The sequence below is a fragment of the Varroa jacobsoni genome, unplaced genomic scaffold, assembly GCF_002532875.2.
Source record: "Varroa jacobsoni isolate VJ856 unplaced genomic scaffold, vjacob_1.0 contig01151, whole genome shotgun sequence".
Taxonomy (NCBI): Eukaryota; Metazoa; Arthropoda; class Arachnida; order Mesostigmata; family Varroidae; genus Varroa; species Varroa jacobsoni.
Window position 1 is genome coordinate 1 of NW_019214591.1, and position 72,089 is coordinate 72,089.

The window sequence follows — 72,089 nt, forward strand, 5'->3', positions numbered from 1 at the left end:
ATATATGCTATTATTATCCAAGTACAAAGCACTTTTCAAGCTGTTTAAAGCACTCACTACCACTGTTAAAGATAATAGCGAAATGAAACGTTGGATTCGACATCACATCCAATAGACAGGAGATAGAGTAAGAAGCGAGAGATTTTAGGCATCAATGATTTGGTCTTTTATTGCTCTGTATGAAAAATCATCCACAAATATACTACTTTTTTGTACAATCAGAGATTGTTCGACCTGTCCAACTTTTACCGAATCCGGTTGATTTGACGCGAACGGATACCTTGTAAAACTGTTACAAATAATGAGATAATCTGGTGTGAAGATGAAGATGTCCTGTATGTTTTGCAAACAGATAGAGTGTGTCAAAAAAAAAAAGATGAAATAAAGTTAAATTGTGTCCGAGAATCTACTAAAGGTATTTTATTCATGACTGACGTACTTCATCTTATCATCAAAACGTACTTCGTTTCTTGTTAAATTCTTGTCGCAAATAGCCATTCTAAATGAGACATTGCACAATTAAAATTAGGCGTTAATATATATAACCATGTATGTGTAATGATCTATTGACATTGATCTATTAACAGCGTGAAAGCTTTCGAGTTGAGATCTTTAGAACCAAAATGAACCGTGTACACGTTTAGTCCCAGAATCCTGTTTATTTCACTGCTTTTAACGGTCGCTGAACAACCTATTGTTTCATTATTCTTCAGTAAAGCTCAGGCAGCAAACGGAACGAAGCGATTCGTACTAGCAAGGTTTTTAGGTACCTTGCCAGTATGACAAGGAAGAAACTTCGACAAAAAACGTGTCTTTGGAAATTACACGCGAAATCAGCATTGACATCGGCAGTGTTCAAAGAAACACATCATGACGAAACAAAGACACCTGCACCCGATTCGACTTCTTGGCGTCCAGCCCCATGAGGCAATCAAATCCTTATAAATGCCGCTATGCTTCGGATTAAGTGATGTTATTGCAAGCAAATGATACCGGCTAGAGATTGTCTTACACAGCTTTAAGTATCGGAGATTTTCGTCTTCTCGCGCTTCTACCAGGAAAATGTTCACTGTTACACACATCTCAGTCTTGCTCAAGCAAAGCGGGATTACCGCTAGCGTTGCTCACTAGATTGAACAGCAGGATTAATTTATTAAGCAGAGGCTTGTCTGCGAAGGACTACCTAGCGTCTCTGTTTCACAACTTAAACCTATGTACCTAATTATCGCTGCCGCAATGTGGTAGTGCTATCGATATCGGGTACAGTATGTCTAACTTTCGTTTATGAAAAAAGGGGAGGAAGCCTAGAACTAATTTGATTTGAAGCAACAATCTCAGCGTCGACAACTCAATACTGTCAGTGCTGCTGTTATCGTCGTCACTATTATTATTGTTGCTCATGTTGTTGTTGTTGTTGACAGCCACATCGAACTGGATAGATATAAATTATTCGTTTTTTTTGCCCATCTCCCATTCTTTTTTGGTATCTCACGTTCATTCTATTTTCCGTTCTTCTGCTGGAGAGCCGCCTGGGCGTGCGCCCCTCTGCTGCTGTTAGTTCTGCACTATCGACTAAGCATCAGCTTAAAGAGCCACAGCGCTGTCATCATCTCCCTCGGTTTTCGCCGGCCTCAGAGCTCCGCTCGATGGCGGGCGCCTGTCGTCACCCACTTTCCCTATTTTCTCTCAAATGTTCGTCGCTCAACCGCTCTCTTCCGGGCTTACCACCTCTAGTCGACCGTTCTTCCAATGGCCAATGCACTGCGCACCATCATTGACGTAGCCCCCTGTTTCTTCTTCTTGTTCAGGCCCGCGATGAGAGAGAATCGTAAATCTTCATCAAAATAGTTGCTCTCAAACGGAGCGAAACGTACGAACCATCATATTTTATCCTCCTGTCGCGTCATGCCTGCCGTATCGTTACGGGCGCAGGCCATCGCGGTGCCAACGCCGCTGCCATGTTCGCTAGCAGCAGGTACAGAACAGCTCCGCTGCCATTTAAACATGTACAGTAAGTATTTATATAGAGAAAAGAAAAACCAACGGTTCAACGACGAGCGGTTCGCGCCCATAGAGCATACAGCCACTGAATAGGAACACTGTTGGCGATTACGCTGTTCATTGGGTAAACTTTAACAGGAAGAGAGATGATGTTAGAAGCGGCTGAATGGGCCAGAGCAGGTGAACTTGCTGTCTAAGTTCGTGCCTCCTAATGAACAGGCGAAATCTCAAACAAACGCGAGGGGCAAAAAATACGATGTAGTAGATTTGCGGAAAAGGAATAAAGGAAATGAGACGTTATGGTCGTGTAGAAGATTTAGGTTGACCAGATAAGCAGAGGAATCTCATCATTGTGGGGGAATGGGAGAGGTCTATTGAATCGACTGTAGAGCCGATTGCGAGAGCTACATACGCATAAATGACCGAACTGCTGTTGCATCATTCGTTGATAAAATCACCTAAAACGAGGCTTTTTGCGCCGTCAATATATGTTGCTCGTCTACATGTGCTGGAATAGCACTACGCGTAAGTTGTCAACCCAACATGTTAACGACGGTGGCCTTTCCTTCATACTGTAGCCATGCCGTATCTCACCGTGGAGCAGGGAACAAGACTAAATAATGATGTTAAAAAAACAGAAACTGGCTGATAACGACTAACGTCAATATATAAAGCTGTTTTTACTGTTTGTTCTAATTATATTAGGTAGTCATAGGAATGACTCTTTTTGTATTCGCTTTCTTAGATACAGTTTATATCTGATTGATAAAATGAAGTATCACGGCACCGTACGGCGATATCGGGATTCACTATATGCCATAATTATCATTTCGGTAGCCCTCGGTCAGTTAGCATACTTGACTTGGTGATTAGCTCAGATAAGCAACCCTTTTTCTGTAAATATTACTAACCTTCATCTTAGAGAAAACGAACGTTTTCGATGGTAGTAGCCCGGCTTGTTCATTATTCTAAAACATGAACCGAATCTGATTTACTCCCCCCTTGATGGACTCCCAATCAAGGTTTAAGTATACCCTATTCAGTTCAAACCCAACTCATAATTTTTTCAGCAGTTTTTTTCAATGACGTCCGGTTAGTAAATTGTCGACAAAAAATTGCAGCCCATTTTTCAATTTGTGCGCTCCTCCTCCTCATGAGCCGTGAGCTTCTTATTGTGTTTTTCAGCCTTAATATAATAGATATTTGCACCAACTTATTCGTAGACGGTAACAATTTTATTCCGGTGGAAAATTTGACGGTGCTGCCTTATAAGCAATACGTCCCATTGCGTTGTCTGCATGCGTGTGCTCTATGTGGGTTGTTTGTACCTCGTTCTCGGTTTGATGATGTTATCATCTGACAGGTACCGAAATCCATGAGAGGGCGGCAAATGGGGCTGGCTTTTCCTTCATACGCCCATATACCCGCACAACAACAGCAGCAGCACAGCGTCTACGAAAGTATTTATTTGGCGTGTCTAAAGAAAGCGATCGATTAATCGCGGCCTCCATTTTAAAATTCTATCATATTATATTGAGGAGCTTGAAATTCTACGTTTACTCAATTCGATTTAGGTACTTCAACATGTCCTAGCACAGTTCCATTGCTAGAACCAACTGCAGTGATCGCCGTTCCGAAATATAATGTAAATGTATAGTTATCGTTTTGTTGGTCTCCATTCAATGAAAACGACAAGGACCTTTGCAACGTTCGATCAGTTACCTACTCGATTGTGTGCTTCAGAGGGTGGATGCTTCAGATGCGAAAGGATCCTGAAAGAAAGTCAATCCCGAAACGGTATACAAGACATAAGCATACAATTCATAATGAACTTATATATATATGTCATACATGTCATGTAATACAGAAGATAGCGACCTTGGTTTAATTCAACGTTCGGACACTCAATTCCTTCCGATACGTAGTAGCAACAGCCATGCAACAAATCAAACTATGATCGTACGTACTTAATAATAAAATGACGAACCCACAATCGATTCGAGCGAAAGAAGTTCAGTAGAATAATTAATTGAGCGGTAGCTGTTATAGAATCGTATTTGAAACGTTGCCCATAGTAACTCTATCGGTGAGGTACGCCTACCCATTCGGTCTGCACTTTTCACCCTTAGCCCCACTTCGCGACTGTCGGTACGACCAGACATTAAATGAGTGCTTGCAGTATTGTGGTGCGGAATATCAGCGGGCGACGTTCTGTTTCAGCGTTTGTACGAGCGTTTAGTTCTAAGAGTGGTCAACCTGTATCTGTCTGTGTCCGTAGTCCCATTGTGTCGACAGCAGCGGGAGCAGAAAGAAACTTGTCTATCAGTGACTAATCCAGCAGTAAAAGAAACGCTTTTCGGGGCATCCATTCAGCTTATGATAAATCACAGCAGATTAGCATTGTCACACGCGAACCCTCTCCGAAAGGTGTTGCTTCCCTGGAATATCCGTGACACGCGATTCTATTGTATAATGGAAGCAGTCGTATTGACTCTCCCGTCTGATAGGAGCGGCTGGCTAAATTTAGCCGTCCGGCCGTATCCGACCAGGAACCCGTGTGGATATGGAGTCGGATCGAAATAACGCTTAGCGGGAACGATGACGGTCGTGGGAACCGGTAGCGTAGATGTTTTGCGGAGTTCTGCAGGTCTATCAGGACTGTAGCCTCTATTAGGATAATAGTGAGCGCCTACGCCGAAATGGATAAGGAGATGGACTGCAAAAGAGTCAAATGGCTTGTTGTTGTCTCCTCATAGATTAAGCTAGCCGATCAGTAACGATGGCGACAATTTTTTGGGCCGAAGTGGGGTTATCGAAATGACGGGATTGCCATAATTTGTTGCTATAGCCCGAGATACGTCATAACGCTCCTGACGTCCGGATACACATGAGATTTTTATAGATAGGGGGAGAAGTGATTTATTTCACGTCCGATTTGAGTCAGAAAACAATTATGCCATCTTTGTTAGCCAGTACATCAGATTAGGTAGGTTCTCTTTATTGAGCTTCTATGTTTGCTATATTTCTTCATATTTAATTAGAGAAGCACAACAATTGTGAGTCCATAAATCTAACTCACAGATTTAAGCATTGCCGAAGCTCTTTTTCTTTGAGGCCAGTTCTAGTCACAGCTGGTTCAATAGGCCTCTTCATACGTTCTTTAATTCTGCCACAGATTATTGCCTCTCGTCAAGTTAAATGCTGTCAAGTTTCTGCTCTACCCGGTCCGTACTAGCACCATAAATCTACGGGATGCGTATGAATGCTCAAAAATTGTCGTGCCTTTTATACGCAGATCGTTTTCTACCTTCCGCCGTTTATCTCGTTGGAAACAAAAGCATAGAATAGAAAACGGTATGACGTCAGGCGGACGAGGCTTGTCTGAAAGGGGGATTTCACGATGTTCAAGCGACAGAGCCGCTTATGTATATATTATGAGAGCAGACAAATTAGCCTCGCGCTGAAAGGGTATATCGCGTTGAGTTTTACCCACGCCTCCGTTATTTGTCTTCTAACACGAAGGTCTTTTTGCGCATTTCTAGGATAATATAGAATAGTATGTATAATTGTAGTCGTGGTACTATTATGCACTTGTATCGCATTCAATTGTAATTCGTATCGCCCCAACGTTGCATTAGGCCAACGTCACGAAAAAGTTGTCGCCGTACCGTTTTGCTAATGCTAACAATGCCGATGCATTACTTTGGTTGTTGTTGCCATCGGTGGCCTTCAGTTCTCCTGTAGAGGCGTTAAACACAACTGCATATCATATTTGATGGATAATTGTTATATGGAAAATTTATGGTTCCGTTTATATGCTGAGTTGCAGTTCGTTCGCTCGACGTTGGTCGTCTCACAGCCGACAAAACAAGAATAGATTAGATACGCGGCAGCAGGCGTTGATATATCTGGATAGCGTCCAAAGGAAACTGCCGACCCGTAGACACGCATCTAGGGTAGCAGTAACTTGCCTCGACTGCATAGTTCAACGCATCACACTGACGTTAAACGTATTCCCTGTGACGGCCGGTCCCTAAATAGAATTATTGTTTTTATTACCTTGTTATATATTGTTACACATCTGAGCTCGCAAAGATTGTTTCGTTCACATGCGTTGATTGGCGATGTTAGACGTTGAACGCAAGATATCATTATAGCAGAGTGGTGATGATGCTCAAGAAGCAGTGGCCAGATCAGCAAAAGCTTTCATTGTGCTGCTCAGAGACAATGATGTGTATGTTTGTCGGGGTATCGCTGTGCGATGAAGGGTAGATAAATGGGTGTAAAATTGATTCCATGGTGGTTGTGTTTGAAAATCGGCAGAGACGAAGGCTTCTGTTCCCAAATGGCGCCCGCAGGAGCCATTCTTCGAGGGTCTTCGATCTAATCATAACCGCTGTCGTTATTATCTTCGATTTTGTTGCTTTTGTTGTTGTCGATGTTGTTGGTGTAGCAATTTGATACCATGCAGATCCAGGCTCATCTGATACAGTATAATAACTCCATTTAAATCGATATGCTTAGCTATTATCTAGGGCGGAATAACAAAACGATCTGTTATGTACAACAATAGATCATTCATGCAAAAAATAATAATTATTAAGTAAAATTAATTAATTAATTAATAACGAATTACTAATAAGGTTGTGTTCATAAAACAATCGTTATCAGAGATGAAGTTTAACTTATTGTATCTAGTAATTTATCTTCTGTAACTGAAATCATCATTTAACTTCTTACAACGCCAGCGTTTGAAAGATCAATAGCTGGCACTGTAACGTTCACTGTATCTATATAAAAGACACGGGTTTATAATTTTTTCTATTTATCTTAATTCGACTGAGCCTTCAGCATTGTGTACCCTTATCAGGACTGAATAGCCAGCTTCATGTAATTCTAAATAGATTTTAATCAGCTCTTAACGATAGTTGTCGCCTGCGAATTTCTATGTGAGTCCTGAATATAATGAACGTTATTTTATACGTAAGCGTAACGTATATTGACGTATTAAGTGTATTAAGCGTAACGTTAATATTAACAACGTACTGTAACAACAGGGCCTCGATATTTTCATACATCTTCGAAAGTATTTAGATCGATAAAGCCCTAAAGCACTGACTGTTTTCTACAGTTGATTTAGTTTTTTTTCACCGACACGACTCAGTGACAGGGCTCATAAAGGTTTAATTCGGTAGACAGCAAGGAAATTATGGAAGCCGAGAACTACGTAGATTGCAACGCTACCATCGGCTCCCATACCTCCATCTTACCACAAAGACAACAACATCTCTCTCTCTCACTAAGCTCACGTTTTTGAGATAACCTTTCAAGAGCGCCATTTTTGATACTTAAAATTCGGCAGAGAAAGAATAGGGTAGGAGGCCGTGGGGGCCATTGATTCCTTCATCAGAATGCCTCTTGCACAGAATTTACTTGACGATATAGAATCGTGAAGCAACTTCGACGGCGATTTCTTAATACAGCCATCTATTCTATACGTGTCCTAAGGGCAAACGTCGTTTATAATTGTTATGAGTATCGCTTAATCATTCGGCGAAGATACGCCTTGCCTTTTCTGCTGGTCCGGACGACCGGTGACTACAAGCTCGTACTACAATATGTTAGTTCTGTCCAACGAAGCGGATAAATAATTGTTCGGACGCCCATAATAATAACAACGATAACAACAAGCTCGGCGGCAATATGAAAATAATTACCGGAGCAGTGTATGTTGTATGTCCTAAAAATCTATATTGTCCTATCATCTGATCCTAATTAGTCAAGAAATTTTGCCGTGTCGGATACAAATTGAATTATAGTGTTCGTTTGTAGTGAGCGGTGCCACCGGCCATCTATTGTGTGTCACATAATTGATCACTTCAACAATGAACAAACCAGATTTAATGCTGGGACCGTAGGTTACTTCATTAATATTGCCACTATTGGTTTCAACAAATAGTAGACCCTATATGGGATGATAGTACATATGTATGTCTTTTCTTTAATTCTGTTAAAGAGTGATCCTCGTCGCCCACTAATTAGCCGCGTCACTGTAAATCCGTACGGAACCTTTGCGATCTATCAGCCGCCACTAGCCCTGAAGTTCTACAAGATGAATTATACTCACCCAATGGAATAATCGCTGCAAATAAATGCTCGAAATTCTGTCGTTGTCTGAACTCGCAGTTTTAGCAGGTCGTATAAGTTAGCCAGATCTGGCGTATGCGCGGTCCACTGCTTCATCGATTTCGTTTTCTAAGCAAGATAACTTCTATACGTGTGTCCTACCTATAAAGAAAGACTGTGGCTAACCTCATATTCAACTGCGGGAAAATCCTTTTCTGCACAATGCTCACATCGAACGAAAGCTGTTTTCTGCCCAATTTTATGTTGATATGAGCTTACCGTCCCATGGTATAATACCGTTACTTTGGGCAGTTGTATTTGTTTCGACGCTCGATTATTAACAATACATAAGTGTCAATACCGGAATTGCGTGTGTTATCTCGATCTAGTAGTGTCCTTTAAGAGGGACGTGTGTACCAAAAATGGACGTAAAGTTTTTCGCTCGAAGCGAGCCGCAAACGTGTCCGACGAAGCTGTCCGGTTTCCTACATTACTTATCGCTAGAAGTTTTGAAAAATTGTGTTTTGCCTGTCTTGCAAATGAAAATCGCTTGGAGTGGACGAATACTGGCAGACTGAAAGTTTGAAAGGTGGTGCCCCTTTTCCTGCGGCGACCTAACGAGCATCAATGTCGCAGTCAGAGCAAAAGTAGGCTGAAGTAGCAGGCCATCTCAGTTAGCTTGCGTCGAAGTGCCGCGTAGGCCAAATAGTACAAATAGGCGGATGGTCAGGGCTTCATTGATTTGCCAACGACGCTAGGTAATCGAACGTGGCAATATGGAAGTGATGAACGAAGCCTTCATTTGCTGCGAACCTTTCGAAGTAGTCGTTTGCCGTTTGGCTATAGAGAACATTTCAGAAAGTCTTGCCGAAAAGAACGCGCACAAGAGAGGCTATACAGATAGAAAAACAAGCAGCTATAAAAGTTCAAAGACAAATTGATATATAGATTCGACGAATATGCGTGTACATATACTACTGGATTGCTGCCTTTGTTGGGATTCGAGTTGTCCCGAGCGAGATTTTCTGCTTCGAGTTGGCCTTAGGCCAAAATCAAATAGGCAAAAGCAAAGAACGAATGCAAGCTTCTACTTTCAGGCGCACTGATAGTCATGACGAGCCGTGATATATACGTACATATTTCGACGATTATACGATAGGGTGGTGCGTCCAAATTGCGAAAAACTTTGACAGACTGTTTGTCGTGACGGGCATACGTACGCACGTTCGTATCCCACTCCCGGTATCAGATGAAACCCAATTTTTTTTTTATAATAAACAAACCAACTTGTTTTGGCGAATCGCGGTGCGTCACTTTCGGGATTCGAGCAAAGATTAACTATTATACTATCTTCCCGCGCCGTACGAAGTTCGAAAATGATTGAAGATTTTTTTATCTCGAAAGCGATGCTCTACATCATTGTTACCCTTCGTGCGATTTTTAATAGTCCAGAAAAGACTCTTAAAATAAACTAGCGGACTATGAATAAGTTTGAGATTTAAACGACTTAAAAAAATTAATCAAAATGATGAAAAAAACAAAAGGATATTTTTAATAAACCGGGATACCGATGCAGGCTTAACATTCGTGTTGGAGAAGAGAATATTACTTGCTAATAAGGTTATCCAGACAAGCTCCAACAATTAGCCTTTTTTAAAACCTTTTGTGCCTTTTTGGACCTTTTAAACATTAGAAAATGTTTTGAGTTTTCGGGACTTTCGACCTATCTATCGAAAATTTAATTCTGCTAAAATTTTTTTACGCTTTAGCGATACTTTAAGCAGTTCAAGCGTACCAATATTTTATATTATATAAAAATATATATATATATATATATATATAAAAAGAAATATTTTGAAAATTTAAGGAACTGTAACTGTAGTAAATGCTAGTCACATTGGATAAATACGAGCTTCAAAAATGACGCCTCTGGTCAACGCAGGGAACTATATTATATTGGATAGATACAGTGTCTTAATAATAACAAGCATGGAGGATTCTAAATTTAAACGTAACACTTTGTATATCATACGATAGTAAAAAGGATTACTATCTAGGAGTTTTTTTTGGCTTACTAAGATGTTACCATCCTGGAAGCGTGACGAACATATCTAGTAGCTACTTTTATCCGTTTTAGGAAAAATGATCATATTATTTGTATATTATCGTTTGGTGCTGTATAGATTTGGTGCTAACAAGCAAATGCTTATTTATCATAAATCATTTTCCGGTTAAAAATGATACAAAAAATTCCACCCAATGATATCAATGTCCTACATAAATAATATATTCATAGAGTAACATCAGCTAAAACAGGAACATGTTACTAACCTTCACGTACACCGTTCTAGTACCATCTATTTTTATACAGATTATTTTGCATTTCAGCCACCAGCTAGCACCATGATCTCATTCAGTTGGCAGGAGACGCTATATGTACTGCTGCTCTGAAAGAAATCCGCTCTTTGTCATACGTTGAGTAGCACCATTGCCACGAACGACGCCATTGTTGCCTTTGCTCAAATCTGTAAAGTGCCATAAATGATACCGTACTTTATGTGACTATACCTATGCCCGAAACATTGGCTTTGTGTTCGTGTTTCTGGTGTGGGAGGGTCGTTACCAGACAGACGATTTGCCATTGATTGCAAATTATGTTGAAATGAAATATCCAAGCCGACCATTGTTAGTAATTGAGTTGTAGCGGCACTATTGCGGCATGTAGCAGCAGCATAGGCCAGAGAGCCATTGCCGCACTACACAAATGCATATACTCATACGTCGGGTGAAACCTGTAATAAGATGGCTATACGTATAAGCGTTGGCATCGACCAGCTAGATAGACATGCCGTTTGGATGAGTGATTTGTGTACGTTGATTCGAATACGCGTTCATCGTATAGTCTTCATACATCCTCATCTATTTTCGCCGGCTAACGATAGGGATGACGCGGTCGCCTTGGTCACTTCGGCTAGGATGAAGATAATGGCGACTACGACGACGAAGGCAGCTATTGCGAGCAACAAACGCTGTACGTACACACTTATCACGGTAATGCTATACAATGTCCTAGTCACTTCGGTAGCCGCGATGACATTTTGCGGTTGGTAGGAGTCGTGCCAGATAGTGATGCTGACGTTGCAGCACCGCTGGCGTGAAATAGAAAAATAAATCATTCGATAAAATTATCGCTAAATAACATCCGCTTGACTGACGCTTGTCGGCGCTACATTGGCGTTGTACGGCAGTGCTGTTATCGTTGTGGCTGTGACAGCTGGTTTCAAACGGTGATGACTATAGAAAGGTATCATCATAACAGCAGCAGTAAACGGTTTATCAAGCTTCATCGATCATCTCCTTAAAAAGCTCATGTAGCCTTACACACGAAGACCAGCCCCATGTGTTTGTATAATGCCCCGAACGTATTTGTCATCTTATTATCGTTAACATCATCATCTAATCTGTGTGCGTGTCATCTGGAGAAGGATAAATAGAGGACGGAGCAAGCCGAAAGTTGTATGATTTTATTTATATGAGTAATTAGTTCGGAGGCTTTCGTCCTTTGATTGTTGCTACATGGATGCTTCGCACTGTAAATACATAGATGTTTTTCCGAGTCCTCTCTTACGTTCAATAGCATGCCGAGAGTAGTGGCAAAAGCTGTTGCTGTACGGAATTCCTTGTACGGTAACGCTTCGGCTGACGCTGGCGGCCTTGAAACAACATATAGGCAGATACAAGCTTATTAGCAGCAGTCGCACTACAAAGTTAATGTTGACAAATTAGCTTTCCCCGCACCCCGTGTGTCGGCGGCAGAATTGACGATGAAATCAAGCGGAAAAAAATGGCGCAAAAATTCAAATAGGAGCAGAGCGCAGAGGATTCACTGGTAAACACTCATGTACAGCCGTAAAACTGCTTTGTTTATCTATTTGAGAATGCTCAGGCAACGATGAAGCCCCGGAACGACCTGGGACAGCTGAAATACGTCAGAGCCGATTGCACAACGAAGAGTAATGGTGTAAAATTACTTTTTGGGAAAAAGAACGATAATCAATTTCTCCGTGTTAAACCGTGATTGAAGACGAGAAATATTAAGAGCCGTTCTCTTGAATTGGTACCTTGTTGTGTTTAATCTTAAACCGAAAAATTACAGCTCCGTAAATAGGAACCAGTGATAAAATGTCGCAGACGCGTCATTTTGCGATATTGTCAGCGAAAACTCGTAACTGTATCGTGGTTAAGGAGTAACTTAGACTTGGCTTTTTCGTGACTATGATGATCAAAGTAGAAGTAAGAAACGCTATGATGTGTAAACCGATTATGAGGGCTGACGTCAGCCAGCGCGGCGCTATCTATAGCAGTAGATTTGTAAGGGCGATTTTGCCCCTTCTGTAACTACTCTGTTAACGCGTTTCCATTTTCGCGTTATTCTTTGAAGTGCGATCGGAGCCATTGCGTCATAGACGTCTTAGCCAATCTATATAGTAGTTAAGCGCTGCGGTATCCATTTCTGGTGGGTTATTATAAACAAAAAGCCATATATGAGATTGCAGGGTGCCGTCATCCATGCGCTTTACACTAGTCAAAGTATAACTCCACATTCATTTCAAATTTCAATAAACTCTCTCGTCCTATGGGTGTTCTTCTAGAATTGTTTCAAGATACTCCAGTTATATGTTGGCAATGTAAGAGTCAAATGTAGGTAATGCATTAACTCTTTATCGCCGGCGAGGTTATCAAATAAAACAGATCCTGTATAGGCTGTTTCGTAATACCACAATCTAGCACGTCTTAGCTCAGCCTGGCTAGAGGCAAAATGTATTTAGGGTGGCTTGCGAATAGCATGCAAGGACTATTCAGACGGTATCGACCAGGGGCAGGTCGCCGTTTTCGCCATGCTTCACTGGTCATCTGACAAATGCTTTATTAATTATCGCTGGAAAGATCAGCCATGGTAGATAGCTTGGTTCAGCGAAGTTTCATCAGACTCAATAACAGCAGTGTCGTTATGGCCGCACCAGTGAGATATTACTATCACATTATAGGATAATGCTACACACTTAATAGTCACATGGATAATGGCAGAAACGATGGATTCAAATGCCTTGTTCAATGTTTACGTTCTGCCTTCTTTGACACCGGCGCCGTCGAAGAGTCTACGGCCTAGCTCCCAATACGTCCCGTTGTCGCTACCCCTCCATGAATAAGATCGAGGTTGGCATTTACTGGTGTTGGCTTACCTGGTTACATTACAACGCTGCTAAGTTTCTAATCGTTTGCCAGAAATTCATTGCTTGTTTAGTTGTTAAGCGTTGCGATATTTCTATATAGTTGGTCAGACGATGTGACGCGAACATGACTCGTGTCGTGTTGGTCACGCCGCGCGTGTCCTCTGGCGCAACTAGCTGCCTGATTGTCGAACTTTCCTGACAGCAGAAGGCGTATTGAACGGATCGACCGTAGAAGGCTTATGGCCACGCGGTCCCGCTAGTAGACACATTTATTGAATCAACAATGAATATAAATGAGCGGTGACGTTGAAACGATGTCTATTATAGCGTTCTCACACCGCCAAGTGCCGCTGAATCGGCTATGCCAACATTTAGTCGATTGTCAGCTATCATAGAACGGATGTTTACTGGATCAGTGGGTGAAAACAGTTATTCGGACATGCTGCTCATAACAGACATTAGTACACGACTCGTTTTTTCTCCCCGCCTTTCTTTTTTTGGGGCGTAGAGGTGTTCACGTACTAGAATCACATGGACGTCACGCAACGCATACATGCCGACTGATTGAATAGTTTGCGCTATCACAAGATATTATGAGACCTGTTTAATTTTAGTTGAGCAAAAAGGTGCTACTTTTTACGCCGTCTTCACTAAATCGATTGGTAAATGGGCAGCGTCTCACATCGAGAATTCCGCTACAGCCGCTTCTACAATACGGAAAAATTCGCTTTATCCGTTACCGCACTGATTGGATCGCTTTGAATTGCCGCAGAATCACCGTTCGCCGACATATATATCATTATGTTAGACTATGCACGCCTCCAACAACTGAGTTCGAAATAGATCGCGTACACATTTGTCAATGGCACGGCGCCACGTAGCTGGATCATCCATTGAAGCTCTGCGACAGACACATCTTGCCGATCTAGAGCTTCTCCAAATGACAATTTCTGTTGTTTTTCTCGTATCTGAATTAGTCATTATCCTAATGATGATGATGATTATTTCTAATGGCTTAAGTCACGCTTGCTCTTGACGATCGCGTGTCATTGTGACACTTGAAGGTGTACCTCTTCTCAATGCTACCGCGTTCGTTGGACCAGCGTTAAGTTGTCGAACCTCAATTAGTTCAAGCCAAATAAATACACTTAATCTGAGGTAGCGGATTCGGATCGGAGTAGTATTGCTTCTATGCCGAGCTCTTGTAAATCGACTAAGCCAACGGTTCTAACTAACCAGATTCTAAGACGGCTCCTTCTAACAACGATAACAACAATAGTTCGTTAGAAGACTACGATAGTAAAAAGAAGAGGCACGTCTTTCAGTCTATAATATATATTTGTGAAGAGCAAAACTTTCTTATTTATTTTAGCAGTTATTTGATTTTAGTTATAGACAAATAAATAGTTAACATTTAAATGGCTGTGCATCCGTATACGGGTGTTTCAAAACCAATAAACGACAAATCTACGCGGGAAGACAACCAGTAGCGGTAAATGGCAAAGAGACGTTTTTTTTTTTTGCGAAGCCATATCTTCCTGATCGATGGCTTAAGGTACCGCTGGAACAACGACTGAAAATAGCGTGGTCATAGTTACATCAGACTGCTTCGTTAGATCGAGGCCAATTACCGTATTTCCAGCCACAGAACGAAAACTAACCACCGAAAGAAGCAGGTTAACAAGTGGCAACCATTATATATATTGCTTTATTCTAGGGTACCTCCTACTATAGTAACAACTAGCACTATTGAATAAGTAATCACAACTGAGGAACAAACAAAAACAACTATACTATCTAGCATCGCTCCGGAAAATTATGGCTCAATCCGTCTGTAAACTTTTGCTAGAGAGTAATAATTCCGAGAAATATTATAAATGTGTAGCGTTCATACACTCGACAATGATACTATATAGTAATCGAGTAAAAAAAAAAAAAAAAACAGCACAGAGGTGCGATATTTGTACTATGAAAGACAAATGATAAGGCAATGGGATGATGTTTATCATTTGTCAAGATGTCATCACCGCAGACGCGCCTAGGTTAGCTTTTATGCTCTTTAACTGTTTCAATATATATATATATAGACTTATTAAAACAGGCCTGCTACATCAGTGAAATGACAATGCACATCTATACTCGATGAACGTGTACGACAAACATTCGTGTCATTTGTAACTAGAACTTTCGCCATTCAACATTCGACGGATTTTGCGGCGCGGATAAATTGAAGGAACGAAAAAAATTGTTATTCGTTTATTAATAACAAAAACAACTTAATGATATAATTATGTTCCTGGCTGTATGATAGCGTCACTTTGTTGAACACTAACTACGTAACTAGAAGCGCCGTGACACAACCAGAACGCGCCATCGACGAAGACCCAGGCGGTAGCAATGACGTCACGTCGATTGGGTCGGGCCGATCGTGTTGAGTGAAGCAGCTGTATTTCAGTTAACGACGATGATTGGCCTCCTGTCCGAGACATTTACTACATGATCTATTAGACACAAACGCATATGCAGATTAATATACACCTCTCTAGATGGGGTTCTGCGCGGCCTCTTCCGCTCTCCCAACGCCCATGTCCGCCGTATGCTGCCGACCCAGCGATTTGCTGGCCGTGTGTGGCAAATAGATCTTTCACGATTGAGCCCTGAATGGATTTAGTTTTCTCGGTTGGTGCAATAACATAGCCCGGCGCCTAAACGAACAGCGTTTCTAATCAACGCGGGCTAAATCAACAAACTTTTTTTAACCGTCCCCAACTGACCCGCCAAATTGGCTCTAGCTCACTCTATATCATAATTGTTCTCCTTGCACGACGGGCAATTCGTAAGCAGAAAATGTTGACGTATGCACGCGCCGATTATTCTTTATCTTCGTCTTTGTGCTTAATAGTTACATGTATATTACGCATACTAATGTTAAAAGTAATCAGTTCTATGACTCGTGAGTTGATCGCTTCGCTTGGCTATTGAGTTACGTTTTCTCTCTCTTTTTTTTTGATGTTCCTTTCTCGGCGGCTGGTCTCGTTATTTTCTATTCTGCCCATTTCTTGATTATGTACAAGCACACAGACATATGTATATAGTGAAGTGATTTATAGGGAAACATTATCAAAGCTAGCCACAACAGTGTCTAGCGTAACTTGCGTATTCGAAACGAAGATAGGCCAGTAATGATCGGACGCTGAATGACAAAATTGAGATATTATTTCAATCATCTCTCTCTCTCCCTCTCTCCTCTCTCCTCTCTCCTCTCTCCCCTCTGCCTCTCCCCTTTCCCCTCTCCCATCTCTCTCTCTCTCTCTGTACATATAAATCATTTCTGCCGCATTACCTTTTTGTCTCAGTTGTTGAGGCAGTAATAGAGTTTTAAATTAAAGAACAGTCTTAACAGGCCGTCCTCGGATTTAATTGACTCAAAAGTTTATTTCGAGATAGTATCTATTTTGTGACGGTTTGCCTACGCGGGCATATTTCGTCGACGTGTCGATAACAGCATTTGTGTCCTAATACTGCTGTACGCATTAGACTAATTATATTGATGCTTGCCAATATATCATAAGCATAGATATTAAACACTGAAGAAATCCAGAGGCTTAGGCAAACATGGAGCTTGTGTTTGCACGCCTGCAAAGCTAAGGTGCAAGGACGCATCTGATTGTATCTCTTATCAGCTATTGAGCAGATGTGCTTAGTAAAAGAAATATATCATTATTGAATATCTGTAGTAATCAAATGCTAAATACGAAATTACGAGGCAATCCTTCAAACTTTTTTGTAGCTTGATGCCATCAGGTCTATTTTCGTATAGAATAATTCCTCCTTCTTCTCGTACTTCCGTAATCACCTCACGCTCGTAACGCGGCTTAGTCGTCGCCAGCTTTGCTTCGTATTTCTTTCAAGTTCATACGCTTTCATCCTCTTTCAAGCACCAGGGTTTCCCAGCTTCGTGCTCAGTGTTTTAGCCTGTGCTCTTCAGTAGCTAGCTCCACTCAATTCATTCATCCGTCCATCCACAACGGCGTTTTCGCCACTGGTTGCCTATCTTCTTTTTTACTCCCTCTCACCCCCCTCGCTCTTCGTTGCCTGCCTCTTTTTTGAGCTCTTCTTTCTGCTCTCTTGTAGTCCTTCCCTCATCTTTCTCGCGTCCACTTGCTCCTGCTGATGCAACTACCATCGTCGCCGGCGCCTGGCTCTCCGCGGTAGATAGTATCTGCGGCATCATCCATCTTCGTGATCGATGATGCAGTCTGCTTGCCAACCAGCCGCCCGATCAGCCAAACTTCTCGTCATCCTGCTGTTGGGTCCTGTGGTACGCTTGGCCGGGCGCCTGCTGCTGCGAGCGCTGGTCGGTCTCGGCCTAGCGCATTTCCCGTGGTTTTCCCGAGGACAACAGCGCCAAGGGCGGCTATGGCAGCCGCTCTATTACCGTTCGCATCCCTGCTGTTTCTAGGATCTGCGGCGTCCTCTTTTTTCGTACGATCTCCGCATTATCCCCTTGTAGTTATCGCCACTATTCGAGGCTAGGTTTTACACATGCATTGTCGTCGTCGCCTATTAGTTTGACACTACTGCCTAACTCGGCTCCAAAAAAGGTTTTTTTCTGACCATTCCGTTGTGGTTTTCTACTGCCGTTGTTACCGGCACGTCATTTCGCGCCCAGCGTTAGCCGTTAGCAGTGGCGGCGGAGTGGTCACTTTCTTCGTTGATTTTTACACTTCCCAATGGACACCAGCGCTATCAGCCTACGACATTTTGCCTAGCACCCCGCTATAGTAGCTTTCACGAGCAGGTGGCGTTGCCGTCGTCACCACCGATGCTAAAGACTTCGTGGTAGATACTCGAGATACTCTGACATTATAATAGATCGCGAGTGTACATGTTTATGGTAGTTAAAACAGTCAATGCCCTCTACCATTTTGTTGTTCGGCTCTTGTAATCTGCGCATCGATTTTTATTTATATTTCTGTTGGGTGTGTGATGTTATTTCTGCAGTTTTCCCTCAATGTTCATTGCCTCAATGCCTGACCCCTCTGCTGTTATTCATCCTTCCTCCTCTTGCCCCCCTGTCATTCTACTTTTGTACTTCTTTTATTTCGAGCATTTCCCTCGCCGCATTGATTACGAGTTCAAAAAATAATTTGTTATTGAGAATATCAAACAGTGTACCTCTCGATAATTAGCCGTATGTTTAGTAGCCGGCCAATAACAACAACAATATTGAAAGGAAATTATCGACTGATAACAAACCAAGAAGGGACGCCATATAGTCGTCGTTTTACCAGCGCTATAGTTGTGGTCCTCAATGATAGCAGTTGCAGCCGTTGCTCCGCAGTAGTGGATGTTTATGTAGAAACTTTTCACACTGGTATAACTAGCACGCATAACCAATAATAGACGAAGCTGTAGACGTTGATGCTAAGCGAGTACTCTGCTTGTTCGTTGACCAAAGTCAAAGGTTCTAGCTAATGTGACGGCTGAGGGGGCCATCTGTATGGTTCTGCTCGGGACGAAAAAAAGTTGCCACGATCACGCTTTATCCGACCACCCCGGATAACAACTGACGATCACAGTTACAACTTCAAGGCCCTGCCTGAAGCACATCTTCGTGGTGCTAATTTGACGCACCAACTAATTATACCATCGAAAACCGTGCTATTTAGGACCTGCCGATTCTCTCGAGGCTGACAGGTTCCAGATTTTCTGTAGTACCGATCAACGCTGACAGAAGGCTAACTCAATGGTTCTGATGAGTTGTTAACGAACCAGCCCGTGATCATTATCAAAGGTTAGAGTCTCAAGATTGAGAGCTAGCTCCTTTCGCGCTCGCAACTGTATGTATTTACATAAGTTATGTCCGGTTCTTTGGTATAGCCTTATGACACCAATTAGACACATGTCGTAACGGTCAGAATCAAATAGGATGAAAAGCAGAAGGTGTAACTACGTCTTATATTATGTAAATATAACCGCACGCAATCTATGATAACTATTGAATGCTCCCTTACTGCAAATTACGACAGGATTTCTGCCACTGGAGTCTGTCATTACTGTAGTCCTTTGTTACGTTTGACAAAATTCTATATTCACGTTCCACTGAGAATAACCGAGCTACCGTTCACGACATAGCCACACACACACAGAAAAAAAGTTACTTTTCTATTTTTTTTTTTAATTAACTTCAATTTGTAAAATAAAGATAGGTAATGCGATTTTGGCATGCGTGAAAATACAGAATTGACTTTATTTCCAGCCGCTAAGCTGCACAAAATCCTGTTTTTGGTGAAGTATTAAAAGATCAGAAAGAGTCATCTGTGAACTCGATGGGGTTTTGCGTCGATTTCCTGTCTTGCCAAAAGATAGATAATATCCTATTAAACGCAGTATTGATTCGCAGTCTGACCATAGGGCACACAGTATTCTAGTACAAAAGTGTGAATACATATATTCAAAGTGATCGAAGTGCCTGATGCTGTTCTACACCGTCATATTTTTTAATGCCAGATTGACGCTAGCTTGCACACTAACAACAATTGACCAAGTTATTAGAAAACTATTGACTTTTTTGTACCCATATGTGTGTGTGTGTGTGTGTGTGTGTGTGTGTGTACCTGCCGGCTATCAGCTACTGCAGGCAACACCTTGTGATGTAGATCGATAAGCCAAACATAATGAAAAGTCGCCTATACAGAAACCATTTTTAGGTTTGGCTTGTTTTTCATCCTTGTAGCCTGCCTGTGATTGCAGTCATTCCATGTACACACTACTCTGTATGAATTCAGACCGCGACAGATCTGGTCTGATTAATCCATTATTTTTTTACTCTCTTTCTGCCACATTTAGTTTAGGCCAAATGTGGCCCCAACCCGGGAGCTTCATCTCCAAGCTAGGCGTCCATCTAGATGCCCATTTCTCGCTGCCCTCCCAGCGTAGCACGATATATGCTTGCGTGTCGGACGTCAGTACAACGCTGCTTGTCGAGTGTCATTAGATTACCTCGTACATGGCGTCGACCTGAATACGAAATTGTACGATATTACTAGCGTCCAATCCACCTCTGTCATCCCGTTTAGTTCATTTAGTTGCCCGTACTCGTTTCTAGTCTTGACAATAAATCTAGCACAATGATGAGGCACGGATGAGCAGGCGTCGGGTGTCGCATGTGATCATCTGCCTCTCTAACTGCTTGTCCTGTCACGCCATGGCCGTTCGAACACCGTTCATAGTTCATTCTCCGAGCTGCCTGTGTCTTGCAATGAAATCCGAATTATAATTCTATCATGCCGAACTCCAGCGTCCAGAACTTCAGAGGATACAATGTTAACAGCTGAACATATAAATGTCGTTCAGTAATCCTATATCCTGCTGTTGTAGCGGCAGAGAAAAGATTTCATACCACTTGGTATAAGCGACACCATGCGACTAGATGCGTCACGCGTCTACAATGTACAACTGATAGACAAAAAAAAAACTTTACCAGACCGCTATAGTACAAATAGTTACTAGAAACCCAGCTACATATCATACCCGGATCAGGATTTCTCAGGGTCATTTTCCAAATACAGTTTTTGAACTTGTGTCATGTAAGCCCGAGCAGATGCTTAAATATTATAGCGGTCGCTGGGGCTAGCGCAAGTCATCAGTAGTAAGTAGCACCGATACCAGCATACAACTGACTGACCAGGTGTGCAATTTCGTTGGCCTCGTACAGCAGCGTGCCGATTCTAGGACGTACCTAAGGGGATACAGCGACATCTACAGGAGTGTCGCGCACGCGCCATGCTACAGGAAGACTACGAACAGATCAGCTCTACAGAGCGCTCCGTTTTTGCTGAAACGTTTGCTGTTGTCACCAGCTGACAAATTTGCTTGTCAACCGCGAAACAAGTGTTGACGCCGATGAAGCACATATAATAGGAAGGGCATCCAGTGACAAGCGGCGCTGTCCTCGATGATGCTGGAGTCTGCTTGCTAAGAAGCTGATGTTATGGTGCCTCGCCTTGTGAAGTAAAATCGAATCAACAGCAGCAACGAAGGGCAGACGTTTTCGATAGAGCAGGAATTCTACTATTGACGAAAAAAGAAAACAATCAATTAACTTTAAATAGAATATTTCAGTCAGATTTGTAGTTTCAAAACAGACTTCTATACTTTTGTCGTATTGGTTCTTCGTGTCATACTGTATGTACTGACTTCACGCTGAGCAAATTTATTTCTCACTAATGCATGGTTGGTGTGGCGCGTTGTGATCAATAGGCGAAGGACTGGTTCATTTGACAGTCACCGCGTCCCGATACCAGAGCTTGTTCCATAAAATGTCATTAAATGAACGCCGTTACTGATTTCGTGAAATCTATCGTCTTGCCGCCGTCAGCTTAATTCCTGAGATGTTAATGTATGATGGAGTTATGTTAGTGCATGACAAAAGATGCCGATGACAGCGGTCCTCAGAAGGCCAAGAGGAGCCCATCAGCGACAATGATCACAAATTAACTCGATAATTATCGTTGCCTTCACTAATTGCCATAATTAGTGTCAAGGTATGCCACCGCCGGTGGTACTGTGCTTGTCCACTGCTGCTGACAAAGAAAGAGGGAATCTAACGTCAAAAACACCTGCTTTAATAACGTATTTACAAACGTTACCGCTTTAGTTCGATATTTCGTAGATGAAAAGTTGTTTCTATTTCCGTCGACTCAGCAGCAACGATAGCGGAACGTTGCTGATCGGTAAGAAGACAACACAGTCAATAGACAACGAAAGCAAAAAATCAGCCTAGAAAATAGGAACATATTGTCAACATTCTGTCTCTCGTGCATCGGATGGTTAGATCGTTGTGAAACGTGACGATACGTAAGATGGTGTATTAGCGGCAAATAGGACTTGCATAGAATGGACCATCTTCTCGTATCTGGATAGTGTATAATATTATGGCTAGAGATCTACCAATAGCCGAGATTGTATCAGCGAACATGCGAAGCGGAAGTAGCTCAAACTTTATAACACTTCAGCTCGTTTGTGCGAGTGTAGTTTAACTTCATTCCAGTCTATACATTGACTGTCGATCTTCTGAGCGGATTTTCACAGGCTCCCCATCTTCTGTGAATAGCTTTGATTACGTATGGATGCTGAGAAACTATCAGGAGTCTGATTCCGCTCGCATAACTTTATCCTAACAGACCCGTTGTCGGTATCATTCAGAACAGATATCCGCACCCACACAGCGTTCAACCGACTAGATTTTTCATGTATACAATACACGGAGAGGACAAGGTATGTATGGACAGAGCACTGAGTCTCGGATCATTTTCTGATGGAATAACTGGCGTAGATATAGACCATTTAGCTTCTCTAATGGCCAGTTGCTGTCATCTGTGTCGATAATATTAGTTAAGCAAACACTGTTCGATGTTAATCAATGGAGCTTCGTTATCTCGTATCGAACATGTCCACTAGCACCCACAGGTAAAGACTGCCCGGTCCTTGGTTTTTGACAAAGCATTCGTTCCGTGCATGGAAGGGAGGGGCTCGTAGATAGGCCACCTGGAAAAAACAAGAGTTACATCTAAGGGGCAACAAAGGCAGCGGCAATGACTTATGCAGGATGTCGGTATGATGATGTCTGGCAATGAAACGACGATATAAGAATGGGTCGTAGAACTAAACGACTGTGAACCGTGATGTTTAACTCTGAAGTGGGTCTGGGTGATGGTTTACGTGACGCTGACGACGAAGCTTATCAATCTAATGAACAGAAACGGCAGTTCTGGCACAAGGTAATTGTCATTTGCATCGTGAATGAAGCATCCATTCAGGATGACGCTAGCTGCTGGTAGGGTAACATCAATTGTCTAACAGACGATTATTCAGTGACTTCAAGAGGGTGATGACAGGCCCGCTGCCTTCTTACAATAACCATAGAAATGAAACACTAGCGAAAAAACGCAATTTACGCAATGGCTGATAACTAAAAAGCTATTTATTTTTCAAGTATGTGCTGCTTGATGTTTCGTGTAACACAGATATTTCTTTGTAAACAATAAAATAATAGTAATAATAACTTAGGGACAATCCAACATTCGGATTGCATATATATATATATATAAATTCTGGAAACTAATAAGCCATATAAAGTATGTGTGATTCGTGCGTCTCCTAGGCATAAGTTCCACATCTCGAACATTTTCCCAAGCAACATACCTATTGCAAATGCTTATATCTTATTGCTAATAAATAACAAATAACTTGAACATCATTTGCTTATCCTAATCTAGACCCGAAGCTTCTTCCTGGTTTTCCCACAACAGCTATAGCTAGAGTAGAATCACAAGCGAACCGTGAAGTCGACCTTTTCCATTGATCAAAGCGTATGTACGTTCGCGGTGTCTGTCTGCCAGTCCGTGTCTGAATGCGTGCCTTTGGCTAGACGAACGAGTCGATAACGCGCCTGATTGGTTCTTTCACGGCCCCTGTCCGCTAGCGGGAGTCCGGTCCATTTATATGCTTGCTGCCATCCCGCTTGTCAACATGCACCAACCTCTCTTGCCTAGGAACTTTTCTGCTTGGAGTTCCACTATTTCTGCTTCTGTTAGGGCTATGTGCTCTCTAAAGTTAGCTTAATGGCAAAATTAGAACCGCCAATATGGAACGTTATGCTCAATGGCAGCACTACTGGGTTGGCCCAATCACGCGCAAATCATGCATGCCAACACAGCCGATACTGCGACCCCCCTGACACTCTATCAGTTGGACAATCAGCTCGGTATCTGGCCATCTGTGGCACACGATACACGAACGAAAAACAGAAATTCAAAATACGTCACTTGGTAGAATACCATTATGAAGACACTGCTGTAGAACGACAGCGTATAGTAGTTTTATATAGAAGATACATTCGGTAGAGCAAACCACAAAATTAGTTGGTCAGTATGAGCCTATAATGATGCCAGTGAGGACTAGGATAGCCAAAGCCCTCATAGTGACCGCGGGTCGTGCCAGAAATTGCCCTATGGTGGCTGGCAGCGATCGTTTCTACTGCAACTGCTTCAGCCGGAGGGAAAACGTGGAGAAGCGGAACCCTCTTTTTACTTCACTCTGCTCCTGTGCCATTTTTTCCTCTCGAGCAACAAACGGTTACTATTTACGGCCTTGGCTGAAGTCTAAGAGCGCCATCGTTGTACTGGTAGTGTTGATGTCGACAGCAGCGTCGGTGGATAAACCTGCTCCGGACTCCGAAAAGCTATGAGAACAACGAGGGACAAATCACATGGTAGGCGCGTTCCTCGCCTGTAGTCGATGCTCGATGGGCTTCCATGTGCTGGACTCGAGCCGTGGGAGAAAAAGGACCCACTAGTGCTGCCGCCATTTCTGTCTGGCTAGGATGTCGCCGCAAAGGACAACATCGGACGAATAGTGAGTCTGGCGTCCTAGATTGTTGCTCTAGGAAAGCAGTGGACGAAACCGACACAGTCCCCAAGCCCATGGCAGCCAATTCCTCTGCGTAGTTAACCCGAAGAGAACGCAGTTTAGCTATGGAAAACGGTTACGATTAGTACGAAAGGCTGGGGCAGCTATTGGCAGAGGGGGCTAACGTCTGAGCGGCTGACGGGCCGCGTCAGGGTAAAGCTTAGGCTCCCAATTCCTCTCTTGCGGCAACAGTAGCTCTTTCTTCCGTTGTTCGACAATCATGGGGAATACTAACGAAGATTTAGATGGTGGTCAGTCGATACTGCTGATTCATCACCGCACAAAATCATTAGGATATGTATATAGGCTGGTACGCAAAGTATAAGCGCTTTTCCCTATGAGTCCGTATATTCGTCGACGCCTTGGCTACATGGCGGATCACAATGGGTAAAGTAAAAAAAAATGACGAAGTAAAACAAAGGAGAACGTTGATCTGAGTATAAACACCACAATCTTTCTCAAATGTTGTAAAGTGACTTTGTCATGACACAGTAAGGTGAGCCATAAAATATTTCTAATAATAATTGAAGAATAGCACTTATGGTGAAAGCCATAGGTAGAATAGTTCAAAATGGCATTTATAATATAATCGATCTAATGTGTAAGGCGCCAGTGCAATACTGCCCGCAGTGTCTATGATATGCCTTAGAGACGTAGGAGTGCCTGTAGCTATTGCCATTTTGCTGTTGTAGAATATTATATATACAGCCATATCGTAACATGCTCGTCTCGGTGTTATATAATTCCGCTCATAATACTGTGCAAGTGATTTGCCGTCAAATGGTTTTACTTAGTTTTAGCTGAAACCGTCTCGCCCACACCATGTCCGGTGCCGTACTTGCGCACGTAGTTCATTTCGAACTTACGGAACACTAACCTAGACTACTAACTAATGCGATTGTCGTTCAGCGTCAACATCAACTCAGACGTCAGCCGGTTCTCAGTTGTGCCCTGTCATCCCGCTAGTGAACGACGTTGGGTTTGTTTTCGGATGACTAATGGCTGACGCCTAATGCATACACGTGATCAGGCAATCGCTCGGGGAACGGACAAGTCAGCGGTCGAGTGAATGAACGATTGATGCTGTTGTGGCACCCGCTACTGCCGATATTCCAACTTGTTGCTTCCCGTCTACGCCTCATATACGACGAGACCGGAGCAGCGGCAAATTGCGTCGCACAGGCTGAGCCTTCCGCAGAGAATGCCGCCAGCAGCCATTCAGGCCGGCCTAGTAACCACTCAAAGTCGTCATAACTTATCAAAACAACTGTCTACTCATTGGCCGCACTAGCGATTGTGGCGCTCCTATTGCCATCAGTTAGACAAATAGCGATCGTAGCGTGGCGAATCAGCACTTTTGCAGTGCGACAAAAGGGATCCGATCTCCTACCGGCGAACACTAGCTGATTTAATTAATACCTTAACATAGCGTCACCCGACAGAAAAACGGCGGAAGGGGGAGGGCGAAAAGAAGTATGGAAGGGACCGGGGACTAACTAATAAATGCCACTTTACCTATTCACCTACCATATGTGAGCAAAGAAAGGTGTGGGCATGTATATTCGATAGGTTTACTCGTTGTCGGAACAGGAGGCATAGATTATGCGCCCCTCGTAATCTGTCTTAATGCGAATGAACTATGAGATTGGCAGCTATACTGAGTGAGTTTTATGCTAGAACTCACGATCAGGATAGCTACTGTTCAATATTATAGTATATCGTAGAGCGATTTGAGAAATTACCTTGTCAAGCACAATTACGGAGCTGCTTGCTGCGTCATCATCAAATCGTGGACGTATATTAGTATCGCTTTAGATATGTACATTTAGAAACTATTTCTCATTGACCTCTGGTAGGCACAGTCAGTTTGCTACTAGGGTCTGAATCCCTGTAGTAGCGTTAGGAGTACTATAACACACGCTACTATGTATGAAAGTATATAGTGGTCGATTAAGTAAATTTGTCTTTTGTTGACTACTTCTGCATAATTCGGGATTTTTTCTGTTATACAATATATTTGGCTAGCATCTAAATATCATGCGCTGTCTTAACTAAATTTGTATAAACCAAAGTTGAAGTTCGAAGGTGAGTTCACAGCACATAGAATTTTTCCTTGAGCTACCGAAATCAGATTACCCGCAGGTTTTTTTTGCTGATAACTTGTCTCTCGTGCATATCATTAGGGGGTTTTCAATCTGAGGCGATCTCATAAAGTAACTTGGCCACTTTTTCGGCGAAATGGATGGCGCGAGGTGGGCGGTATACTGTTCCGTGCTTTGGCGCACTGGGAGTCGCATACGTAAGTATAAGCTGTTGAATAATAATTAACGGCCAGCGATGGCAAGGCTCTTCGCATCCGGAAACAGCAAATAAAACTTCACGAGATTATTGCTGTGTTGGAAAGATCCATTCATACAGCATCGGGGCCTACCGTTAGACCGCTGCGGGCCATCTTTTTTACGTATGGATAAAGCAGGAAAAATTCTAAGATGTACCATTTGCCCAGTAACAGCGTAAGCAAGCCTAGCCGGATCTGAGACTCGTACCTGGCGAAACAGAAATTTGGTAACAGTAATGTGGTAAATAAACCTAACGTCTATTCGTGTGTTGAAGCTGCATCCCTTTTCGAAATAACAGCAGGTGAACATAGCCGATCACGAAGCTCTTTCGTCGCGTCGTTTACCTTATCTAATAAGAAGGATGCAGGTTCAAAAAACGAAACAACCTATATCGGTGTCATGGTACCGACACAGCTGATGCGCTCTGTCAGAAGGTACTGGATGTGGAATAAGAAACATTAGTCAGCTGGGCAGAATTTGGGTCGATCTTTGAGAACGAATGTCGATACTGTCTAGGTTCCCGTTGATCGGTACCCCCTGTTTTCCCCCCTTCTAACGTATATACATTAACACATATTAATATATAATGGATACATTTGGCGTTGTTATCTTCCATAGCACGTGTGAGATACAGGGCGCGTTTGCGCTTGGTTATTCTTGGTTCACGATCATGGCGGGTCCCTTTCATTGCCGATGTTATCCAATGTACGAATGAGATGTTAGCAAGCAAGCAAGCAAGCAATCGTTCGGTCGGCAGGACGAATGAACCAAGCTTCGATATGAAGATAGATCATATCTCCTTTATTTTCTATCGCTATTAATGATACTTAATTAATATTGAAATTAACTGATACCGTGTACGATTTTTCTATGATATATTTTATGATATGATAATGTCGGTCTCGGCTGTCGTTGCTAGATCAACTACTGTCGCTGATAGCGAAGATGACTATAAAGATAGGGTATCGAGATACATTTTTACTATAGTATATACGCCATAGTAAAAATATATCTATGTATGTGTATGTGCCAAGATATCCGCCACAACATGGGTGAGATAAAAGACCAGCAGCAACGTTACCAGGCAGCTAAAATGTCTTCGTTCTCTAGCTCACTTTAGTGGTGAAGCACCGCGTAAAACGAGGAAACAACAGTAGCTTTACTATTTTCTCATTCCGAGGTGTACAGCATCCGTATCGAGCCGCACAGTTGGCGTCGTAGCAACAGGGATAGCAGCACTCTAGCCAGCGGCTTCAATATGGCCATCCAACAACTGTCGTATCACTGCCGCCAGCTTTACGATTAATACTAGAAATGTGTACTAGGCAATGGCAATGACTAGTGATCAATCATTCAGAAAAAGTCATCTTCATTTTGCTATCTTATCTCAAGTCGATTCGTCTCGTTGCGATAAAATGCAGCATGCAACAGCAGCGGACGAATAATGCCACACGGACAACGACGGCCGAACAAACAGGCCCACTAGGTCTGGCCGTGCCTATCGTCGTAATAATGCTCATTAGTCTAATCAGTTATCATGGATGGTGGCCTTCGAATGTCTTCAGTGATCGAGTGTGCTTGAAAGATGATTTCTTTTTTCATCTCCTGAATGATCGGTAAGGCCGCAGGGAACGGATTGATTTCAATACGCACAATGCAAAATGTCAGAAACAATGATCTACAATAACATCTTGCGATACCGTGCGATACATACATGCGTAAATGAGCCCAGCGGGTTAGCATAGGGCTAGCAATGATAGCTAGCATTAGGAATGCCGGCTGCAGGATTCTCGTGTTTATCTAAACGAATTAAAACCGAATAAAAGCCTACCCGGCGATAGGTATTTCAGCTATATTGACGTCTCACTCAAAGCAGGACGTGGTTCAGCTCAATCAGACAGAAAATTTCTCATTCTATTCTTGGAAAACCGAAAAGACTACGTAGGACTGCCCAACTCGGTTTGCCATAGCCATATTTTTTTTTGCAACGATAGTTCTCCGAAGGATAGATTAACTTATAACGGTACCTGCTAAGAAAACCCGTAACATCGCTAATAAAATTCTGAACGAGTCTGTTTGACATTGATTCACCCTTAAATATAACGTATATCATGTTATTAATTTCCATTTCGTTCAACTGAAGTGTCTCAGATGATCGTTCGTACTCGAACGAACCAGCCGTGGGTGGGGTATCGGACATGCTATTGCAGTAAATATGTAGTCGAGTAAAGATTATTCTTACGGTTTCTATTCCTTATCTGTGTCATTCTTTGGCAATGGATGGCCGCCTGGCTAGCTTTTTGCTGTGCTTGAGGAGCCTAGAAAATGAGGGATGGCATGCAGACACTCGCAAAGTGATCGAGCGATCTCTGTGATGTGATAGGCCGACACAGCTCGTGTGATCGTCAGGGACCGTCCGAAGTAACCCCATGAAGATTTCGCTACTGCGTCTTTCATCTTTCTAGCACCAGTTCTTCCTAAGTCGCTGTCCGGAAGCTGAGGCAACTAGATGAATTGCTTCTGTGATTCAACCATGGGGTCGCATTGATATAAGCTTATGGTAGAGCCATAGTTGTAATGACACGATGGCGAAGCCGTGTTCTGTGGCGTTGAAGAAGACTGTTGCCACCAGCCCAGAGGCTGATTCACATCCGTTACGGTGATACTGGTCATTGATCTTCAAATCATCGTCGCTGCCTCCTCACAATTCTACATACTATCTGGTGTTATGATGGAGACGCAATTCTATTGTGTCTATTGCAGCGGTCACGAAATTATTCGACAATATCCAGGTATCGTCCAGTAACGCCAAGATCACCAGCGAAGGAAGGAACGATCTGGATGAGATGCGCCGATACTAGGGTACCAAAAAAGAAAGTTGTGTTTGCGATTACAGTCAAAGCAGAGTTTCAACTTAATTTGAGTAGTGTAGCCTAGCGTCCGATAGGTGAGCGAAGGGAAAATAAACCTGATGCAAAAAGTAACACCTTGCTCGACCCTTTCTATACGACCTACAAAGCATCCGTTCGACTTTCTGTCAGCATATCGGGTCCGTTTGACGAGAGTGAAGAGTCCTGGCTCTATCGCCTCAGCAAATAATTCAGCTGTTTTTTTTTTTTTGCATTGCGTATGTATATGCGTAAATGATGTGCTAATACACTATATTCGTTTACCTAAACTATGGACAAGTCGCGCTTTTGTTGTTTTCCATTTCCATTTTGTCTACCCTTTCAGGCGTATAACTATGTAGATACGCATAAATCTTCCCCTGTGCTAACGTAATAAAAATCGCCCGGTATATCTGACTATGTTACACTTAAAAGGTCTAGTTCCTACGTCCCACGAACACAGACAGGAAGTACTCGATGCGTTTCTGGTCCAAGGGCGCGCGAGTAGCCAAGCAGAGCAAAAGAGTGCACAACTGCTCGTTCGTTAAGTGGTAACAGCCGTAGTCGTACAGCTGAAGGGTGGTCTAGCTAGTGACAGTGGTTGTTGTAGAGCAGAGAACAACAAAGTTGGTCGTCTTCTTCTCTTTGGCGAGGCCTTTTCCTTTCCTCATCTGGCCAAACTATGTGCGATGATCCGTCATGGAGCAGTACAGCTGCCTGATAGACCGGTCTGAGCTTCGAGTGACGACGGAACAGCTCCAGAGGCGAATCGGCTTTGACGGTGACGGAGCTGCTGAGAGAAGCGACGCCAACAGCTTCAGCCACCGATGCTCAACAAGAACAGCGGAACGAATCTAAGGTAATATATATACAGGGGTCGGTATTTTATGAGCCCAGGCCGGCCACTAAGCTGCCTGGCAGTGCTGGACGATGTTGGTGAATGGCGTTCAGTGATGTCGGTCAGAGGCCTCATCTTTAGTTCGGCGATCTTTGCTATGCGCGCTGTTCGCTTTCAATCTTTCTCGTCAACTGACCTGTCTTTGGCAAACTTGACAGGCTCACGTAGTAGGCAAAAGTGCAGGTAGGAGAACCGTCATATCATTTTATTGCAAGGACCTTGCAGCTATAGTCCACCGAGACGCATGATCGTTCCTCGAAGCTCGAACCCCGTCCATCAGACGCAATGATACTTCTACGCCATAGTTGTTCCGTTCGACGGCGCCAACTTCATTTTGGCTTTCGTATTGACTGCGCATACGGAACATACGCTGGAGGAAACAGAAAGAACAAGGGGCGTGTTTCATAAATGTTGTAAAGCTTCCACACCGCGTTAACACGTCTTCTGGTCCTTTTGAAGTATATGCTGCTTATGTTTATTTAAAACCTATCAAAGCATAAAGGCACGTTTAGAAGTTGTATTTTAAAAAAGTTACGTCACAGTAACTTTCTTTTTGTGGACTATCTAACCTTTTCTTTATTTTTTTACACGATATTAGCCTTTATTTATCAGTTTACCAATATCGTTTCATCTAGCTGGGTGAATTGGCGCTTAATAGTGAGCATACATCAGGGTTACATAGTATCACCCGTCTTGTGGTAACCCCCTTTTTTGCGTGCGTCTACCGACTATTGACTTAATGCTGTATGGGCTTGACTTCTCTTTTCCTCTAGATTTCCCATGAAGAACGTAATGGCATCTTGTCGGTTTTCACCTCGGTGCCTGCGTCACTTTTCGAGGTGAGCTTGCCACTTTGGACCCGAAAACGTTGCTGAAGCTTTGCTACGCGTAAACTTAAAGGTTGCTCTCGACATGGAGATATGGCTATTGTATGTATAATAATAGACATGAAACGGGCTACTCTATAGAAACCGAGTAAACTTTCTTTCCGTCAGTACAGCAAGTAGCATGGCGTCATCTGGGCGTTCGACTCGGTTCGGATCGTCTCAGAGTCGCCCGTTTTCTGTAACTGTCCGGGCTGCACGCGATCGGTGCATCAAGTTTGTTTGAAAAACAAAAAAAAAGCCGGGAAAAAGAGGCCGTAAACCAAATTGATCGCTACCTCCAAATTATCGTCACGGCGTGTAGCGCTATGAATTTTGGACCGTCGTAGTCGGCCGGCCGGCGACGGTGGCTAGTTTGTGCGTATACAAGTAAAGCAAAATATCTACCTGTTCCCCGGGGAACTAAAAATCTCGATGGGATTAGTGAAAGCCGATACTTGGACCTCGTGATACGATAGCGAAATCTGCTATTACTACGATCTGCTTGTCCGCCTATACATCAACGATGAATTATAATCTGAGAGCTTGTCGTAATGCGTGAGTCGGCAAAAGAGAGAGTGGCAAAAACTGTATAGGACAGGTTTTTTGGAAAAACTTTACAGACCTCTATTTAGATGATTTTGGCAATATTCTACCTTGTTGAGGTAATATTTAGCGTCACGAGAATGCCTAGTATGATAGATACCTAATTAACTTAATATACTTCGTGTTGATTCGAGAGCCCATACAGAGAACGTAGGCTTCGGGGCATATTGTTAAGCCATAACGTATGCCCAGTTAAAAGCGGCATTTAGGCAACTCTCCATATGATTAGATCGACCAATCGGCTCTTTTGCTTAGAAGAAATCAAACAAGCTCGCAATGTTTATGAACATCTTAGAGATCACGAGTCTTCACTTCAGGTAGCACAGCCTAGCTCTCAATTAACACTCCCGGCTGCGGCGGGTCATAACATTCGCGGAACATTTTTTAGCCACCTAGCGAAAGGGGGAACAATACGGGGTACTAAAGTGCCAATAGATCCTCCTTACGGCTATAGAAGGCCTCGTCGAAGTTGAAAGACATCAACAAGCTTTTCCGTTCGTCCATCATCAGCCAAACCGTATTCCGTTCCAAAATCTGGAGGATAAAGAACAGATAGGAGAATGAAAAAAATAGAAACTCATCATTTTCTCTACGTTTTCCATTTTAAGCCATCACTGTTAGCAAGCGGAGCCCCCGGGGACTGCAGACCCCATAGACATTGCCTACCCTGTCGCTTACATTGCTGCTTCTTCTGACTTCCATTGTAGCTACCCGGCAAAACGTTGACTCGCGCCTATTTTTATGCATCACAATAATTGTTGCAGATACCCTCACCGCCACTGTCACCAACTAAAAAGTGAAGAGTGGGCAAGTTCGTCACAGAGTTACAGATCGATTTCCCGATGCCATGAAAGGACAGTCTACCGCTAATCCGTCCCGCTACAATGGACTTCTAACCACGTAGGAAAGAAACAGTTTCTCTTTTTGTTATGCATACCTTATGCGCGCTACCTTTATCAGGGTGAGAGGTGCACGGCCTCCATTGCACGGTCTGTCCTGCATTGGTTTTTCCGTAGTCGGTTTCTGCTTATCGTCACGAAATTACCCGGGCGCCAGCTGAGGGCTCATATGGCAGCTACTTCGCACGGTCAACGATGGATATAAACGTGTTAGCAGAATCTATTATTTCTCATCATGTACGTCTCCTTTGTTAGGATGTGTGCTGCTCTCGGTGTTCCGGGTCATTCAACAAGATGCCTTACGTATGCACGTGTATATATAGTTGCATCTCAGGGGAATGCGCCCAGCCAGCGCCAACGAGGTCATGGCGAAACAGGAGGGTCATAATTGACTAATGTTGCGGGCATTTAGTACAAACAACAGACCCATGTCCGGCACGAACGGCACGCCAGGTAACACGAACATAGATGAGTCTCTAACAGATCGCAATGTTTCGGGTTGCGCAAGTTGCACTTGCTTATGGTGCTAGAGGCTACAATGGTAATATTGGCCGATGTTGTTGTTAATGTAGTCGGCGATTCTTCCAGTTCAGTGGCTCGTTTCGTACATGCAGTTATTACAACTTAATGGGGTTCTGCGCTAGAGGCAAGGGGCAAATGTATCGAGAGAAACAGACAGGACAATTGGTATAGTCCTTTTTGTGTTCACTGGATAATCGACGAAAGTGGACGAAGACATTATGTCTGGAACCTATCTATCTTATGGAATAGTCGCGGACGAGCTAGTATAATTGACTCCGCTGTCAACGAAGGGTTTCGTGCTGCACGTTGCGTGCGGCAAGATGCCTTACGGGAATTATTCTATTTATATCCGCAAGGAAGCGACATTGAGGGCGGCTATTTCCAACTATTAGCTCCCAACGGCTACTTGGCTGCAAATATTTCGCTATATAGCCTTTGCATATAAATACAGGATGTCGTGTGGAAAACTGGCTCTAGTTGTTTTTCAAATTCTCTATAAGCAGGCACAAGTGTACTATTTCTGATGGTTATATCTGTTTAATATAACAAACATACACCGTGATTGCAAGCTTAATTTAGGATCTAAATTCTTCACGGGTTTATTTGAAACGCTCACTTTACTTTTGCAAACACACCAGTTGATAGCACGAGTAAGCGAGCGAGTGAGTTGAGTCAGTCCACGCTGTCATGCCGGGTGGCCAGGTTGGACCTCTCGCTCAATAACGCAATAGGCTTATCGCCTGGATCGTTAGGAATAGTTTCTGCGACCGATCTTTGTATTAATAGTCAATGCATTTCATCAAGGATAACGACCTGCTACTTCTCAGAGAGCATCTGTCCGACGTTTATGACACGTGACACGTAGCTGGGGTCTTTGTAAACATAGTACGTCTATTCATATCAGTTTTTTTTCTAATGCCCTAGTAGAAACAGCAGGTTAGTTAGAGACGCACTGGTGGACCACATCGATTAGCTCCCCTATCCTTTCTGCACACTATCCTTTCTCTGCCGTCAGTTTTTAAATGGAAATTGTTTTCTCGTGAAGACATTGCATCTTCCCTACAATTCCGAAAGCAACGTACTGTTTGTTGCTCGCTGTCACTTGATTCCTGTCGATTTCTAGAAGAAACTGGTTTTTATCTGGTACCATAAGTAGCGGCTGAATGCCCGCCCGCTATAACAAACAACCCGCTGAAGGTTGACCGAATTTGAATTATGAAGGTGAAAAGAAAAATATAGGGTGCTACAATCTGTCCATTTTTAATGTGCCGTAAATTGCTTATTAGAAACGCGTGTCCTACCCAGGGTCTAGTAAAGCCAAATCGAAGCCCCCGCCAGTATGGCATCGTTATGGCACCTGACTAGTATTTGTTGCCTTTTCAATGATTTTCTGTTTATATATCTCATATCGTATTAAAAGGCAGCCTAAAAATTATACTCATTCGTTAATAGCTTCTTGTGACGGAAAATAAAGCCAGGACACGAATCATCCTAACGATTCTCCTTTTGCCAAGCTTCACCATATATAGTTAAATTGTAATTCCATATTTAGCAGTGCCCTGATGGTGAGACCAATAGAATTACCTTCAAATTATTAGCCATTTGCCGCTTAATGTAAAATGTGCATTGCACTATATCCTATGTAAGCAGCGTAAATGAGACCATTGAAATGTCCATAACTACGAAACTACCTCTCACAGACTGACAATCTCATTGTATTTATTCTAAGCAGACCTTTGTAGATTGCCCAAAGGCAGTCATATGATTCTCCGGAAGCAATTATCGTTTGCGACTAGTAACCTCAACATTCAGAGAAATCGTTGATCGCGTCAAACATTTTATGATGACCGTATAGAAGGACATAGGCCGTTGTAGCGCGCTATCTATTACTATACACATGGTATATCATTCTTTCTGCACTTTTCTCTTTTTCAACTGTCGTAGCACCCCTTGCCATATAGCTCTCTCGCCCTTCCTGCTGCTCATTTTTGCGACGTTCAAGCTTCACACCAAACTGCTATTGGTATTGCTGCCCTCAATCTTCAAATGGTTAGTAGAAGGACTAACGATTGAAGCTAACTCCACGGGCGGTCCTAGGACTCGGCCAGCCGGACGGCCACCCGTCAAAGCTTGTTGACTTGTATAGTCGGTTGTCTGGTGCAAACTTTTCACATGCACCAACTGAGTAGTAATGCGAGACCGTCATTGTTGGCATCGACAGGTCCTGCCCAAGCCAACTAACGGGTCGCAATAACATCGGTCCGATGCAGCAGGGCCTTTTTAACGACATCAAGTTTAACCATTAAGTGGTTTAGCGGCAGTATTAGCCGTGGTGGTTTGTAATGTAAGCAAGCAATCTGAAAAGAAGCGTCGTTACGTGCGTGACACGCCCGATAATAACGAACTCATGGCACGGCCTAAAAACAGCAAGGTTCGAAGCGGACCTTCGCCTGTCGCCCATTTCTGCAACACATTGATGTTCACTGCTCTTTTAGCGTCTCAACTATATGTATGCATGTAACTCTAAGGCTGACATTAGTTTGTACGAACTATGACGAACCGCCCCTACCAGGTGGTGCTTCATAGACAAGTGGCCATACTGCCATGTGAATATTGGCCAGGAGTGACTTGTCGACAGAAGCTAACTAACTGACTGGCCAATGTCGAAGGCGCGACACGACAGAGCATGCGACTTTTGTGAGCTTGACGCTGTCACAGGTTCGTGAAGCGACGCTGAAACTTCTGGCGGTGACGGAAACAACATGTCGATAGCTCTGGATAGACTGCGGGCGGGCGGGCGGGTCGTTTCCCCGTAGACGGGCTGTCGAACAAAGCGATGGTCGGGAAATGCGATCACGTCATGCGAAATGCTCGTTACACCAGGCTGTCATCGTTTGCTGCCTATTCTTAGTAAAGGACGAGAAAAGCCTCTTTGGCTTTTCAGGCTGTCGCCACGTCTGTGCACTCTATAATGTTATACTTCAGAGTCGTAGTGGCAGTGCTGTGGTACAACAGTCTACTTGCATGGCGCTCATGATTGCGTGCTCATGGTACCGTGAGTCCCCTGGAATGCTATGTGCGGGCAAGAATGAGTTTCGCATCAAATCTCCAAATGGTACTATGAATCCGTTTGCCTTCGCTATTAGAAAAATGGTTTGCCATAACCTCACGAGCGATTTAGGTTGTGGGTTCCAGCCGCGATCGAATTCAGTAGCAGCAGATTACCTCTATCGGCACGTCCAAAACATTTATCCAAATATCTGTTTTGGTCCACATTCAATTCGTAAACAACCTATATCAGTAATTTCATAATGTATCCTATATATGAATAATTTATTTATGGACAATGTAGTAGGCAACATGGCAGGTAACACATCGTTAAACTAAGATGCTTCACTGTATAGCCCCTTAGGACCAGCAGACCACGGTAGAATATGTGAGCTTCAGACGACCATTTTAATTTGAGCTTCTAGCAAGAAAGCAATAGCCTATCGTGTATAACTTAAGACAACTACTAGGAGCGTGCTTTGTTCTTTTACCTATTTCTTCTAATAGCATCTCTTCTGTATGGTCTTGGTTAGACCTCCGCCGCATTGGTCCACGTCGAAATAAATGACCCTGAGGGAACAGCCATACACGACTTATGAGCGTTAAGGTCGAAGGATCAATTATGTTAGCTTCTCCGAAACTCGTATCTGCTTTCCTTTCGGGTACGTGATGCCGGCTGTCTCAATGATCGCTTGACTACCATTGCTGTTACTACCCACAGAAGCTCTCTATCCGTTGATTGCAGCCACTCAGTTAAGACTAATGTTGGCCATCGGCTTTGTTGACAATGCCAGCCTAAACACCACAACACAGTCTCGGCAATCGCCCTCCAGAACGAGTACAGTTTCGCTGTGTTTAGCAAAGAGGGCCTGAAAGGGACCTCTGAGAAACAGCGGGTCCTTGATTGAAAACAATTAGCTTAAAATTTGTTTATCAATAGCCAACTGCGGGACAAAGAGGGCCTAATAAGGGCGCAGTGACAACACGATTCGCAATATGCGTCTATTTAGAAAGCTGGTTTGTGGAGGTGCCTGCACGTAGTTTTTGTCATAGGCCAGGGGTCGCGAAATAGCCATAATTTATGCTAAATTGAGGCACAAAGGCTGAATCGAAAATCTAGGAACTTATTCCAAGGACGGAGTTTTTTTTGGTAGATGGCGCAAACCCATCATGCGACGTGTCCGTGGTATTATAAATTATTTCGATTTGCTACACCTTATCTCCGATAAACTTAAACCTAACATGAAGATTAGTTAAATTATGGCTAATTGCAAGGCTTATTATTTCTTATGCGTTCGTGCACAAGTAAACGGTGTAATATATGGCTTCGAAGCCGAAAAAGGTTCGTCGGTATTGAAACCTTGAATATGCGCTGCCATAATTACCCTCATTCAGTTGCTAATCGATCCTGAAGGCAAACAATGTTTATCGACTAATGTTTGCTTGGCGTAGCCTTTAAAACAACACGACTAATGAATAGCCAGCGAGAAAATTTGGGGCTTGACCCCACCCCTCCCTTGACGGGAACAAATGGCTGACGGTGCGATACAGACACTCACACGTCAAGATAGGACATATAAATGCATCTATTCATTCACTTATGGCAGATACTGTTCGAAATGTAGTACTAATAAATACTTAGTAAAAGCATTTCACAGTGAAAACAATCACAGAACATAGAATGGCGTTATCATTGAACCTAGGTAGCTAGTGAACGCGATACTGTCTGCATAGGACAAAACATAGGCAAGCTAAAAGCATTTGAGAAGTTGATCTGTGAAGATAGTAATGAGTTATTCTAATTCACTTTGTATCAGAATTAAAACGACTTCCTTAATCTTCCCGTCGGGGGTGAAATAAAAATCGGAGTCTGGAGCAGAAGACGAAACATCGTATTATTACCTTGTTACAGGTTTAGCCGATCTATGAACGAAATTGATCAAGTTCGGGAAATTTTATCGGGGGTATGTTGTCAACGTATCGTTCAGGGACGCTCAAAATAGTTGAGCAGTTATTATTCAATCTCCTATACAGACATGGATACGTGAATCTGGCGACCCGGTTGTTGCGTCTAGAACTCTGTGACATGCAGCTACGGCGTCCGAAAAGGAATAAGTTTTATCGACGAAACGTGGTAAGGCACGTGACAAGGTTTGGTTGTTGCCAAATCGAATTGCGGGCCTCGCCGTTGTTAACGGCATAATTGCCAATGTCATTCTGCGATCAGGCCGATGCATGCGTGTCCTTCACAGTGTGATATTTGCGTTTGTCGATTTTTTGGGTTCGTCCAAATCCAGCAAACCGTTGACTTGGGGGCAGAGAGGGGAAATTCGAAAGAAACTCACTTCTGTTGTAACTCTATCGGTTACTAATTGCGTTGGCCCACTTGCAAATGAACTTGGTCTTTGAGGACACATTTACTAAGCATATGCAGTACACACACTTCGACTGCTGAATTTGTAATGAGCGATAATTAACAAAGGTATGTATGTTTAATTATCTGAAAATGAGTCACTTAAATATTTCTGACATCGCGATGGTCAATGTATTTAGGTATCGGTGAGAAATTATGCGCAATAAACGACGGCCGTGCGTCCGTATCGTTAGAATACCCCAAACAGTTGATGGAACTGTTAGTAAAGCAATACCCGCGTCTATAATGTCCTGTAGCGTTCAGTAGCCGTTATTAAAGCAGGGCAGCGTTAGCATCATTAGCGTCGCCTAACATGATAAACATTATGACCATCAACCTTCTCTCTCTCTCTCTCTCTCCTTCCCTCTCTTTATATGTATATATATGCCCAACGATGGAAAATGAGGCATCGATTGCTTTCAGTTGTAGTTTTCATAGAAGCATCGCACTGGAAACACTTTTCCACCCATGTCGCGGCATATGTCATAGCACACTACATAAAATAGTGGCAATGCATTGAATACGATAGGCCGCTCAAATAGGACACATAGGCTACCAACAACCAGTGCTCTGTTCTAGCAGCGATTGCACTCATAAGATGGACGAACAGGTTTACAACAGCAACCGTCCATTCATCATTTCTGATTCGAGCATCTGCTGTGAGACTAGAAATCAGGAATCAAAAACATCATTACCCCGCTATTATCATTAGTGTGATATTATATATACTCGTATAAGCCACTACAGAGAATCCCGACGCTGTTGACCATTCTAATTATGATACAGTGAAATAAAAATCACCTTATCCGAACAGGACAACTGGTTCCGTCTGATTTGCGCGGCGCTTTCGTAACAATACAATGAGGCGGGATCAGTCGTCGGACAAAATGAACGATTGAGAAGATTCTCAAATGGGAAAAGCAGTTAACACGGGGGTGACACAGATGGGCAGAAGCCATAGTACAGGCAAGCATTAAGAAAAGCTGTGTCAACCACGCATGTATGTCTGTTATCAGTCAGCATTAACATCAGCTGTAGTTGTAGCTGGACTATAGCATTCGTACGGAAGAGCCGGGTAGGATTGTATAGATACGAGCAAACAAAAGCAAGACAAACCAGCCGCAAAAGATGTGGCTGCCATATCGAGTGCGCGGACGATAGCGACGATCTTAACCGGATTGTCCAGTCTCTGTGGTCTCTCCTGCTCACGGAAGAGTAAATCCTACAGCCGAATAAGAAATATGATTGATGATTTTTCATCCTCCCGAATGAGCAGACAGAAGTGAAGAGTCCTGATTCATTCCAGGACAGGAGCAGCAGGAGCTAGACTGTGAGTGTAATACGGGACATAGAACGAAAGAACGATCAGCGCAGAGGCTGTGATAAGATACCTTACTTTGTGGCATTTGCTTAGTCGCGTTAGATTTCTCTCCGTCCGACATATTGCTCTCTTTACGCTTTCGGTCGGATGACTATCCTTGGTTGAATCCATTTGTCGTCGTAGCACTTCTAGCCGTATTGCCGTTAGCCCGCTGTTCGCGAGCAATCACTACAGATATTGAGTTCTGCTTTGCCATGGTTCTACCGATGCGAACGATCGTTTCCATGAGCGGGGTTAGGCGAACCATTGTTTCGTGTGCGGCTACTGGGCGGTGACTCTGTGAGCCTGGTTGTCGTGGGTTGCCTTCGCTTCATCATTGGCCAGCTAATACAAGCGAGATCTACTCGTAGAAGCCAAGCGAAACAGACTCACAGACTGGGAGAAAGAAACATAGCAAATATAAGCTGAACTCAATGAAGTAAGTAGTACATGACATTCAAGTGTGTGTCTGTGTACCTAAGTGTCTTGGGGGGGGGGGGGGGTACGTGCATGTATGTAAGCTTGGTTGTGGATTTGTAAGAGAATGACGATCTGGGGCAGCAAGCGGCTGATGACCGAGCGCGTACAAAGACTGACAATGACAATATTGGAACTGGTGCTCGAAATCAGCACCACTAGGGGAAATATAATAATAGCACAAAGCGCTGAAGGATCGTTTTTTCGAGAAGGTTTAACGGAAAAAATAGAGAGACGTTAGTTATTAGAATATGTACAATAGCTGAGCAATATACAACACCTTTAGATTTGCTAGAAAGTTTGGTCTCTAAACTCGTACGTAACGGGAGACATTGCTTAGGGAAGGTAAAAATAATTACTAGTAATCCAGCACGTACGAAATCGCGTAAATTCTAGGCGTCAGGATCGAAAGCGCTAATATTTTGATGTTTGAAATCTCCGATTTTTCCGTTTACTTCCCATATGGTACCCTTCTAAGGTTGGCATACCATGTACCACACAATGGGGGTACCATACGGGCGATAGACAAACTAGGGATGTTCCAATCCTAATTGCACGCAACATCCTTGGTCGTCTAAGAAGCATTATTGTCGTTACGTTTATTAGTGACAAAGACAATAGAAAGATGAGTCCTCTAGATGAGTTAGCGGCAGCGTGGTCCCATAGCCGCGAGGAGGCTGCAAATACTAGCTGAGAACGAGCTGTCCGCGGGGCCATACGACGGGACCAATGAAACAATAGCAAAAAAAAGACTCACCATTACGGGCGACGTTGAGACGTTAATGCAAATCTATTTACCTATTCCTCTTTGTCTTTCGTCATGTCATTCTCTCTGGATCCGTAATAGCTCCCTTTAGGTATTATAATTATTCTGATCTATGATTTGGCGGGTGGCTGAAACATGGCCAGTCTGACAAGATGAAAAATGCTCTTCTCACGATGGAATAACTATGTGTCCGGCCAGATAATAATAACTAATTCTTGACAATTATACACATACACACGCAAATAGCTTATGTTACCTATATAAAATGTTACTCAGTAACATGGGCAAATTAGCATATATTGGGTTTCATATCTGGTCTAGGCGGAGATAAGCCCAATTAAACAACAGATCGATGTATTGTCGAGCCTCAGCTTCTTTCACCGTAAACTAATTCATTATATAACATTTAACCTACCAGAATTTAACATAACCTTCTGAATGTGGAGCGAACTATTATTTCGTTTTCTAAACTCGATCAGGTTTAGAGCGTTCTTCCCACCATCATAATTTTTACTCACACACTATTTTATCAACGGACAAATAATAAATTTTGCTTTACGTGAATTTGGATTTCGTCATAGGAGGCCGTCGAGCCAAACGTGGCCGACGACTCACGGAGTCGATATACATTTTAATAACTTAATACCGCGCAAAATGATAGCCTTATGAATCGCATAATTCGTTGTCGTCCAATGACTCTTATATAAGCTCTTCAAAATCCTTAAATCTTCCTTACTCATCTGCGTTATTGTTGTTCTAAGTAAGAGGACAAATCTCAACGGACAGATTCGATAGATCTATGGTGTCAACGTGCCAAAAATACTCCATAATAGAACTCAGCAGTATCGGGACAGCACAGTCAAGATCGTCTGACGGTCTGAGCTCGGCGTGTTCTGTAGCTATTGGCGGAGAAATATAGTACTTATGATAGGTTTGGTAGCGGTCGGTCTTTTCGGCAAAAGCGGGTTGTCCGCTTTTTTACATACGAAACGTTTCTTTAAACCAACTGTTAATAATAACAATAATAAAAGTAACAAATAGAACACGTTATCTTAAGGTGCCACGTTACACTGTGCAATTTACTCGTTCCGAAAGCGATGATACGCTTATACACAAATCGTATTCGAGACCCCAGTAGCTGTCTGTTTATTGACGGTAGAGTAAATCCTAAACGTAATGATCTTTTTAAAGTTAAACTCCTGCAAAATGCTCTGTCGGGAAGTGCTACATCACTGCTGCTACACTACCATGGTCACTCACCTTCCAGGGCAAAGGATGCATGGCCTATGATCTTTCCGAATCGACCTTCTATGACCTCCTGTACGTAGGGAACGAAGATGGCTGACGATGACAAGTCTCACAAGAAATGTAAGTAAGTTACGTGTACATATGCTGCTTCAAACGCCGAAGCGAACAAACTTCGAATCGATATTGAGATGACGCCAGGCCGATGATCCGTTCTCAATTCGCTCCTCTTCACCGGTCTCCCCCCTAGTTTCCGCCGCCTTCTGGGTTAAAACGCAACGACGCCGGCAAAGACAACAAACGTAACTTTAGTTGGTGGTCGGCCGCTCCAAGCAATTGACAATTTATCGTTTGTATGAATGAAGTTAAGCAGTGTATAATCCGTTGTCGGCCTGGCTTTTCTTTCCACAATCAGGCCCTCCTTGATCGTCTCCTTTCTACTCATAGCCATATGCGTGAGGTGACTGGAGTCGTGGTGGAGTTCAAAAGGGCCAAATTAAAAGAATAGGTTTCGAATAGAAAGCACGGTTGTCTCTCAGGGCATAACAGCAATGCTACGAAGGCGGAATGCTGCCAAAAAAGCAGAGAGAAAATGTCGACGTAAGATGAACTACTCCTAGAACTTTTTTTCTCGAGAAGAAGCAGGACTTCAAGAAGGTGAACGATCGGTGTAATGCAAGTGCCTGACCGTCATAGTCCAGCCTCGCCGATCAGCGTTACAAATGAGTCCTTTTTTATTTTCGCCTGTCACCTTCCCCTCGTCGTGACGCGTACCAACGGCTTAATACGACTTTGTCGCTCTGTACGATGATATCGCGGATGTCAAGCGAAGTTGACTAATTCCGTCTGCCATCTACTGGGCTCCTTTGTGATCTTCTTTGTCAGTTAGCCACATCGGGACGGATGAAGTTACTGCTCCGAGAACTACTTGAGAAAGATAGCGTACGAGGCCACAACGAAATAGGGACGATGGCGACAACATTATGATGCGCTGACTAATCTTCATCTGGTTACCCTTAATGCAACTTTATATGCTTCCTAGAATCGACTTAGGTTTTGTCTTATACCGTCCTCCGGTTGTTAGTGTACTCTGTCTTGGCCGTTGGCATTTCGTGTGCCCGTTTCAGCTTACTACGTAGAGCTTACTTCGTCCCTGTTTCTATTCCCTGACTCAAAAGGTTTTCGGCTAAACTTGTATCGAAAGTACTTTCGTTGCATTGGTGGTCCACGCGCCCTACGTTTATCCCTAGCAAGCTATCCCTTTAACTGCCTGAGGTATCTAAAGGACAGAGCCTTCAAGTCGACGGAATTTGTCTTACGGTTAGTCCTACCGTGCTGATCTGCAGGTTTACTTTGCCATATTTCTCTATATCTCCCCCACTGTATTGAGATACGAACACCACACGATAATAACATCACCCAATAACTTGTAGACAGTGTACGGATACACTGGCTACTGCCTCAGGCCGTGATGAGGGAATGTATGATATAAGTCTACCTGGAGACTAGACTCTGTCGCACATATGAATGCGTTCATTGCTGCTATACTCAGGTAGATGGTGGCAGAAGTGAAGACAGCCTTCTTTCGCCCTGCCCGACTCCATTTAGTGGCCTATTCATAGAAAGAAACCTAGCAACCTATTATCTAAGGTTTTACATTATACCTAAATTCCTATTTTGTTGTGATAATGATATTATAGTTGGAGCGATGTACGACCTGAAGGAACCCTCTGCTTACCTGTCTAGCATATATGGACATTTCGAATGAATGCATTTCATGTTTTGGCGGCGTAATAAACCTACCACCTTTTTATATGTGACTTCTGATCGTCCCTTAAGTTCTGTTGTGCGTGCTCATCGAACAACGACAATAAAAGCCGAGCCAGCGGCTTCTTTTCTGCGGCGTTCTCCCATCATGAAGAAGCCTACTTATTTGGTGCCGTTAGGGCAATTTGGAACTTTTTATCAGAGTTAGAGGTCTGTTATTGTCCATCCGAGGACTATACAAGAGGATATTCGTTGGAGAGTGGGACCGAGTGGAGAAGCCCACACCAAAGACACCTTAAAAAAGACAAGCCTTCGTTTCCTATGGCATTGCATTCGATACGGGACCTTCGTTCCTTTTTCCCTGTCCCTTTCTTTAGCAATGCACCAATCGTCGGCGCTATTATTACAATAGCACCTATGGCACTTAATGGCAACGGTTAGTGTACACTGAAAGAAGCAAACCGCAGAAAGCCTGTGTGGACCATCGCCTTTTATGTGCTTTGCTCGATGGTCGTCGACGACACGGGATCGGCACGATGTAGAACAGTTGTCGCCTTTTGTCACCTCACGAAGTTGGCACCAACAGCAGTATCTAACTAAGCACGAAATGGTACGTCGGCGCCCGTTGGCTTATACCGGTCTATTGAAGTAATGTCGACCGCATCTGTGCCACACCAATGGCACCTGAGGCTATTGGCTATGTATATGATTTCTGTCATTTCCTGTCGAACAGGCAAAAGGCCATCTCTTTTAACGAACAACGAGAGCTTGCCACCAGAAAATACTTGCGATAAAGAGGTAGCATTTTCCAGTGATTTCCGGCGTATATAACCCGACGATATCCCCGTCCTTCTGTGTAGATAAGTTGTAAATTGCTGAAAATGTATTTTAGACTACTTTTAGGCATCGTTACTGACAGATTGTATTCAGTCATTGGGTAAAAGACTTGGCGTACCTATTCACTCGATTGCTCTACGTCTGCCACACCATTTATGTCGTTACTTCACGTCCGACAACGTCCTTGTTTTTTTTTTTTGCTATCTTCCCTTTAAAGAACATACAACTGAGACACCGACGCTTGTGGAATAAATTATAGGCTGCTGCGCGGAGGCGTTTGGCTAGTACATTAGGGTGACTAAGGTGATGTCGGCGTTTTCGAGCTGGAGATTTCTATTTGAAGCACAGACCATCATCCCCTAAGAGATGGATAACATGGGCTGCAGGCTCTATGGCGTGCGAACTCAGTCCAGTCGCCTCAGGAGCTTTGCACAGCTACGAGCAGCTCCGCTGTCAGAAATTGCCAATATTCGTTAAAGGTAATGAAGTCGGTTTCACATCAGTCTAATAAAAGCGCGAGCCCAATAATACATTTATATCGTGGAGAAAGGATCCTTGTTACATGAAATCAACACTGGGAATGAAAAATAATGGTTATGAATGAATCTATAAAGCTAAAAGTATTTCAGCTCCGAATAAGTGTCAACATATAGGATATGGTAAAATTTGAACGGAATAGAATTATCCTACTAGAAGTTTCAAAGATACAGTTGATGGGCGCAGACTGCCATTCAGCTCAATCTTCCACACTCGACCATATACTATATGATCTGTATCAAGTATTTTTAGGTAAAATTGGCAATATTTGATTACATATCATTCTATCTATCTATCTATCTGAAAATTTCAGAGACATCGAGGATGATTTTTTTTTCAACTGGATAATAAGCCAAACATTGCGTTATCGGATTTAAATAGCTTGAATCTGCCAGACCGGCCTAGAGGACAAGTAAATCAACACCAAAGGCAGAAGGCTTTATTTTAACTATAATTAGTCGCCTCCGTAAACGCCGTCCTCATTAGGTAAAAGGTCCATTTGTCGCCTAGGCAAAACATTAGAGCTAGCGTTTAGCATCATTTTAAGCTAGCTAAAACATGGAATTACTTTCCAAGCGTCCTAATGTTTTATGATTTATATTTACGCCATGTCAACGGTCCTAAATGCGTATGCATCGAACGGTTAGACCAGACAAGACGTGTTATAGGTTAGTGTACTCTAATTGTTTCGTGGTTGGAGTCGTTTTTTTCTGTTACTACATATACTGAATCACTATCACATGGCGAGCCACGATAAAGAAGAAAATTTAAATCCCCGATGGGAGCTAATAGAGAAAGAAGGCAATGCTACATGGCTTGTTTATTCCACATACTGAAAGTTTTTTCATTGGCCTGAATTAATAATGCTTAACGGCAGTATCGAACGCATTTTCCAGATCCTGATTGTTATCCAGCTTAAATAAACGGCGTGTCAATTGTCCAGGGCCCTTTCCTTTACGAGACAGCTCAAGCACCACCCATGCACACATATACGCATTATCTGAGCTACGGTCTCATCATACTCAGGAACACGGTACTCTTATTCTCCTTACGTGGCGACACGTGCTTGTTTTATGAAGACCTCCTTCGATTTTGTCTAACAACCGCATGCTTCTTCGCTGCATGTCGTATTATTGTGCCTGCCTGGCTATTCATAGGCTTATACGCTTGCTGACACAAATATACGCCGCGTCAATCATCGGCGGTCATCACGACTTCGTTTTCCCCTTTCTCTTTTTTCGTATAGATCTGTTTCCAGTGCACTCAGTTAAGCGTCTATCGTAGCTGTTCTAAATGAACTGAGCAAGCTTTGACGCCGTCCACTATCGGCTTGGTAGCAGCCAAAGCAACAGTATCGTTTGTGCGGGATGTCCCGAATTATTATCCACGACAGAACGTCTGGTGGCAGCAGCCGAAACTGAGTTTTAGCACAGGCCATCGGTCTCCTAGTTTTCGTCCAATGTCGCCAATGACTTCAATAGTTCCAATTGTATGAAGCGAATCACTGATTTAAGTTCGGAATTAATAATTTTCGTAGCCGATATATTATAGATCCGAAGGCCATAGCGAGAGCTATAAGAGCTACGCGTGGCGGAGGAATAGCTATGAAGGGGAATGTAACATACAATTACACGCTACACAAGGCTTGTTTTATAATGCTGTACATCGCCGTTTGTGTAGATAGAGGTGTTTCAATTCAATGGGATAACTTGTGGCCCTTGAGACGCCTCACGATACGCACGTGAAGCGGTCGCTGCATTTATTTATTCGATCCGTCATGAAAGATGCTCGCTATAGGTACCTCTTAGAATCGCAACGATTCTACATAGGGCATCGGCGCGTGTCGAAAGCCCACTGCGTTCCGTGAAGCTGCAAATAATACCTGCTAATCTCGCATCAGTCAACCGTTCTAATCTAAATTGGATGAATCTAGTGAGACGAACTCCGAACGTTTTAGACTAGATGAAGCTAGAATGACAACAATGGGTGAAAACGATGTCTGAAATTGTTCAAGCACTTTGTTAGAAAATTTTGTGATGTATGGCAATCAATCCCTGCTAAGATAATCTTACCGTGATATTTAACTCTACTTTAAATCGTTCAAGGTATTAAGTATCTGTCGTTCTGCAATTTAATTAAAGTCACCTAACGCTTTTCGATCGAAACATTCGATATTCAATAAAGTAGGTGCAATGGATCTTCTCTGTTGCGTTCTTCCTATCGAGGGCAACTATCAAACTAGTACTCTGATTACTCTCTACAACAATTCTTAGATATGTAAACATTTTCTCAGCATAACTGACTTCACGTATATATACTTCGAGCGCGTATCCGGAAGCAATGCCTCCGAGTCTGTTTGACGTTCCGAAGGCTAAGCTCGTTACCTTTACCAGTAGCAATTACAACTTCGTTATAACGAGCACTCTTTTTCCTACCGCGAATTAGCACGTACACATCGTGGTGACATAGGGTAGAAATAACGAACGACCCACACGAAACATTCGATAACGATCAATTCGATCGAAAATACAGGCGTCGTTGCATCGAATAATGCTTGGTCCGGTCTGTGTATACCATCACTGGGACCTCCTCGGGCTGGAATACTGATCCCAGCGTAACACTGCGCGTTAACTTAGCAGCGACTGCTATCACTGATGATCGCTATAATGTATTGCAAATGCTGTCTGTGGACTACCGATAAAAGGTCTCTGTTACTCTTTCGGTTGTTCTCTTGGTACAGAGACAAAAAACGACCACCATCCTATAGACACGTATTGTCTTTATTTTTTTAGAGGGAAACGTTAGCCTACTTCACTCTACTTTGGACTCATTATCACCATTACGTTTTGGTCATCACGTCTCTTAGCTGATCGTGAGACCAAAATCCTCTGAGACATATCATGGCGCAGTGAAGATCACCAAAAGAAACAGGGTCCCTCTACTCCATCACCAACAACAACTTCCAAGGATCCCCAGATCTATCAATGGGTTATGTATGAGGATGGCCCGTGCTTCCTGGCTCGTTTCTCGAACGATGACAAGAATGGCAACAGGGATAACGATGAATTTTGAACTTCGTCGTCGGCGGTGCCTTTCATTCGTCTCTTTTGACGAAATCAGCATATGTCTAGGCGTACAGGCGAATACTAGGGACACCGTTACCAGCCCCGCCGTTATGATCGTGGGCTGACGTTGTCATGGCGGTGACGCGACACAGGCAGATAGCAGGGAGGCAACGGCTGAAACAGAAGCGCACTACATAGCTAAAGCTCGGACAAACAACTGAGCATGAGTTTGCATGCAACGAATGAAATCTGTGTTGTACGAACGTTGAAGTTGAATAACAATAACACGAGACTGATCACGAAGGCAAAGTAAGTAGCAGCAAGCACGAAAGCGACCTACGGCCACGGTCTTATAGACGCGGGTTGGCACCACGAGACAGTACGATGGTGACAGCAATTACGGCGAACGATGTGATTGAAGACCACATCAACCAGCCGTCAGTCAAATAGAGAGGTAAAGAAAAAGGATAAACACACGAACAGACAATACGCCTTCTTCACGTTTTTCTTGTTGTTGATATGTGGGCCGATGTTAGCATTGGCGATTATGGCCGATGGCCGGATGGAGGAAGCAATATTGCCCTGAGTAGCCCTGCTGACAAGGATATGGCAAAGCGGCAGGAAAAAAAGCACCGCCATAGACGACACCATGGTGACAGCAGTCGGCGATGACAGTGAAGCTTCCGCTCAGTCCGTTGTTGGTTGCCATCTTGAATTTAGCAGAATCAGACGACCACGCCGATTACTCCTATTACCGTCAATAGCTGCTGTACCCAATAGAATAATAATAATAATAATAATAATGTAAACGATAGCAACATGCGCGACAGGCTTTCTCGGCTCGATCTGATCAGCGCCTGTCGACATGAAATTGTTTCCTAGTCACATACGAGGAACAAATTAATACTGATTTCGATTGACAAAACAATGCCATATGTTGGATATTATGGAAAAAGGTGGTAAAAATCGACCAAGGATAATTTCATCCGCAATACAACACACTGGTCGAGTGTGGACTCGTCGTCCTGATAGTCGTACTTACGCGATTGGACGGAAATATTACTAATTAAACCTTTCTAGCAAGCCACATATATCGCATTGTGCTTTTTTTTTTACTTAAAGACTGCCTACAACGTTTTACATGATGTCTGTTAATATCAGCCTTTTGGTTAAGAGGTTTACAAAGAAAAACCTTTAATAATGCTCAGAGTAACGGCAAGCAGGGTTTTTTTAATTGAAATGATATATTGATTTTGGCCTTCACTCTTTAAATATGCTTACAATAAGAATATAGCTTTGCAAGAAAAATGTAACTTATGGACCTTTTCTGCACATGTTACATTTTAGCGTTCCAAGCGGACTCTCCGAGCAGATTTAGCAACGCATGCTAAACAAAACCTTTTCCTTCGATTATTCGCATCTACTGACAATCGCAGAAGTCACAGAAGTCTCGTTTCTTGAATGCACTATCATTGTAGGCATCTCGTTATAGCAGAAGATAATATATGGCCAACGGACAGGCGTTGTGTATTTGTTACTTTTCTATTTCAATCTGAGTTCCGTCTCGCGCATACTATAACAACGCTACATACAGCAGGCGCAGCCTGCAGTCGAAGTCGAAGCGGGCCTAAGCGACGCATCAACAGCCGCTACGGCCTTTGGTGGAGTCTTTCGTTTGGCGCTGCAATATCGATGGGTCTACAACGCGATCAATGAATGTCGATCAAGTGCCTGTCTACTTCTCTTTTCTCGGTCCTGTCGTTCTTCAGCGTTGTGTCGCTGGAGTTAGGGTTGCCTTCAGCCTGAACGCTGGTCTCATCATTGCGTCGTTATTTGCCCGCGCCCGCGTCGCCCTTCCCCCGCACTTCGATCTCCACTCCGCTCGCCCGTATCGACGCAGCAGCAGCCGCCGTCGCCCTAATGCCGCCGACTGATGGAGCAGCTGCATCAAGAGGGACTGGTCCTGACGAGGACTGCACCGTAGAATAACACGTCATCTTGGCGGTCCGGTTCGCGGCGCTTCTTCTTGTTTAGCTTTTGCTGTTTGTTGAGCTATCCCTGTGCAGTGTCCCACTTTGAAGCTTCCTTTGGGCGATCTGTACTCAGTTTGCACTTAAACACATCGGTAGAGAGGGGAAGCCCGTTTTTGCCCGGGTTGTCGCGCTTTTGATGATGTCATTGGGTGCCAGGTAAGGGGTCTCCTGCTAAGACATGACCTCTAAGCTTTCATAACGGGATGGAAACAGAGATATACCATAGCATTTGGCATAGGGCTATGTCCAAGAAAAACGAAATACCCTGTCTCGCCATCAATAATCCCGAGATTCTACGACGACGGCGGAGGCGATGCCGACGACAAGACGGGAGACTCCTTCCTTCTCCCGTTGTCCTGAAGTCTGTTTCGCCTTTTTCCTTCGTCTCATGATGTAGCAGACAAAAAGAATGACAACCGTCATCTCGGACACATTCGCAGTTGACATTTCCTTTTCTCAGGGTGGCAGGCCCAGCTCAGATCTCTCAACTGCCGCGTCGTGAGAGCTGACGCTACGGTAAAGGGATGGCATCGGTCATGACGATAATAATGGCAGCGACGAGAGGTAGCATCACAGTGACGGAAAGCTGACGGCTACTAGGTTAGATTCGATGAAGAAATGGAAGTGCAATAGTCCTGCGTACAGTCGACAGCCGCTTTGATGGCCTCACTGGGTCGACGCGACTTCGCGGTTTTCAGGTAATTGCCTCGGAGGAGACGAGCTGAGGGCGGAAGGGTGTGCATGTGTTCCTTATGGCCTCTTTTATAGCGTCTGGAGGTCTCTTGACTCGGGAAAATGAGTGACAGTCGATGGGCTGCTTCTAATGGGATGTGATGGGACTGCGTACTTCATAATTGAATGGTTGCACTCTGCCGACAAGGGCCAAATGACCCCTGACACCTGGAGTCACATTGTGACTTTGAGAACAAGTTAATTATGATCGAGAGGAGTAGGACATACAAATAGGGAGGGAGGCTTACAATCGTATACGAATTTTCGCGCCTATGATGTTTAACTGAACATTATACTATATCGTATCTAACAAACAAAGCCTTCACATCTACAGAAACCACCTAATGTACAGTAAACGTAGTTCATTTTATCTGTCAGGTATGGCCAAAAGTGTCTTATTTTCGGCCTAATTTTTTTCTACTATGCCGTTGAAACCAACTGAAACACAAACCTGGAGTGCTGTTTTTGTCTCAGCGCGTTCAAGCTATTTATGATCAATTCGAGCAATAGAAAGTGGTAAGCATCAGCTGTGCCTCTTAAATTTGAATCGTTGAGAAATTCTTAGTGTCATTCGCCAGGCCTGGCCGTCATCTACTAGAGCCGTTTGTGAGTCATCCATATGACGCTTGCCGGTAATAAATTTCTATCGCTATTCTACCTTTGCTGCCGTTACCACAAACATCACTAGCGTCGCCGCAGCCGCGTCCGTCATTGAAGATGGATGCAACACTCTGCTTCTGAATTCTGTTTGACGCTCGTTGAAATTACGTACGAAAATGTATTATTAAATAGATACGCACGCACACATATGCGTTGAGATTTCAGTCTATAAATAAGCCTATTAAATTTTTCACATTGTGACATGTATATTCACACAAATAATTTCTTGCACGCATTCTAGGTAACAGGATGAGAGCCGCAGAAACAACGGCGGCAGCACTGGGCAATAGGCCGTAGGCCGCACGGAGATCGCTGTCCCTTTGGATGCTTAAGAATTGGCTTCTCAAGCGAACGACGATGGCGGCACCTCCAGCTTTTGGAGCCTCGACTGTGTGATGTGGGGGGATCATAAATTCATTTTTGGCCGCGCTCTGTTTGTTACTCATGTAACGGCTGTTCCAGGCTAAAATGAGGCCGTCCGCCATATAGCACAGGATGCAGATAGTGATTATAGCGTGCTAGATGAACACACGGAAATGCAAAAAAGGACCGAAATAGTTCTCTTAAGAATGGACACAGTGGCAAAACTAGGGACCGAGTGCGATTCCGCCGCCAAAAAGCCAAAAAAAAAACAAAAACAACAACAACAGAAATAGCAAGAGGTCTCTTTGGAAACGCACCTAAGGAGCGGTAATGGCTGATTTGTCCTAGTACGTCCTTGACGTACATTGTAATGCTAGACGTCGCTACTAAACGACAAGAATAGGACAAAATTTATACATATACTCAACATGTCAGCAACATTTCGGCCGGTAATAAGCGTCAAAGTGTCAACCTCTCAACTTGACGCGATGTGAGCACATGGCGTAAACGTTCTTTACATCGACAGACTATGATTGGTTGTGAAGTTGAGAGGTCTATGGCATGAACACATTTATTATGTGCACGTCCGGTGTTTATTGACTAGCTAATTCATTAATGAAACGTTCGTATATACCTTTTGATTTATCCGAGCGTTTTTCTATCAAGATTTGGATTGTGTAGACTCTTCGTTCGTTGTAAAACTCTATGAAAATCTATGAGATGTTAATTTCCGATTCGTGGCCCTTGTTTCCTTCCAAGACATGTCTTGCTATGCTAAACCTTTACGTCGATTCGTACGTTACCACGAATAATGACAAACAAGGACGATAAAACGGTCCGAATGCTGTCAGCGGTACTGTTGCTACCGGCCTCGGCTCCATTACCGATGACTCAACAAAGGGTATCGTAAATTGCTAGCGAACAATTATTTACCTCGTGAGATCACTGCTCCATTGAGGTTGGCCTGCTTTTGCGCTGAGTGTTGCAGGACCGAGCGAGTTTCTAAAGAAGTTTTTTAGTTTGTAAACTACTTAGCGGTAGCGGGGACAGAAAGCAGTTTTCGTATAGCTGTTGAGAGATAGCGTAGCATAGCACGAGCAATATGCAACGAATGAACGGCTCAATTCTATACGTTATGTCGATGGCTAAAAAGGGGGGAGTAATGCAACGACGGAAATGCTGGAATCGATGGCTAACAACGAAGGTCAACTAGCCTGTCTCATTGTCGTAATTAAGCAGTTACGTACGTCCAGACGCAACCAGAGCCCTGACTCAGGGCAATGGGTTGGTTACATAATAACTAGTCGTGAAGAGATAACAAATAGAAATGTTCAATCATATCTCTTATCGACGACTGTTTGTTTGTAGTGATAACTGTAATCAGGGATTTGTATATAATCACGTATTACAAGCGTACATGTCAACACGCACTTGAACAATGAATTATAAAGAATCAAAATCTGTACTACTATCTCGGCTCATGTGAGTAGGATAATATAATGCTGAATTTACTTAGAAACGTACGAAAATACTTCTCGATTGTTTTTGTGATCGTGAGAGAAATTCCCCCTAGACGCCTTATCTGATTCCGCGGTACACAGTATGGTGGATCACGATCATTTGAGATTTCCATATTCAATATAAGGGCTTATATAAATTATAATGATATTACTATTACATGGAATGACGGACAAGGCTAGGTGATAATCCAATGGATTTCACGCGTATCTGGTGCGGGGCACTAGTAACGCCGCCAGCAATGTGTATATATGCGCCCAGAAGCCCAGTACCAATAGCAAAGAAGATTATGCATATGGCGTGTCGCACAATGAAAGTGTGACGGTGGCCCACAGCCGTTCCTGTTTGAAAACACAGAATTAACATCAGCTGCATTCGATATATAGTCGCCCAGAGTTCGAATGTGTCTAGGTTCAAAAATGACCCAAGCGGTAATTACTCTATGGCTGACCCCTCTTGACTGCAGGAACAAGCGTATTTTGCAGGGATCAGGACCAACTTTTTGCGAAGTTTTTACTGGGTGTATGGGTGCTGAATATGCCTGTCCCGTCGGGGGGGTGCAGATGGCTTAACGGCCTTTGTAGTTCCGAGTTAACATGACCACTTGTAGCAGAATCAGTACGCGTGACTCGATTCCTGAGCCGTCGTTAGGATCCACCGGCCACTGGCCAACATCTCCTAACAGACCCGCGTGGGTAAACGTCAATTTGCGGTACGTAGATCAAAAGCGGAACTCGCTGTCAAGCAGACGAATGAATATTGCCAACGGTAATATGTAAACTGTAATGGATGGGAAGAGTCAACGACGCTTCTATCTGCCGCTTGGGGGTTACCTGGTCGGACAATATGATAATGCGGTTACTGCCTTCCACTAGTCGTAATCACACTTCATCATTCTGTCTCCCTTTTAGCATTGTCGCCACTGTGAAAAAGTAATGTCAACGAGTTGACAAAACGGCCGAATTTCAAGTAGCGACCAACTGCCACTAGAAAAAGATAAAAATGGTTTCAATTATGCTCAGTGGTAAAAAATTAATCTTTTATTGCCTGTGCGTCTGCAACTACGACGCTTCGGTTTGTTACCCGTTTGTTTCTCCTGCTGACTGCTCACAGCAGGTGTTGTACCAGCGGTTACACTTTTTCGCGGTCTGTGTAAATACAAGCATATTGAAATGTTCCATTACACTGGCTGGCTATATATCGAGCATACAACGACGGCGCCCATTATGCCAACGAGCCATGCGTACGCTTCAAAGCTAAGCCCAGGCCAAACGCGTTCACGCGCTATTCGTCATTCAAAAAGATCGATAACTCCGCTAAGAAGACAGGCAATAGTAAAACAGTAGGCTACAAGAGTTTTGCTGGCCAATTCTGCCATATAGGCTTCTCGGTAATGTGTAGGTAGGCCAAAAAAGACGACGAAGGTTCCTGTACAAAGTCATTGAATCCGAATGTTGATTAATACGTATTACATACGGTTGGCTCAGTGTCAACGCTTGCCATATCTCGTTAACAGGGAACAGAAGGAAATGTATAGACTAAGAAGGTTTAATTTTGATCTTTGTCGTCCAATAGCGAAATTGAGGTAAAAAAAAAAAACACTCATTGGACGGTTCACATACAACTGCGCGAACAAATAACAACTATATAGTATAAGTGGCTAGCATAGATAGGCATGACTAGTTCCATCTTACCGTTAATCACACGTAGACCGCTCAAAGGGTACGTTCAAACAGCTTACGTTTTCCTGCACGAAGCAATTTTAAAGCTGTGACTCGACTGTGATATTCTCAGCTCGTTACTGATTTCGACCACCAGACTAAAATATGATCAACCCATATATATTATTCGGTCTCGTTGTTTCAGAGAGAAGAGGGCAGAAAAATAATTACCAAAATATCGGTGATACGTTATCAAACAGGACGTTCATCCGGCGTATTAAAGCTGGTTCGGTTCTGTGCGTGTATAACGTCTCGGCTCCTGTGTGGGCTCCCATTGTTGTCTCTACGTTGCTATAAATGTTCAAGTTTATTGCGGGGCGACCGTTCTCATGACAGGTTGACCACATTGCGGTCGCCGACCTTCGCCTGAGCCCTCGTTTAGATACGGCAGCTCTGGTGTACGCACGTATCACGATACGTGTACGAGTTTGGCGTACTCGTCGTTTGCTAAGTGTATTTATATTGTAGCAGACCGTATTGCATTCTCTAGTATGGAGGGGTTATGTCGACGATCTGTGCAGCGGTAAGCATGCCATGGTCATGTCTAATGCAAATAATACCGTACATGAGTCGACATTTGCGAACAAATAGGCCACTTTTGTTTATTGTCCTTATTGGTTCGATCGTACTTTTTTTAGAAGACTGAAGTAGTGAGCCAGCCGACAGCGAACGTTCTATGTCAGCTGTTGTTCGAAAGGTCGAACGTTTTCATGTTTTCCCGATAACGGCCAGCAATAACTTTGTCAATCGGTGTTTTTTTAATGGATATGATCAAAGATAGTGCAGCCTTCTTTTAGCGACTGGCGCCCTGCGTATTAGCGTTGTTCCTCACACACTCGCGTGCATCTATAGACGTTTGCATTTACGTCGGGTGTATATTAAAAAACGAAAAATAAAACGTTTCACCGCGGAAGCGGTTCCATATCGTACGCAACGAGACATAGGGCTGTGCTTTTTTCCTCAGGATCGTACGCAAAAAACAAATATGGCCAGCCACAAAGTATAACAGATAACTAAGCGAATGAACGTAAGTCGGTGAACGAGTTTTCGAAAATTATCCCGTACCCGCTGAACATGCTATTTTTTATTTTTAACGCGCATTTTTGCCTTATCCTCTCAACCGTTGTTTGTGTCCGCTGTTATCTTGTCGCAACTTCATAATTGACTCTAAGGTTTTTCTTTTGTTGTACTCGTTATCATCGCTACTTCTATATTGTTTCAACGGCAATCATGTAGGAGTAATCTGTTGAAGTTGCGTAGTAGTGTCCGTCTTGTACACAGTGTTATCTCCGCAACGATGACAACAACGAAACCTAACGGAGTAATCGAACATACGATGGAATTAATAAGAATTCAGTTTCACAGACATTGTCTCTAGTAACGGCAGCTGTCGTTTATATGAGTGCTCATTATGTATCAGTACACATATCACTACGTAGAATACATACAAATACAAAAAAAAAAAAAATCCATAAATAAAGAAAAGTTGCAGAAGGCGCTTGTACTGCTGCTGCTGCTACTGGTCTATGAATTATTTTGTTGATAATCATGACACGAGTGAGTGGAGTAGCATTTGGCCTTTTGAAACAGTTTTTCTGAGTGGCGTCTGTGGTTTTGCACGTGTATGCATCTTTCTGAACGTATCTACGTGGTCGTTTGTTGTAACACGATTGGAAATCAGGCAAAAAACAACAAGACATAGATCAAAGCTAAGGCGGGCATTCAGACAAACGAGACTAGCGAAATTACGGTACTTGCAATATCGAGGCTAGACGATACGACCCATGTGGCTCTCTTATGGTATCATATAGTCGCATCTAGTTGCTGGCAGGCCCAACAAAGTATCATACCGAAACAAGCCCATCGATGCGATCGGTTACACCAGACGAGAAGTCCTCTTAGTGTTATATAGATTATAGTGCCATAGACAGTTGCTATCACTATACGAAATTTCAGAGATAAAAACATTTTTCTGATTTGTGACATACATCAGTTCATTCGTTCCTAAAGCGTACACTGCTGTTCAGTAGACGTTATACAAATGGTCAATAGGAAAAGTTTCTTTTTTTTTTTTTTTTTTTTCTATTAAAGCTCACTCGCCAAGTAAGCGATTACCTGTTAGTATTACGGTTCAGAGCAGGTACATTGTAGTTATTATACTTGAATCACATTTAGCTAAACATGTTTAGATAGAAATATTACACAAGGTGAAGATTTTTCTCCTAATGTTTCTAGCCAATCCCGTCCGTTACATTAATATACTATCGCCGACTATGTCACTGTCTATCTTTACTTTTTTGTCATCGTAATAGTGCCGCCTGTTCGCCAAAACGTACTCAATACGCTCAAAGCTCCTTTCAAATGTTCCTATCGTCGACATCTGTTGGGTCAGTAGGGTTGGCCCACTTTGTTGGATATCCTGCGAGTTACGGGTCCATTAACGGGTACTCCAACACAACAGGTTATCGTCGACAATACCGTACCAATAACAGTGGTGTCAATAACGCTACTGCAGATGCTCACCTTTGAGCGCTCGCCCTGACTTGTTCTCACTTTTACGCTCTTTCTGTCTTCTCATCATCGACACTACAGTCTCAAAACGTTGCCTTTCGAATTAGTCTATCGCCGGCAACAAACCCGGGTCTCGATACAGCCGTTCACCACGGACCGATTCGACATAACGATCAGAAACACGGCCCGGCCTTTTCTACTCTAGTCTAGCTTTCGCAAATGACACTTAATGAAATAATTGCACAGACGGTAGTTTACAAAAATTAAGGTTACACAAGTCCTCTGTAAGCCTTTGTCATTTGACAGACTAGCACGCCGTTCTACCCCCACAGATGTAGGTCTCAAAGCGACGCCGTTCCCGTCCGCGTCAAGGCACAAGATTGAAGCTTATCTTGCGATGGCGAACAGTAGATAGAAAAAAAGGTAGTGTTAAGCACGAGAAGTCTTCATGCCTGAGGCTCTTCGAAGCGTCGTCACTGTCACTAACCGAAGCGTGCTGAAGGTAAGGGTAATTTAGCTATAGTTTTTGATTATCTCTTACCATTGTCAGCTGCCCATATGTCGATAAAATATTGACTGGCTAATGATGATTATAATTGCTGGTATTACCGCATCTTCACCATGTAGTGGAAGTAACGATTAGACTACGAAGATGCGAATACAGTACGTATAGGAGAAGAGGTATATACCCACATGGTGACTGAAACAACCAAGGAAGTGCCATCGAGATCTACTGGAGATAATCGTCTTTCGATTGAACTATGTGGTGATAATTTCGTTGGGACTGATTGCAATAGACACTAGGAGATCGGCGGCCGGCTCACAAAAAAAATGAACTAAGCCCAATGGAGCAGAGAGAAGCTATTGGGAACCAACTATTCATTAGACGAAGATCTGTTCGACTAATGCTGACCTTTGATATCACTAAAATCTGTAATTAAAATGCTACAGGGTGTTGAAATAGTGTGCACAGGAACGGCAATTGATTTTAATCACGGGAGTGATGTATGTTGCTTTTAAAGGCTATTTGCCGTGTTAAATTTCGAGTTGCCTAAGAAAGCTAGTAGAATTGGCCCGTACATAGACCTCCATGTCAATATTTAACTGTTCATGTATCAGAAACTTACCACAGTCCATGTTAATCTCTGCGACTTTAATCTCTAGACAGAGATGTCTAAGGGGTCCGAGACGGAAAACAATCAATAGAAGGCTAAGATTATTACTGAGCAAGAAAATCAGCATCATGTTAAGATCTGAAGCGAGATTCATTAGCCTTACCCCGAGCCAGCATACAAACAGCTGTTCAGATGATATATCTTATTTAGGGGGCCGTTTATAGGTTTGTATTAATTATAGTTGAGCTACCTCTAAGGTATGCTTCACAGGATCGCCTATCGGGTAAATCCAGCAGTGTCTAAAATCGCTAAACCGTAATCAATCTGCTATAAGGATTTTTTTGAAAGAGCCTAACAGAGGCCGTTAAACCTCTCATCGAGAGGATAATCTACAGTATCGATGTTTACGGTATATATTTGATACAGATGTATTCAGGGAATAACTAAGGGACCTCTACAGAGACTGATCTAAAGGATTCGTGAGCAACATTTGATATTTATTTGTTCATTACTATTGCTATTGCATGCGTCTTTCCAAAGCCTTCCCAGGTTCTATTGTTTAAACAAAAGGGTCGCATTTCCCTTCGAACTGGCTACGATTTTGCACCATTAATTATTTCGTTATTTTTAGCTCTCGTAGATTTACGAAACTCGTTTTAAACCAATTTATCTAGATAGAATTATCTACGTAGCATTAAAATCTCAATAACGTACAGCATATTTTTTGTCTCCATTGAAACCCTTATCGCAATCGTATCGAGAGGAGAGCTTTCTCACCTAGGAAACTAGAGAGATTCGAAAACGATAATTACTTATATATATATATTTGCAGCTTCATAGAGTGATACGATCAAATCTCTTTGGAATTTCTTTGGCCTCTTAGCCAAACGTACAACGTCACGCCGCGCTCGCAGGCCACGCGCACGTCTTCTCTGCCATCTGGTTTGTTTAGTGGTTATGACAACTCTTTCAGTTCACTGAGAATCGCACTCATAGGCGGTTGAAGTTGATCATTCCGATTTACTGAAATGGGCTGACGTGGAGATTGATCAGATCACTAAAAAGACACCGGTTTTTCTGGCAAAAGTTTCTCTGTTGAGCTGCTGTAGGCGTCGTTGATCTTCCTCCTGAGATCTGTCCTCAGCTGTTCACCAGTTAGGTGAAGACACATCGTTCGATTCTGGTGCCGCTTTCTGGAAAAGCTGGCTTCTATAATCATCTGAATCAGCCAGCCAGTCAGTCAGTCAGTCAGATAGCTGACCATGTTTTGCCCCCCAAGCGACACCGGGCGTCACCGTCCTGATTGTCTCTGGTTGCAGATTACCAAAGATCATCGAGCGCACTCCTAAATTGGCAACCGTTCCTCATCGTGTAACCAGCGCCTGCTCAGCCAAATGAAATGGCACTGTTATGTGGCCGCCAATTTGTAAATGCCATTGCCTTCATTGTGAGCCTTTTTAGGCAATCGTTACGGTTCGGCTTGTTCACATTCCAGATGTACAGAGGGCCAAGCGATGTCGGACGAACGAGTCAGGTACAAGGGTAACAACAGTAGCGTCATAGCTAAACTTAGGTCCTATCATTTTGGCGTTCTTGTACCCCGTGGCGTTGCTGGTGGCATTTGCTCTTGTCTGAGCTATCGTGCGCTCGCGTGCCAGTTCGCATGTCCGATAACGTGCTAATGGATGTCTCCGCAGAGCTCTCAGTTTCGCGCACCCTTAAGCCACTATTCTTGCTTTCGGCCAGTTCTCTAAGTAATCAGCGGCTGTAAGGCAACGGACACAAAATCATCTGGAAGTGACGTGCCCCCCACCGAAACCCAGAACGACGCGAATTTCACATAGCATGTGTGTAAGCCTTGCCGGACTCGATACATTCACATTGTATGTGAATAAAAAAAAAAGACGCCGTTTATCTGAGGTGATTGGGATCTGAGATCGGGCAAACCGCATAGAAGTGCACGGCAAAATACATAGCCAGATTATTAAGTTTTTACAATCTGTCAATTATTGTCTAGTTATCTGTGCTGTCGTCTTAGCCTTTCTTATTCTCGGCCTGTCTTAACTTCGTCTCTGGTTCGATCTTTTTACTTTTTTATTTGCGTATCACAGCAAGGTGGTCTCCCCTTGGGATAATCGCACCGCTCAAGTGCGCACCAGGAGCTGTCGGTCTCGCCTGCGTCAGCTGTCAGATTAGAGATTTTCATAGGCCTCATAACGATCGCCTTCCATATTACGGTAAACGATCTGCTTACCTTTCTAGCACGTTCGCTTACATTCAATAATATGAAGGAATCAACGTTAGCGAAGCTTGTCCGTCACACAGGTCAACCAGACAACACATAGGACAGTGAGCCTTCGCACAATCTTTTGTTCATATCATACAACACTTAGACTCTAGTTGATGTCCTTTTAAGGAAAATTTCTACCCCGATTCGCCAAGGCTTTGTTTCTTCGTACAAGTTGGCAAACGCGTGTCAAGTCTCAAAAGCAGTACCAATATTATAACGGAACGGAAGCATTCGCTTCTTTCGAACTTAGATGCCTATTGCTAGCAATCAGAGAGAATATGAAACATGTTTGTCCCTGCCTACACATATATACATATATATCTATCTATATATAGGTGCATGGAAGTCATAGTCTGAGATGCGGATACCCATTTATACCGAACGCGGCTGAAATCGAAGCCGGTTTGCGACTAACCCTGGTGTCTCCTGCATGCCACCAGGATGAATCCTTCATAACAGATCTACACAGCGTGTCACAATTCTTTATTCGGGGCTCCGCATGCGAACGGGTGTTGTTCCGCTCACTCTATCGGGCACTGTGTCTGTTGGTCGCTGTTTTTTGCTGCCATCATTATCATTCGACGTCTGCCGTCGTTTCATCGTGGGCACTGTAGTTGTCCAACGTTTGTTTTGAAGAAAATTTATTGCCGTTTTTAGCTGGCGGCTGACGGCTGCTGGTGGTGATATTTCATTATCATCACCCCAGTTTCATCAACAATGCCATCGGCATCAGAAAATACCGTGACAGTATTCATCACTGGTTACCTATGCGAAACGGCATTTCTTTGTCGTCGATCAAGGTTGATGTCCTTTGCATTAGGCCGTCTGTCCTTGTACGTTAAGTTATTTATGCTGATGATGCGTGTATGCCATTGTTACGCTATGATAACTTATGACGGTGTCTATTGTGGTTGTTTGATGAGAAGGCGGCCTAATGGTTCTGGCCTTTAGCTCGTTATGAGTCGTCTGCGTACCTGCTTAGTACATTACGATATGTTACTAGACAGTATCGCGTTTAAGATTTCCGATCACAAAGCAGTGCAATATCGGTTGCGGGAGTAGGCTTGCGCCGCTTCAGCTTAGATATTTTGTACTAGCCAGCTTTAACGCTTGGGTAGATGAACGCCGTATCGATATATATACATACATACATACATATATATATATTCATTATTCAAGAGAATTTCTGCCTGTCAAATGCACCTTAATGTCAACGTGATGGCATATTAGTAAACGTATGCGAATGATGTGACACAAAATTGTCTATGGGTTGTTTTTTTCGAAGACACGCCGGAAGCGAGCCACTGCTGTAAAAATAAGCAGCAACGAGGAGAAAAGTAACGCGTCTGCAACTTCGGTTGCTTTAATAGCAACGATGATAAACGGCATCTGGAAAAAAAAGAGGAGCGGCAACAAAAACTGGAGAAAACTATACGACGAGCAGCTAATAAGACCAAAAGTGCGTAGACGGCTGTACGTAATCTGTTAGCTGTTCACGTGTCTTTACTTATATGGTTCGCTGCGATGCGTGTGCTTGTATACTTCACTTATGACATAAACTGCCACCGTATTTCTACCCTTCTTTCCCTTTTCTATTCATCATTCTCCGAGGGATCTGATTCTAAATCCGAGTAAGAACAAATTTTAATAGGCAGTTCCGATGGCCTGGTTGACCCTAGCTGCTAGTGACTTACTTGTCCTAAACCCCGGCTGACAAGGCTTCTTCGGCCTTCCGTCCTCGTTCCGACGATCATCATCGCTATCACTGTGGAAACTCTATGGTAGTGGCTCTTTCCTCGACTATGGCGACAATGGCTGGTGTCGTAAAGACAAGCCAGGAAGTCGCTATGGTCGCTCAGACCGATTCTCTGAAATGCTTGGAGATCATCATCATCACCACCACCACCACCATCATCATTTACGAAGTGGCCAATAGGGAGGCAGTAGGGATGCCCGGCCCGGGTAGCTCGCTGAGCGACCACCCATCATTTGGTCAAAGGCGACGCAAAAGCTGCGAACATTAGCGGTATTCGGTCTCTCTTCTTAGCTTCTCTGATATTCATCTGTTTCGTTTCTTTTCCATCCCTCATATCTCGATCGCCTTCTCTATCGTTGTTATTGGCAAGACTCTTTATCGTAGTCGTAATCGCCAACAACCTCCAATGCGCGCACTCGGGTTTTCACGGCATCTCTAGTTGTCCTCGACTATGGCCAGCACACGGTACACGCCGTTCCGCCAACGATAACAAACAACCGAGCTATTTATCGAAACTTGCTTTAAATATGCGTTTGGTATTATTAGCTTTCTGTGAGTCTTTACGATGATTTTGGGTGTCTGTCATAGTATGCACTTATTGGACACTGCAAAAAGGCTTTGTTTGCGTCAGTGGCGCGCATTTAAAAGACACTGGGGGGCCCTGAGGGCCTAAAGAGTAGATGAAAAATGAGATTAGAGAAAATAGTAAGGGTGACAAAGACTAACGACAATAATCAAAAACATCAACGCGTACATACTCTAGCGCCAGCAATAATAGAAATGCGCGAGATAACCATTGAAAGCTAGTTGACAGAGCACTGATCACGTGGGTCAGCAAAAAGAAAGTGCAATTAGTAAATCATGAACGAACTTTTTGCCTGTATCTGCTTCTATAATCAACAGATATTAATATCTAGATAGAAAGACTAAACGCTTTTCGATAATAATGGCGTAAGGCTTACTACAAGCAAGCAGGCAAAGCATCACTATTGACAACAATTTATGTTAATAGTGGTCCGAATTAGTTGTAGCAGTTGTCACTTCGAAATGGGGGTTGCCACTCAATATGTCTCCCATACCTAAGCATAGCACGTTACCCTTCTCACAGCGCCATTATCACAGTCATCATCGTTAGTGATCTCACGGTCAACATTATCTTGTACTGACAATACGATCCGCAATCGTGAATACTGCATTCGATGGCTAATGTAAATTCTCGTCTCCATCATCGTTTCTGCGACAGACATGGACTGCGCGCGTCTCCACACAGATCGGTTTTGCCAGTGCATCCATAAATATGGCTCAACGATGCGAACGGGACATGGGCTTAAGCATTGCTCTCCATGAGTTTGCTAGCTCCATTAGTCTTCGTTATCGGTTTTTCTATCGAAATACAGTAGCACACGCGTATCACTGATGCAGCCATTACGAACGAGTCCAGGAGCAACGGCAAGAAGGAGGGCGATGCTGAGAATGATGACTGGTAACCCAGTGATGCTCAGATCACTCTCAAATGCACAATGCCGACATAGTTCCGAGAGATATGTATTCAATACATAGATGTGTTGCTAATATTGCTGCTGCTGTTGTTGCAGTGGTCAACAGGATGTCCAATGGACAACAAAGCAGTATTCAAGCCATACAATCTAACCACAAAAAGGCCACGAAAGACGCGACAGGCAGGCGGCCAAGAGAACGATTGAAATAGATAGTATTAATATGACAGACGAAGAAGGAGAAGACGCGTTGATATGGCAGCACCACTGAAGTAAGCATCATTAATCATTAAAAGGCGTCATTCGAACGCCGCGCGGCCTGATTCGGGTCCGGCCGGAGGATAACGTGCGATCACGGACGGAGCCGCCAGCAGCGAATACGAGCACGACGAGTGCTTGTCTAATATTAGCATTGGTGAGCCACGTAGCTGTGCAGTCACATCGTATACATCAGCGGTCGCAGTTTGAAGGGGTGGTTTATGTGCGTCCGACAAAAGCCGCTGGCCTTGGTTTAGGTCGAGGTGGTTGCTAGTAGAATTGTGCCTGCCGCTAACGAGAAAGACGAAATCAAAGTAGCTCATCGGACTTGCTGTGATCTCCATTGTGGACATCTACGGAAGTAGCATATAGAAATTAAGAGAAGTTAGTATTATAATGGAACGAGCATGTCAATCAACGTAGTTGGGTTTTTGTTCTCTGTTGTCCATTTGTGCCTTGATTTCGCATCGGTTGAATGCAAAGGTCCTGTCGGTAAAGCTTATTATGGCTATGCGTATCTGTCTTCTGATTTATAGTCTTGAACAAGCTGTGTATCAATATGTTCAATGCGTGACGATCGTGCGGCGCCGAAAGTCAACGGCCTATGCAACATACGGCGCAGAGAATTTTTGATAAGAGTTCTAGTGCAACGTGTGCCGCATCCTTTAATGCAATAACAGTTTCTTTCTTGGTATCTAAATCGAGGAGTTATGTTTACGGTTGAGGTATATGTGGAAAACAAATACCATCCAAGTAAATACCAACTCCTGCTCCAAACAGCATCAGCCTGTCATTGCCTCTTCGTCTCATCTTGGCAAATGACTACACCGATTTTTTGACCTGACCAACAAAGAAATCTCAGCAGGCCTTGGCTCACTGCTTTTTCAATCTTCGGTTGACCTTTCCTCTTTAACCTTACCTCTCTTATAACCTCTTTCTGGCCCCCGCTCGCTTATATTTCGCTGTGTCAGTATTTCCCTTGAATCATGCCGTTTCATCTATTATAATAAGTGATATCTATCAATCAGATCATTGATCTATTAAGCAGCCGCGTTCAACGGACCCCCTTATCCCTTTTGTTGTTCTCTATTGTGTCCTTCGTCTTGCCATTGCTTCTCTACGGTTGGTCGACCGTAGGACCAAAGGACATTCTCAACTTCTTTACTTTTTCTGGCGGCCTGGACCCATGTGGCTACTTTTTTGCGTAGATAAATCATCATCGATACTATAGTAAGTGTCTGCATCGTTCGTTTTCTCGCCTAAGTATAGGCCTGTTTTATCATCGTCACTTTTTCTTCGGCAGTAGGCACGCTCCTCGTCTCCTATACACAAGGGAGCCTAACAAGTAGAAGGTGTAGCACTGGTGAAAGTCCGCTTGTTAGTTGCTTGGACAGATCTACAGCAAATTAAATTGTTCGAACGATCTCTAGCTATCGGGTTCTAGGCGTAGTCGACCAGTCGCTAACCTAGAAAATCGGAATAGCAGCAAATGACGCGAGAATGGCGCGGCGTTTGGCGTGAACAACATAAGCCAACTGTGGATCTGGCCGCTTGTGTAAAATTCTACTTTGCTTCAACGTTTGTTACTGGAGAACAAGCTGCGTCAAGGTGCAAATCTCCTTCGTTCATTTAGCCCATGGGTGAGCCCAAGTGGCTGAGCCGCTGTCGACGTCAGAGAAGGGACGACCAACTGGGCCGTCCATCTAGCCATAACATCCGCCGCACCCGTTCTGCGATACTTGGCTGATTGCTGCTGATCTTCAACTATACACAGTACAGTTATTATCATCACTTCTGCCACTGAGAGTCCTCCTATGGCCTGAGCTATTGGAGAGCGCCTTGAATGGCACAAGACAGGCGCTGCTGGTGCGATGTTCTTTCGTACCGGGACGCGTTCCTTTGGGGCCAGATCAGTAGCACTAGGCGCTGCCACAGCACTAAGGGTAGTCTCGCCAATGGCAAAGGATCAGCAGTATTTTAGCCCGATCAAAATCATCCTGTTCGTAGTAACAGCAGCGTAGATGTCCCCGCCTCGTCTTTTGCCGGCCCAGGAGGGAGGTCAACGCAGCAGCGATGGATGAACGGATCAGATGTATTGATGAAGTCTATGAGTTTACTGACGAAACTACTGACAATAGGTGGCTGGCGACGACAAACTTTAACGGACAAAGGAGAAGAAGGATGAGGAGTAAAACACGAAACGAACATCATCCGTTCGACCAGATCGTAGCAGCAGTACATTTGCAATACTAGCAAACCTTTTCAGCAGATCTCCAACGGGTATTAGCCATCTAGCCTAGGATAATCGGGCATGGCCTATGAGCAATCTCAGAAACAGCAGCAGCAGGCGTCACCACCGCCGCCGCCGTTTATTTTCGTTTATGTCAGCACTACAACAGCAGCAGCAGCAGCAGCAGCAGCCGCCGCAGCATCTGCGGCATCAGAATTTTGACGGACGATGGAAATTGAGGATATCGTCAAACCCCACCGTTGGGTGCTGCTGCGAAAATGGGTCGGTCGTCGTTTGCAGACGCTGATCTCCTCCAGTGCCTAAATGTTCATGGGGCTGTGGCACTCTTGGCTTTTACTTTGCTTCTTCCCATTACTGAGCTGGCGGCTATACTGTACTGGTAGCGTTCATCAATCATCGGCATGTTTATCACTATACGTTTTGTTCAGCAGACCGTAGATCATATTCGGCTGTAGAGCAGGCGAAGAAAAGCGGGAGAGTCGTAGTCGCAGGATTGGTGAGATCGGACGAGTATCTCGAGTGACGTCGTCAGCTTTTTCGACCGTTCAGGTCGCGATCGAAACGACGACCGCTCCGCTGTGCTATAAATCGATTGGCAATAGCGTTGACAAGAGCTCTCACTGCGGAACTTAAATCCAAGTGATTTTTGTAGTCGGTCCATCAACTTGTTTCACACAAATACCTACATGGGACAGGAGCCGGCCATGTAACCATGACGAAGCTTCACGCAGGTTCGATTACGGGATCTGGTCGGTTTTCCGAGAGCTCTCAGAACCGACGCCGATGAGTGAAGACAAATGGAACGTTTTTCATTTACCCTTGAACACTTCTTGTAGAGCAACAACTGCTCCTCTATGTGTTACTATTGCAGTTGTAGCTACTGTCACAGCCAGCTAATAGACACTACATGTGAATTGCAAGGCGATCACCATTATGTGCCGATGATGACGAGTCGCTGAAGTGTCTTTTACAGGAAGTCTTGAGTAGCTGACTTACTTACTGCCAGATCCTCGATACAACATCGCAGCATTAGCTGACTTCGGCTAATACACCCCTGACACGCGAACACGACGAAATGCAATAGAGTAGGTCTATGTGACTGTGCCTAGCTTACGACCGTATATTGTAGCTGAACCTATTATCTAAGATGTAGTGCTAATGCAGAAACTGGTTTCTTAGCAAAAACTAACGTTTTTTTGTGGAGCTTCTCTTGGCGATCGTCGTTTGCCTCTTTAAAGTAAAACATACATTAAGAGAGAATGTGATACACTATGGTGCGGCACAGTGCATATATTTATCGAGGACAAACAATGAAGATTATATGAAGAAATAAACCCAATGAACACCAGCCGCCAGAAAGACGCAGACAGTTTGTTATTTATTTTTTTCCTTTTTCGCACGCAGCTGTTGTTGTATGAAGTTTTCTGTACTGTAAAGCAAATAATTAGATAGAGAAATATCTTACATATATATATATATATATAGATTATATCTTAGATAGATTAGCGTACGCAACTAATCTTCCTTAGCTTATTCTAGAACTAGTTTGAGAGCGGAGCGGACTGCTTGATATAAACTTAACACAGAGCACTTTTTTTTTTTTATTCTTCTTTAATGGTGCAGCAAGGTGTAGGTAAGCGTATTAAAGAAAATGTATCCGAACACCGTGGAATCAACGATCATCATTGCGGCTAAATCACGCAAAAAAAAACGAACGAATTGTAGAAACTTTTTTTTTGCAGAGATCCTTTCCAAAATCCAGAAATTTTGGTGTCAGCAACCGCAGTCAACCAGCGTAAACCACATTGTATCGGTTTGTCTAACATGTATTTATATTAATACTACCGCAAGGAACTATTGTTTTTTCCCAGTTAATCATCTTGATTGTCGAAAAAAATATGCCACAAAGGTTTGTCGTCGCAAACGCTGCCTAAGCTACTACCGATACGCAGAGGGTTTTTATACAGGTTTGCATTTTTAGTTGGTCAACAGGAACGATGGGTTTTGTATTGGGACTTGGCACTTGCCATTCTTTGACTTTAAGGGTTCTGCGCGGATCAGGACAAGATTCAATTGTGCACGAAAACGAGAGCGATATTTGCACGTTGACATGTTCTGGAGTAGCATAACATACTATGATCGTCAATATGAGACAAGCATAACCACGTACCACTCTACCCTGAGCAGGACTGACACATAGAGAATCGCTGGTGACGTTCCTTACTGTTTCAGGTTTTGTGAGCTGCCTGCAAGCTGACGGTTTGTCGGCAGCAGAGGAACGTTGTCAAGTCTCCGATTGTGCGTGCATCCCACCTTCGACTGAGCGCGCCTAAGGCGTTAAACGAACTTAATGGTGTTGTCCCTGAATTAGTCAAAGGCCTTCTTCAAGCCTCTCGCATTGGCCGACTTTCAGCTTGCCTTGGACCAAGACTGATCTCGCAGAGATGGACAGTAGCGTCTGTTCATATTGTCGCCGTTTGCAGAGGCAATCGCACCGATGCAGGTGGTCGGCCACCATTTCGTGTCCCGTTTCGTCGTGCCACACAGTAACGATTGCTATCGCTATAAGCGATAACGGGGCGGAGGCGGCGGACCCACGGTAGCCAGTAGCTGTTCTTGTCGCCCCAACTAAAGCAACTGTTGGTTAAAGAATAGAAAAGGGCAAATGGCGGTGGGTCTCTTTGACCGGCAGCCGAAAAAGCCGCTTAGTTATTATCCGATCTCGGATTTGTCCCGATTTTACTGTCAATTTCACCGGACGGCACATTCATCTCCCTGAACAGTGCGCTGTGACGGTCATCAGACCAAACAAGCAAAATGGACGATGCAACGTCATCTGACGTTGTGAAAATCTGTTATTAGTACTGTTATTGTCTAGGCCTAGTGGAAGTATATTTATTTTGACTACACAAATCTATGCATGCGTGTTTTACCACAAGCGTGCATTCGTACTACAGAAAACACAGTTAGCGATTGGGTTTACCCAGATGTTGAATCAGGACTTGTCTCCAAACGAAAATAACTCGTTTACAAAAATAACTGTTATAAGTGTAGAAAAAAAAACAGTAAAAATATATGTCAAAGGCATTTTGCTAGGCAGACGACGAGTTGTGGGCGGTAACAACTTAGTGCTAGCGATAGAAACATTTTCAGACACGAACGATTCCTATAGGTACAATCATCAATGAATCGAACAAATAACTACGAAAACAAGACTATGCCTATGTTCAATGGGCAAGCGACATGCGAAAATTTTCGGGGCAAAAAAATTCAAGTACAATTTTATTTTTGATTATTTCCTGTATATATTCTGAAGAGCGTTTGATGTATCCCGCTATCGGAAAAAAAAACACATATTGGGGCAGTTTGCAACGTAATACCCTAAAAATCGGCTAGAAGAAAGACAAGTTTAAGGTTTACTATGTAAAAGGCTCCAAAGGTAAGCTTCGACAGCGAAGATTTTTTAAACTCACTGTATAGCTTTACTGCTGTTACAACGCAGTTCTAACGTAAAGTAAGTTAATCAACTCAATTATTTATTCACTAATATTAAAAAGAAGTCTATTTTTCAATATTAGACCTTTTTCAGGTTTCTTGTATGGGAACACGTCGTATATAGGCTTGTACGTATATGTCGTTATAGGCGGTACAACCCTGTCTCGTCGACCAACGAGTAAAAATAAGGAACTCAAGCAGAGTATATTGTATGTCGATAAGAAGAAGCGTTGACTGCTTTTGGCTACCGTTGTCTGGCGTGAAGTACATTAAGAAAAATTGTTTAGGAAAGCTGTACACCGTACCTGTTTATATGAGGTCGACTGAGGGTGATGCCGCATGATTCATTAGCGATATCGAAGTGTCAATATAGTAATTCGCTTTATTTTTAAACTTCAATATTAACTAATTACTAGAAAAAAGTTCATCCTTTTCCTTTTGGGTTCGTTGCTTGCTTGAGAGATTATTTTAACTTTCGACAGTGATCTGAAGTTTCGACCTCAAGCCATTTTCTGGTGACTTGA

General features: G+C 43.4%; 1 protein-coding gene across 3 annotated transcripts; it reads right to left on the reverse strand.

The window, feature by feature from the left end:
- Positions 1-27: 27 nt before the first annotated feature.
- On the reverse strand, positions 28-8,287 carry LOC111271866 (uncharacterized). 3 transcript variants are annotated; one of them, XR_015315506.1, is made up of 3 exons: positions 8,129-8,287; positions 2,913-3,773; positions 28-333 (listed from the first exon to the last, which is right to left on the reverse strand). XR_015315506.1 is itself a non-coding variant. In XM_022852880.2 (3 exons), exons 1-3 carry the CDS (start codon positions 8,242-8,244, stop codon positions 145-147), a joined length of 351 nt encoding a protein of 116 aa, XP_022708615.1. In that variant the 5' UTR covers positions 8,245-8,287; the 3' UTR covers positions 28-144. The 3 variants fall into 3 exon arrangements, 1 of the variants encoding a protein (XP_022708615.1); XM_022852880.2 differs by having other exon boundaries at positions 3,728-3,773; XR_002687183.2 differs by lacking the exon at positions 28-333 and adding an exon at positions 4,103-6,484 and having other exon boundaries at positions 3,215-3,773.
- Between the last annotated feature and the right edge of the window lie 63,802 nt (positions 8,288-72,089).

Coding starts and splice junctions, on each gene's coding strand:
- LOC111271866 (XM_022852880.2), bottom strand. CDS start 8,244: ATGAAGCAGTGGACCGCGCATACGCCAGATCTGGCTAACTTATACGAC. Junction 3,774..8,128: donor TGCAGCGATTATTCCATTGG/GTGAGTATAATT, acceptor ACTTTCTTTCAG/GATCCTTTCGCATCTGAAGC. Junction 334..3,727: donor CCTCTGAAGCACACAATCGA/GTAGGTAACTGA, acceptor CAAAACATACAG/GACATCTTCATCTTCACACC.